Genomic DNA, 68,881 nt, shown 5'->3' with positions numbered 1-68,881 from the left:
GCATGAAATGACCTCTTTACCTTAATGAGAGACAGAGAGCGAAAGGTGTTACATTGTACCTTCGATCAAATACAATCTCATTTATTAGGTGGATGCATTCCATGTATGTCTATGCCTGTGTATCAATCAAAATTCTAGTCATTATTGTGCTCTCTACCAATTTTCAATATGAAGAAATAATTCATAAAAATAAAAATAAAAACTATGAAATAGGTGCCTCAAATCTGATCTTGTGACTCTAGAGAAACATCACATACACTTTGACACTAATAACTATTAAAGAAAAATAAAAATGGAATGAAATATAGTGGAATTGATTTAATATCAAATCCCCACCTTTATATCCAAAAATAAAAACCCTAAAAAGTATATGGGAAAAAGGATTATGTCTGGGAGCCTGTTTCCTAGGCTCAGACACAGGATGGGGCAAAATGATCCTCCCACCCCCATGTAAGGCGAAAATCCTGTCTTGTTGATGCTTTTGCATACGCTCCCAGTGTCTCCTATGTTTTGCATAGGAGTCATGCTCCTGATCAGAAAACTCTTCCCAAAAATATATTGTTTAAGAATTTAACTAACTGTAACAAATACAATAGAGATTGAATCCAAAACATTAACGCATAGTTATTTTCCATCCAACACTTAATTTGACCAAAGGAATCTTTTACACAATTCAAAAAAGACAATTGACACATAGAGAAGCCTCTCTACAAAGGCCACGTAGGAAAACTTTATCTTTAAAAAAATGAGACCATGTGAAAATGTACAAACTATACATTTTTCTTGCTACTATGGTTTTTCTCTTATCCCCAAAAAAAAAAATTAGCTACTATGGCTTTTCAAGGGGATGTTTGTTTAAAGGGTAGTTATCCATGTTAAAATGGAGTTTACTAAAAAAAAATTCCATGTTAAAATAGAAGAAGTTATTTTTGAAAATCACAAGATAAATATGAGCCATCCATTTTTGTGGTTTTTTTAATTTAAATCTATCTATTTTCATTCAAAGTCAGGGAGAGTGCACAGTAATGTCGAGAGTACCGGTACACATGGATGGACATAGACAAGATATGTGCCAATACAAAAGGTGGCTTTTGATTGATTAAGATTTTAAACTTTGACACGTGACTAATTTAGACCATGCCCTTTCTATCCAACTATCAAAATGGTCATATCAGCTATCCACATGGCAAAATAGATACTATGTGATATTTGGTAAAATAACATATCTTTATGACAGCAACGAGTCACCTTAAAGTTTTTGAAAATCAAATTTTACATGTTTTCAATATTTTAAAACTTTTCCAACTAGGTTCTTCATTAAATCCACGTGAATTAGTGATATACAATTTTGACCGTTGGATATCTAGGAATTAGTGTGGAATGACTACATGCCAATTTTTAAAATGTAATTTTAATCAAATGCCCTCCCTTCACTGGCATGTATCCATGTATTCCTCCATGCACGCCTCCTAACAACATCAAATAGTCTTGGATTTTCGAAAGTTGTATTTGGCCACCCAGAAAATTCCAATTGGGTTGAGAATTTACATGCGAACAAAGACCATGACATCAACCTATCCATAAAATTTGGGCCTCAGACTAAAATTCCACATTTCGGATATTTAAACAAATCACTTATATAACCCAAAAATTAATTAGATTTATGATTCTCTTTCACAAAAAATAAAAAAAAAATTGAAAGAAGGTTTTTTTTGTTTTTTTTTTTTTTACGGGGAATAGAATGCTACCTGGTACCGGTCGTGCGCCTTACGTGGTGACCACGCATAGACACAAAACCGTTTTGGAAAATCCACCTTTACATGGGGGTAAGACGATCATTTCTAGGCACCCCAAGGCAGTTCTATGTCTGGATATGGTCCCCACGCTAAGCGCAATACCGGGTAGCATTCTTTCTTCCTTCTTTTTTTATATATTAAATCATTTTCATTATCATGCATTTGCCTCCAAAATAATCCAAAAAACTATCACTTTTTCTCTCATATCAGTATACTCTCATACACTTCACCATTTGTTCTTACTCTCATAGTATTATTCCCTTGCCGACAGGGTTCAGAAACCAAGAATCAGAATTGGTTGGAATTGGTGAGAAAATGGGTCAAAATTGGAAAAACATGCTCTAATTCTAGCTTCCAAACAAGGATCGGACAAGTCTAATCGGCCAGAATCGGAGCAGATCCCGATCCAGATCAGCCGATCCAATTAGCTGCTTGACAACCACAAATATGTAGAGCATGCTTACCTGATCGAGTTCTCATGACATACATAAGCTAGACCTTTATCCCCTGAGGTTCACTGTCCGGTACAGTTGTGCAATTCCTCTCATAGTGGGGACTGGAATGACCATTCCATCTCCTGATCAAACACACTGCCTGAGTGAGGTCCATCCCCTTTTATTAGAGGCACTAGGGAACCGTACCAGGTAGGAGAACCGCAAGGGATAAAAATCACATTTACAAAGGACCTTCGGGTCAGATCCATGATGGGTTTAATTAAACCCGCATCCAACCTCCAAAGTCCAAACCAGCCCCATTGACTAAGAATATCTTATTGTAGGAAAATTTAATGACATTATTATTATTAAAATATTAATTAAATTAAAAGATTCTGCTTAGCTAGCACGTTTCAATATCTGATGACAATACTAACATGGGAAACTACTTTCTATATTCCATGGAAAGGGACCTTTTACCAATAGCTCATTTGTCCGTATCTACTAGTTTGCCACTTTAGAGTAGGGTTTCAATCCGTCGGTGCCTCGGCCGGGTTGACTGGGCCTTTTTAACTCATATTGGTTCAGACCGAAATCAAATGATAAGATAACCGGTCATTAAAATAAAAACTGAAAATGAATGTAATTAACATAGGATAGAGTTTCCCTCCACCCATAATGAATGGGATCCCATTCATCGCAGGGTAGTAGAGGGCAAGAAAAGGTATCAGGAGGGTATTTTTGAACATACTAACACCCTATGAGGGATTTGGGAACCCTAGGATGGTGGGTGAACGGTCCTCTATGGGTGGAGGGAAACATAGTCCATTAACATATATTTCAATTAGCACCTTAAATTGTGTTCCTTTAGATCTATACACATCATATATGTTATTTTTTAAGGAAAGTTCTCTGTGGGGACACAAGGGCCACGTTCAGACACAGTGTTGGGGGGGGGGGGAATGATAGCCCCGTCCCCATGAAAGATGGAAATATTGCCCCCAAGATGCCAGCACGATTACTCTCATTGGTTATCGAACACACGTGGCCCCTGCGTTCATCAACAGAGAACGCTCCCCCATTATTTTTTTAACAATTTTAATCAATTATAATGAAAGAAAAAGGGCAAGGGTTCTCTGAACTAACAATGTACCCTACGCCCAGATACTTTGAGTTTTTATTATTCCATTTTTTTTTCCATAAATAAATAGCAAAAAGTATTAATTATAATTGGATTTTTTTTCTGGTCTTGATCCATTCGATTAGTTTTGATCTAATCTTATTAATCCAATCAAGCTAGATCAAAACCAATTATATTTACGATTTTTTTTTCCTAAAATCAAAATCAAAATCAAAACCAAACCACTAAATGAATTCAATTGATTTGATTTCGATTTTTCAATCAGTTCCGTTCGAATTCTTTGCTTAACCTCCAAAGGAAGGGAAGAAAAGGGTGCCTTATGGCATAAGGTGAAAACAGAAAAATCGTATCTATGATCTCCTAAGAGCCTACACTCTAACAACAAGACACCAACAAACTAAGCAAACAATTATCTACAATCCACACTTATTTGGTAATTAATTATGTGCATAACTAAATAAGATTCAATTTTGAGACATTATGAGTCAAATGAAAAAGTTTATTTGGCTTGACTTAAGGTGTTTGTAAGTTTGTTTTTTTTTTTTAGTGAAATAAATAAATTTAGATTATTAATAGAAAGTAAAATATTGTCTAGGGTATACAAAAAATAAAACTATCCCACTAGCATAGTAGTGACCAGAAAATGGACTCGGCTCCTATTGGGACTGCACGTGCAGCGCCGGACACAGTGAGCCATGAAAAGACCGCCTCACTCCTGCCCGAACGCCTTGCCCGAACAGAGGTGAGATAATCTTTTCACGTCTCACTGTATCCGACGCTATACATGCAGCCCGGGCAGGATGCTGGACAAAATCTTTTTGGCCAGAAAATACCATCAAATCTATACACAAAAGTTACGTTGGCTTTTAAAAAGTTCAAAACTCTGGGTTAACAGAGAAAAATAATCCCAATTCCAAGCTGCCTTCTTGGGTTGGGTGAAGAGACTGGGGATGCTTGTTTAGTTGAATATTATTATAATTATTTTCATTTTTGTGGGTTGGTGAACGGAAAAGTCAGTGGCTCATCATTGTCCCCCCTTAACAATCAAAAAGAATTTGGTCAACTTGGTACAAAATGTCCGAATAATGGACGGCGATGCACATTATAAATTACAAGTTGGAGCTAATCATTTAGGTTAGGTTTGGGCACGTGGGTGGGTTTTACCCAAACTTGCTTGAGCCCAATCCGGAAAGACCAGAGGTTGGGCTAAAGCTTTTTCAAGCTTGGTCAAGTTTATTTTGGATTTATTGATATATCAAGAAATGATAAAATAAAGGTAAGACATTGTTGTCTAGTCGTGTAGCGTTTGCACCAACATAAGGGCCAATGAAAGAGCACACAAGGGGATCTGCTTGAATGAGACATTTTACTTCATTGAGGACTAAGCGTTAATTTCACGCAATCTTGTCTCTGGGTGTAGGAATCACCTGACCGGTTAGCATTCTTTTCCCCTTACGTTAGAAGGATTGACACCCTATCCTCATATATTGGCATCATACACGTCTAGAGCATGAGTTAATAGTGGGTGTCGATTTATATGCAGGGAATCCATGTTGTTAACTGAGGATAAAAAAGATAGAGCATGTGAAGGGACGTGTCACCATGGATTAAGGTACCGCTATCGAATCGGTTGTATTAACTAATACGTATCGGTATCAATGGTGACCAATACCAATACGACATCGATATGGATCAATTAATACATTCAAAGAGTGTTTTTTTTCAATCAAAAAGGGTTTCCTTTTTTTGATCGGCCCTATATACACCAATATGGCCAATCCGTATTGGTATCGATATAAGTATCGCATGGCTACCAAGTACCAATCACAACGGCAATAGCGTAAACTAAAACCTTGCATGTCACGTGCCCACCTTGTTCATGATAACTATAAGGGAGAAAGAACAATACTTGGTCGTGTGCGGCAGGCGGCCCCTACACCCAGACATAGGGCCACACAAAACGACCGTCGTCCCCCATATAAAAGGTAGAAATTCTTTAGGGGGCGGTGATCATTTCACACAGTCTTGTGTCTAGGCACATAGGCCACACACCGCACGGGACCACTTAGCGTTCTCTTTCCCTAACTATAAATCCTCGTGTATATGCAGGGAGGATAATTTTATTTTTTTTGGAATTGGAGAGCTTTAATGGGGGGGGGGGGGGGATAGTCCGATAGGGGATGGGGATAGGTCCCAAGGTGGTTTGAACTCATGACCTCTTATTTGAGGAGTTGGTCTGACCCCTTGGGGTAGGGAGGATGATTTTCACTATATTGTATTACTATAGTCTAGAATAAATTTAACTTAAGTTGAAAATTTTACCCAAGCTCAACAGAATTTTTATCACCTGCGGTTCCCTAGTGCCTCTAATAAAAGGGGGGTGGATCCCACCCGGGCAGTGTGTTCGGTCAGGGGGTGGAATGGTCATTTCAACCCCGCTATGAGAGAAACCGCACAACCGTACTGGTCAGCGAACCTCAGGGGATAAAGGTCCAGCTCAACACCTCCCAAGAAAACTGATCTGAGCAGGGGGCTTAAATAAATTTGATTGGATTGGGCTTGGGCTTGGACTTGGGCTGAACAACCCAAATCCAAGGATGGGTTGGGGCTAAGCTTGATTTCATATACCTTGGGTTGGCCAAGAACACCCTTTCACCCAGACCAACCCATATAACGCCCACTCCTAAATTAGTTGAAAATGTAAGGATAAAATTCCCACCATATTAGGTCATATAGGGACTTCAACGTGAAATTTATTAGTTTATTTCTCCAGGCTTTTTTTTTTTACATTATTTAGTAGTTGCTTTGGTGAATTATTTCCTCTTCACATGCTTCATTACTTCTTAGATAATAATAATAATAATTATTATTATTATAATAGTAATAAAGACCTCTCATAAATTAGTTGTTTCATATCACACATCTCTTATAGTTTCCTCTCCTCTAAGTAGGGGTGTCAAACGGTGTCGGGCTGAATCGGTTTTAGTCTAAGAATGAGTGAGACTAAAATCAAATCGTTTCGGGTTTGATTGGTTTCAGTTTCAGTCTGGTACGATTTCAGTTTATTTCGATTTTTCAGTATTGGTTTAGATCGATTTTGTTTTCGGGTTTGAACTACAATAAAATCTTACATTCATAATTTGTACTGAGAAAAGATTCGGTAAAAATACTTTAAATCATCTTCCTCAAGTCAAACAAATAAACAATCAAGAATAGAGAAATTGATTTGATGTGTTCATGTTGTTATAATCGGAACAAAAAGGAATAAAGACTTCTTAATGCTACTTGAGAGTTGACTATGAAATTGTAAGGCGATGATGATTAATACTGAAATCAATGGATAACCAGATTTTATAGCAAAATTATTGGTATAAATTAAATAGTTGTTTATCATTGTAAGAGAAAGATAACTAATATTGAAATCAATGGATAACTAATTAGGGAGTAGATAACTAATATTGAAATCACAGAATGAACCCTACCATCAAATCATTCATTGAACTGTCCAACTAATTTTGTATAGTAAACAAGGAGATCAATGGAAACATTCTTATTTCTTACAAATCAATTTCCCTAATCATAATCTTATACTCATTGATTTATAACAATTCCCCTTAGAACCATAAATCTTCTCAGTAAAACTGAATCCAATGAATAATCAATTTACCTATTCTTAACCTCATACGTACTCAAAGATTATTTGTCAATTTCATTCTATTCGCTTTTCGATCTGGATATCAGTCGGTTCAATGCGGTCTGATTTTCCAACCGATCCTGTCATACCCTAGTCCAAAACCAGTTTGATAAGGTTCGGTTTGATCCAGGTTTTTTCGATCGGTTTTACTGGTTTGGACTTGGTTTTGATACCCCTACTCATCCGTATAAACTACTTTTAAAGGTAAAAGTTCCATTTTGTAACTATGCTTTTTTTGGGGGGGGGGGGAAAGTTTTCTTACACGGTCGTGTAAACTGTGTATGTGAAAGGGTCTCTCACAAAAAATTAGAAAAGTCATAAATCCCCATCCATTAATTAATGCCTTGAAATTCCCACCCTCACACATACATGGTTTACTCAATCGTGTATGAAAACTTTCCCCTTTTTTTTTTTAATTAGTTATTCAGATTTTTTTTTAATGATGATATCTTCATGTGTTTTGTGGCTCAGGTTTGTAGCTCACATTTTTTTTTTTGGGGGTGCAATTCAAGGGCCCACCGGCCATCAACCTCAACAGGACCCCACAAGGAGGCAATGAGGGGACCCACAAGGGGTCAAATATGGTACCCAAAGGCTCCACTTCTTGGAAAGCAATTAAATGTGGACTAGGTGTCGCTAAGGAGACTTGAACCACCGATCAAGCGCCTGACGCAGTTCTCCCAAGGAAGTAGTGAACCACCAGGGCAAGCCCACATGGGAAGGCCGTTTTGGTGACCCAAACATAAACTCAATTGGGGCAAAAAATTTTGTAAACTTAGTGGATCCTAATGTTCTTTACTCACATATCAAATTTCAGCCCAAACCAAATTTGTAGACAAATGGACATGTTGGTGTTTTTTTTCACATCGATTCGTTCTTTTTTAAATGGACCCTAATGTTCTCTGCTCACATGGATAGACTATGGGAGTATGGGGACAACACAATAGTAGTTCGAGCACACCTTTGATGGGGGTGATTGAATTAAGCTCTTAAACTACTCAATACTAATTGTAATACTTAATAACATAGATATTTACCAAATAATAATAATAATAACATGGATAGAAATTGGTTTGATGAAGCCAATTTTCCATGATAATCCTTACATTGTTAGAAGGACTGAGTTACCCTTCACTCACGATGAGGAAGGAACCTCGTAAGCCACCTCATCTGACCCTTGGATTGGATTAGGGAAGGGCATTATTGACCACATACAATAATATGAGGCAGAAGTTTAGAGTTTAGTAATGGAACTCAACATTCAAGAGTCTAATCATAGGGTCACATCATCTTAGATCAAGAGATTCTCTTTTAATTGAGTGTCAAAAAACTTATTCTTTACTATCAAAATGACTGGCCTTGATTCCAGACTTTATGCTTACATATTCTGGGACAATTCAAGTCCAAATCAATTCCTACTAGATCCTGACTTTTTAAACCTTTCTAAAAGATAGGGATATCGGTGCCAATATTGATCGCCACCAATACTAATATTGATGCTAATACCAATATGGATCGGCAAATATTGGACATGATTACCATGTCATCCTACTTAGTTCCATCTATATAGATAAGGATCAAGCAAATGTACAGATACACCTTCCACAATACATGGGATCTCTAATTGTATATATATATATATACACACACACACACAGGTATCAACAATGGAAATCATCCCTTTCCATAAAATCTTCTTCACAGCAAATCAAACGATTTTGCCCTTAAGATTTTGATATCTTTTTTTTACCTAACTATGTTACCCTAAAAAATTTTTGTAAACCGATCCAGTATCTATATCCTAATGCATTCGCAGACTATCTCCCTAAGGTAAGCATTAACGATAATTTATTAGGAAATCTAATCAAAACCTCATAAGTTCAATCAAGAATAAAACATTATGTAAATTTGTTTTGGGAAGAAGAACGTTGCTTGATCGTGTATAGCCTTTGCGCTCATACACAAGAGCGCATGAAATTACCATCCCACCTCCGTGAAATAAAAACTCTCATCTATATTATGTCCCTACGCGCTCTCATTGGTCAATGCCCTCCATGCTGGTGTAGAGACTATGCGACCAGCCAACGATCACTTGCCCATTTGTAGTTTATACATGAAAGCATAAATAATAAAATCACGTTAAGACATGTATGTCTCCTTGTATAATTCCATAGAGGGTAAAGATTCTCCGAGCCTTTACCCCCCAAAAAAAAAAAAGATTCTTTGAGCTGTCTGGCTAGGGTACACTGGCACTGCTATGTGTATCTTCTCTTTTTTTTCTCATATGAAATGACCTCGTTGCCCTCCAATAAGTCATACTATTTTGCCATACCTCATTGGTGTGCTCCTCTATGTTTTTTGTTGCGATAATCCTTTTCATTCCATAAGTATCACAAACTTTAATGAATCAAAAATCAAGAAAAAAAGGGGAGGGGCTAAAGCATCTTGGGTGGCTTCCAAGGCATAAACCAAACCTTGCTATTAGAAAATTTGATATTGGATTATGTATAATTTATCATCAGGACTGTCGCATGACATCTCGCATGACATCTCTATAGGTGTATTAAGAACATGTAACTTTATTCTGATTGTCTCTTCCCTTGTTCTCAAGGATTATTTAAGGCAAAGGTAATAAGAGGTTTTCAAAATAATTTGAAATTATTTTTCATTCAGCCCTTATCAAAAGCTATTTTTGTTTCACACATTTTTTTAGTACACATGTGGAATGTCGAGATTTTACCCTTAGCAAAAGAAAAAGTGTGATATTCAGAGAGGGCAAAAAAGTAAAGTTATAAATTATTTGACATCTTGAGGGATGTCAATAGAAAATCCCTTATCAACTATTAGAGGTTTAAAAATTGGATCCAGCTTAGGCTGATTCTATGGAGAGAAAAAAAACACTAGGGGAGCATTTGTTTAGAGGGGAAGTAGTGAGGTGAGATTTAAGAGGCGAGAAACTTTTACTTGTTTCCCACCCCTTATCATAAATAAAAGTTTTTGGTTCAGTTGAGGTGGGAAAAGTATCAAAAAACTATTGAAATGTGTTTTTTGGTGATGTGGCATCCCATTTATTCTTATCTCGCCTAGTTTCAAAGTCTTACTTTTTAAAACAAACACCACGAAACACGAATAGAAAAATAGAACGAACAAAGATGACACACAGATTTAACATGGTTCACACACCAATGTGATGTGCTACATCCACGGGCAAAGCTGAAGATGATTTCACTATGCAAATGGAAGAAGAATACAATAGATATCTTTCAAAAACACCTAAAATGGCGTAAAAACTCTCACCCAGAAACCCTAGCTCGAAAATCCCTAAATCTCACTTGTTTCACTTGCTTACATAACAAGACAGATAAAACATATAAATACTCCTCCAAGCGGATTGATCTATTGACTCAAGGGGCACAGTACAGCTCAGGGGCTTCGCCCTCAAACGCTATCATCACAGATCTCAGAAAAAATCTCATTTAGATCGTCACAAAAAAAATATAGTAGCGGATCAATCTTCGAAACCAATACAAGAATTCGAGACACACATAGCACCTACCAATTTAATTATTTTGGTACAAGTATGACATTATTCTAGGAAGTCCTCATGTCGGTATCTCACTCTTCTTATTTCCTCTCTCTCCCACCAAATCCCAACCTAACTGGCTGACCCTACTTCCTCTTTCTCTCATTAAAATTTGTCTCTTCATTTTACTTGCCCGACATATTAATTATGGGTCACCAACATGTGGGTCCCATCATTACAAGTTTACAATTCTCCCACCCCCAACTTCCCTCTAAACAAAGGACACCTAGATGTTTGAAATAACCGATTCCAGACCGATCTGAGTCAATTATTCCCGATTCTATATTTTTAAACCATGTAAACAAACTGAAAAATGATGGGACCCACGCATCAACACCTACCCTTAAGCTGACATGATCTTTTAAGATCGCCTCTAAGGATCCAAAACAACCTTTCCATAGCCACGTTAAGGTTGAAAGGGACATATAAGGAACCACATAGAAAAGTACTGGAGTTTCATAACCCTTAGCCCATAAATCATCTTTATTGGTCAATAGTGGCCACTCTATTTAGATTGCCAATTTTGAATTCTTGAGGACCTAAAACCTCTATCTATGTGTTTGGTAACCTTGTGCCATATCAAATATTGCTTTTTTATCTTCCAATTTGGCAAGTTTCTCCCTCCATTATTGGGCTTAGATTGGATCTAACTTCTCATATGTTGAAGTAAAGAATATGGTCCAGCCACTCAGTCTACTGTGCACCTTTTACTCAAGTTTTTACCGACAATGTATCCTTTTCTTTGTTCTATGAGGAGAGGGTTATTTAATATTATGGGTAAGAGATCGATGTCTGATCATGTAGAGCACACGCATAAGCATCAACATAGATGTTATTTTTTATTTCATCAGAGGCATGGCGGTACTTTCACGCATTTCTGTGTTTGGACACAGTAAACATGCGACCAGATAGCGTTATTTTTTTCAAATATTATTTATCCCTTAATTTGGGATTAGACTTGGGTCTTTAATTTTAACATTCAGTTTTCATCCTCATTAGTATTAGGAATAATGAGCAGGCATTTGAATCACTGTATCGATAAAAATGGATTCTGATATGGATCGATTGTATTAGGTCAAATTGGACTATTTTGCCCTCAGATTTGGATTAAAAAAATCAAAATTTTGACCAAAATACCCTCGATAGATTCAAACACCACTTGTTATTGATATCGATCTCTAGCGGTATTGATATGTATCAACCAATATGTCCGATACAATACCAATTACTCTTAATTCTTAAAAGAGCTAAACTTTGTTGAAATTTTATAAAAAAATTGAAAATTATTTATAGATTACATATAGAGAGAAAAAATTATGCAAACTGTCTTTCATCTGAGAGAGCTCATTTGGTTTTGTAGGGGGAAGAGAATAATGGAATTATTTCTAGAAAATATATTACTAATACTTTTTTTTTTGGTGGGAGAAAGAGAATTTTTTTTTATAATAATAGGGGAAGGAATTTACATCCTATAATATTTTTTTCTTTCAGTATCGTCCTGTAGAAGAACGGAAAGAGCCTCAGGAAGACTGTCTATACAAAGGTGGATTTCCTGGACTACAGAAAATACTGGTAGTCCAAAGTGGTAACCACCAAGAATATCGGGAACAGAGCCGTCACAGTTTATCCTCACCCATCCCATAGGGGGCCGAGGCCAAGAATAGGGCGTTAGGGAGCGAAGGGAGAAAGACACCTTGATTCTCCAACGATGAAAAAAATCTCTGGATACCGCAATGTCTGGCGTAGAGATTCCCCCATTAAAATGACAGCTTAAACAAGTAGTTTCTTGCCAGATTCTATATACAACAGCAGTGAAGCTGAATCTTCCAACCTGGTCCAAAATAGATTCACCATTAAAATGATAGCTTAACCAAGTAATTTCTTCTTGCCACGAACTGCATGGGATTCTTGGAAATCCATTAAGAGATAGGACGTCCTTCCAAACTGAATTAGATAAGGGGAATTGAAATAACAGATGGTCGATACATTTAGTTTAAGGGTGTAAATCGGAACCTGATACATTTAGTTTAAGGGTGTGATCGGTTTTGTTTCGGGTATTCAACTCCAAAGAGTGTTGGTGTGAATTGAAATCGAACTGAGAATAGAATCAGTTTTGAAAGTCAATACTCAAACCGAACCTGTTCGATTTTGGTTATTATTTGGCTCTAGCATTCAGTTCTTATACGATTCGATTCTGATTTGCATACTCTGTTCATTTACTATAATATATATATAATACAATCTATATACTATAATACAGTAGTACTATAAAATCTAATATTAATATTAGTAATATATAAAATAAAATAGTAGTATTTGCTGCTTTGTTGTGTAGCCTCTGTTCCAATGGAGGCTGTTGAGAGCATGCAAAGAGACATAAACATGAATGTGATTTTTTATTTCATGGGGATATGGCAGTAATTTTATGTGCTCTTATGCGTGCAAGATCCATGCAACCAAGCAACATTCTTTTTTCCAATTTATTAATATATTATATAATCTATTAGCATCCCAATTTGGTTGAAGTTCGGTTTGAACCAATGATTCCTATGTTGGAATTGGAATCAAACCAAACCGAATTGGGACACCACATCCTAGAACTGAATTGGAACCGAATATATTCATATCAGTTTGACTTATTTGATCCGGTTTTGGTTTTAATTTTTTGTTCCAATTGTACTTGTTTATTATGACATTCTAATTTTTGTGCAACTATTTGTTACATACAAAATTTCCCTAATTGAAAAAAGGGAGAAAGTTCTCTGTACGGGAGTGTGGCCTATGCCAGCACTCTCATGAGTCTATCTTTTTTCTCCCCATTTGAAAAGACACCTCAGTCCCTTTATTTTGAGGAAGAGAGAGATATACACATGACTATTTTGGGAAAAAGATCTCTACTTGATAGTGTTTCCTATGCCCTCTCACATGGCACCGTGAGATGTTGCCTCTGCCCCCTGAGTAGATACTCTGGTGTGCTCCCCCATTGGCCCAGACGCTTGTGTAGAGAACATGCAATCAAGTGGAGATCTCTTGCCCTTTGAATTAAACCTAGTTAGATTAGCTAATTTGTTCTATTATTTATGTAATTATATTACAAATACTAGTTGAGAACAAGTGTCTAGCACACTTGGTAGCTTGTGGTGCGTAAACTACCAAGAGGCCCAGCTAATGGTAAATTTGGATGGAATCTCGTTTGGATGTGAGGGAGATCTATAGATTTGGATAGAGTATTGCTCATAGATGAAGAGTACGCACGCTATGCGGAATCAACCTATTCATCTCAGAATTGACCGAGTCTGAGTTAACCTAATTTTTTGCATCTACTGAGTTGGACCTAGTTAGACCAAGTCAGCCGATTCCAACCGAGTTCTACTGATTCCCAGTTGCTTCCGGCATGGATCGTATCAAAAGTAATGAAGGCTGATCATGTAACGGATTCCGAGTTTTTAAACCTTAAGTCTATCAAATCATGTGACTAGTATGCCAATGAGGTCAAGACACATGTCATTGAAGGAGTAATCGTTTTGTCCTCCCCTTTACCGAATCTTCCGATACGGATCGGCGGAAACCGACACCTGATACCTAAAACCATGATATCCGCACTAATCACTTCTCCTTGAACCGTACTTAGTTATTAGTAGTTTAGTATAAGATCTACATAAATAATTAGATCTGTTTGAGCTAAGCATGATGGATCATTCTAAGATTTGGATCATGGATCATAAATATTTTATGGAAAAGTGAAGTGAAGAGAAGTTTAAATATGGCCGTCCATTTATTTTAGATTGTATATGATCCAATGTCAAGGATCTGACTCAGATTTGGATCTACAAATGATAAATTGGATCTTGACCTGGAACCTAACCATGAAAATACAAAAAAAGGGTCACTCATACACCCATTACAATCCTTATTTAACATATCTCAATGCATTATACGGTCTACTTGTATTCTTAATTTACGGTCCATAGTGGCATGGAAATATGGCATCACTCGTAAATAATAAAAAATCAACACATATATTTAAAACTAAGAAAAAATAATGTTACCTGGGCGTATGTGGTACGCTGTCCGTGCACCCAAACACAAGGATGAGCGAAATGAACGCCGTGTGTCTATGGAAATTCTTTACATGAAAATGAAAGAATCTAAAGTGATTAATGAACAAAATATTGCAGAATCCAAAGTAGCTTTAGTCTATGGTCAGATGAATGAATAGTCACAAGCTCGTATGAGAGTTGGTTTGACTACCCTAACTATGACAGAGTATTTCTGGGATGCTAATGAACAAGACGTACTACTATTTATTGACAATATATTCCGTTTGGTCCAAGCGGATCCAAAGTATTCACCGCACATCCATGGAAAGGCGGAATTTCCTAAGGGAAAGGTGATGATCATTTTGCTCGCCCCTTGTCTATCCATAGGGTCAGCGTATCCCATGTGAAAAACCCTCTCACATACACAGTTTACACAGCCATGTATGAAAACTTTATCCAAAATATATATTTTTTAAAAAGATAAAATATAATGCAAGATAAAGGTATGTGTGACGTGGACTTTACCATGGGAAGTGATTCCTCCACCAAAGATGATAAGCATTACTCATTTCAAAAGAGGAGTCAGACACGTACGTGTGTGCGCGCGCGTATGTGTTAAGGTTGCAGGTATCGTCATTGGTATTCATATTGTGGTTCCAATGATATATACTTTGACGTGTGATAGGGACATCTCTTTTTATTTATTTATTTATTTTGATAAATCTTTTTATTTTATTGTAATTTATTTATTTTTTGAGTGGTGGGGATCTTAAGCTAGACGATGAACAAGAGGTGTCCAACTTGAAATCTCATGGAGATTTAATCAAAGGGCATTCATTTTAGCCAGCTTAAGGGTGTCAAAATGGATCTAGAACTGAATATTGGACTCGAAACCATAAAAGATGATTCGATTTTGATTTCACAAGTCCTGTTCCCGGTTTGATTTTGACACAGTTCTGAATAAGTATCAGAAAAATCGAATAGAAATACTACCTCCCACTCAAATACTAACATCCACATCAATTGCATTAATTAGTAAAATAATGATCAATTTAATAAACAACTATTGTTACATCTCACTTGAAACATAAAACAAGTATAATGTGTTGGACCTAACTATTTAATGGAGAAAAGTTTTATGCCCAAGAGTGTACCCTCTGAGCCTAGACACCTGGGGGTGCAAAATGACTACCTTGCCCCCTATGAAATGTAAAATGACACTCCTGTTGATGCTTCTATGTGCATTTCTATTGGCTGTCGCACAAACGTAAGAGTCAAACTCTTATTTAGAGAACAATTCCCCTTATTTAATATATATGTTCAAATACGGATGGAAAATGATGGATCAAATTTAAAATGGATTAATAAAACCTTCTTTGCTAATAGAAAAAATAATCTATTTTATCATGTGACTGGAAAATTAAAAAAATAAGAAAACTACGAACATAAAAGGAAAAGAAAGATAGGTGAAGATGAGATTTTTTTTTTATGACATAGGTGTCGGAAAATTGACTGAGTGGGGGAGACCAAAAGAAAATAGAATAACATGAAAAATATATAAAGTTTGAAAAACAGAGATTATTTTGTTACCATTTTCCAAAACCAATACAACAAATCTTTTTTTTGGGTAGATAGTAGGTCTATTTATTTATACGAGTCCAGCACAAGATATCTGAGTTACAAAGATCAGACAACCAAGGAGTAAAGATCGGCCAAATTGTGAATCGAATAAAGAAAACTGAATAGAAAGCAATACCACATAATCAAATGCAAAATGATTTTGATTTTATTGTTTCCTATTTAATTCTTTTTCTTTTTTTTTTTGGAGACAGGAGGGGTATCCGACTTTAGGCCTACTAAATCCCCCCTAGGCTCGTACATAGTTCCCGTGTCACGCATGAACCGGGAGTTCTGATTCCTAGTGAGCGTCATGCAGGTGGTCCCAAGATATTATGCAACGATGAAAATTTGATCACGAGACCTCGCTTTTATTTAATTCCATTTTGCTTTCACCTTGTCAAAAAACTAAACAGCACCGGAACCCGACGAATTGACACTCGGCCCAGCTGCGTTAGCAATTGACCTCTAGAGTCTTCGTCTTCCATTTTGCTTTTTTAAAAGATTAACCATGATGAGAGAGAGAGAGAGATCTTCTTATTCTACTTTTGAAAAAGGGTAAGAGTATGCTTTTCAGAAGAGTAATTCATGATCCATTTTTAAAGCAAGTCCATTGGGAACTTTATCCAAAAACTTTACTGTTTTTGCGTTAGGTGATACAGTAATTCATAACCCCATTATTGCTTAAACTTTCTCCATTAAACGAATCAACCTTTTTAATGCTAAACGGATCACTTTACACACTTAGTTACTTATATGAATCTTAATCAGATAAGGTACTAAAACGTTACTAGTTTAAGACAATTGCGAGCGCGTGAGATTTGATTTGGTTTGATTTTAACTTCCATCTTGCCTTGCTAGTGTTAACATTGAGCGCGTTACCATCTCACTCTCCTAAGTATGTAACCTGTCCCCTACAATACAAAGGAAAGACGTAACCATCATTCATTGTGAGAATCAAATGCCATAACCAGTAGCCACTATTTCCTTTTGTGTTTTTGGGCGCTTCAATGCCTATTTTAGATCGGAGATCGATGGTTTGAGATATCAGTAGGTATCGGATTCATTATATCAGGTGATTTGTATCAACATCGGCACATGCATGGAATGGCTTTGCCTCTGTATTAAGTCATATAATTCGACCCTACTTTTGCATATATGAGACATATACGGAACATGAATGGAATGGCTTTTCCCCCAAGTCATCAAACATGAATGTGCATGCAGGTCCCATCTACGCTTTTCCCCCTAGGTGTATAGGTTTTTGCCACCTAAGGGGGTAGTCCTATCTTAGTTAGTAAGTTCGGGAACTGCAATTGAACGGAAACGGATACGTAAGGCAATTAAACGGACTAGAGGGTAATAATAATTTTCAAAAATCCGGCTTCATAAAACGCATACGATAATAATATGATACGTGTTTAATACGAATATAATACGATATAGACGGCAATAATACTTAAAAAAAAAAAAAACGGACATATATTCATTATATAACATGCATTCACCACCTAATAAACAAAATAATATCATGATTTTATGAACTAAAATAAACACAATAATATAATATGCTATATAACATCTCTAAGATTATCATTTAACATACCAAAATATCAATAATCTACAAGAAATGAATGTAGATTGTCTGAAAATGAGATGAGCAAGTTGATTACCTTATCATTAAATCATTCTTCCAACATTACATTTCTTTCTATCTACAATGAGATAACCATATATTTTTAACCAGATGTGTTATTGTGAAGGGGGATGAGTTCCCACTAATTAACCAACGCAAGACAAGAGAGAGAGTTCCAGATATGGATCTCCACTGTATACATTAGCTACAAAAGACAGAAAAACATGAATAAAATAGAATAGAGATTGAGCCGTTCTCGCCAATATCACACCAGATTCATTTGCTTCACTACCACCATCAAAGTTCAAAGACCAGAGAAACAAGAGGAGAGTACAAGACTTAAGTGCCGCTTTGTTGAACAGAGATGGGGAGGATGATTGGAGATGGAGGGCGGCTACTGTTGTCTGCTACGGTTGGATGTTCAACGCAAATCGAAAGGGACGTAAGGGAAAGTGAAATCGTTGTCCTAAATTCTAATCTTTTGGTTATTTTTTTATTATTAAAAAAAATATATAATACATGTATTATATGAGTATAATACTCGATCGATTAAAAAACACGTTTTTTTATAAAAATATAAGAAAATATAGAGACGAGAGTATTATATGTTCAAAAATTTGGATACACATATAATACACGTATTATACGCATACTTACTAACTAGGAACCCTATAGGCTCCAGTAGAGTCGAGGCTTTGATATATGTGATTTGCCTTTAAACTTCGGCACATGTTGGTCATCCATTGACTGTATATCAAATAGAATGGTACATACTAAAGGTAAAATTATCAAAAAAAATAGCCCGAATTTTTTAGGAAAATTAGAGGTGAAATGATATGATACAGGCCGATCCTTGCTAATCCGTATTAATATCATATTGGTTTTCGAGATGGTCGTTACCCGATCCAATACCTTACACTAAATCAAGCTTTGATGACCTGATGTTTTCATTTAAATTATGGGAAAAAGAAACATACAAAACTAGTCCATGTGCATATTCTTATGCACTTTCTCTCATGTCTCTATCATGGATGCACACACTCTTTGCTTTTTTTTCTAAACGTTCTTTAACGGACGATTCGATCACCCACCTCCTCATTAATGGAAAACTACACTTTAGCATCATAACGATCCCTCTCCGGTAAGTTCTATACCAATAATTACACTTTGTGCTTAAAATATGTCATGGGGGGTTCCAATTGAGCTTTCTACATCAATTCATCAATAATGGGGCGGCTTAATGCGTTGGTAATAATTCCACATACTCATAGTACATATGTTGTTTGATTGTCACCAACACAAGTTTAATGTGTGCCATGGATTTAAAAAATAATCAATTCCAATTAACATGTAAAAATAAAAATGATCAGGATTGCGATGATTATTTCACATACGCCTATGTTTGGATGTCGGAGTGACGTGCGCTGTGCGACTGAGTGGCATTCTTTATCATATTTTAAATTCATCTTGGTATTCATCATGAATGTATTTTGAATTTTTGCTTTCATTTTTTTCCTATTTTTATAAAGTGAAATAACAGAAAATCAAAGAAATTTATCTCTCACAACTAGAATTAAATGTTTGAATCAACAACTCATAATAAAATAATAAATGAAAATTGTTGTTTTTCCTTCCTGAATCCTGATCTTATTTTCTCCAAATGGATCATCGGTGAACGTACATGTGACTCTGTGAGACGACAAACGTGTAATCCGTGGTAATCAATAGATTATCTTTCTACCACAAAAAAAAAGAAGACTATGTGAGAGATAATCATTTGTCTTTTTTACTTCCATTAATACCCCTCCTCTCCTTATAAATAACAAAAATGAAACCACAAATGTGCAGAAGAACTGGAATCTTATTTTCTGGGGTTATAGTTGATTTCCCGACCAATACCAATTTCGATATGATCCGATTCAAATAGGAATCATTGTAGGCCAATTTCGCGTCTTTTTTTTTAGGTTATAAAATCTTATTTGTAAATTGTAATGGCTCTAAGCTATAAACCTCTCTAGACCTCAAAAGCTTAGCAAATTGACTTCTCAAATATTAAAGTCGATCAATGTATGGTCCGCTCATTTTAGTCATTTAGTTATTGTTAAAGTTTCAATTTTGATTGCATGATGCAAGAATGCCTTGCTTGTCACTTTCACATAATCAAGAGGTACAAAATCCATCAACTCATTAGTCTTATCGGATCAGATCGACCGATATTGGCCGGATCAGATTGTTATTGGTTGAGATGGATCCCAAGACTGATCTGATACACGTACTCCACATTTGAAAAGACACCTCTGCCCCTTGTTTTGAGGAGGAGAGAGATAGACACATGGGAGTGCTGGCGTAGGCTACACTCCCAGACAAAAAACTACTTTCCTACATATTAATATGATTTCTTGTTACAAATTCGATAGCAAAAATATGAACATAGTGATGAACCCAAATTCACACCAACCAATCGGAGATCGTCACATGGCACGACCCAGAAGAGTGGGCAAAGACAGAGTCAGTGAAGCACCATCCACCAACACCCATGGGCACGGCCACCCTTGGGCGCCAACCCCCTTGGGGGCGTGGACCTCCCTGGGCGCCAACTCCCTTGGGGCACGGACCCCTTCTTCGAACACGTCATCCCCGAGCACGGCTTCCCCAAACACGTCATCCTTGGGCAAGTCTCCCTTGAACACGGCAATCATCGCCGCCATCAACAAGGCACAGATCGCATCACCAAGGACTCTAGACCACCGCCTATCGAGTCACGTAGTCTGAATGGACTCATGCACCAAAAACCCCATCTACCACGTAGATGACGTCTATCCACCAAGGACGCCAAGTCTATTAGGACACGACTTCTTACAGGAAGACAACTATCAAGTCTATCAAGGACACCACGTCTCTCCGGAAGACGGACTACCAGGTCTACTGTGACACCACGTCTCCCGGGAAGACAACCTATCAAGGATAAACCCTACTACTCAGGGACTCTATCACTTACGACAAACACTCTACATCAATTGGGACTCTCCACACTGCCATACACTACTATAAAAGGCAAGATACACAACCCCATCAGGGGACATCTTAACTCATATTGAATGTTACTATTCATCTGTTTGCTCAAAGAGATCTAACTTAGGCATCAGAGAGTCCTAGGCCGGAACCACACCGGTTCTCCTTTGTCACTCAGGGTCTTTTACAGATTACGACACTCGAAGGACCACTGAGCGATTTTTTGACGCAACACATAGAGAATATTACTATAAAAGAGAAACACCTTTCATTGGACGCAAATTCAATAACAAACTTTTTTTTTTTAAATCAATACTTCCAATCCATATTGATATCAGATAGTGATGATACTAATATGTATCGATGATATTGATACCTTAAACAATTGGTTTCAAATCATAAAAATTACAATTACTTTATGCCTTTTTCAAAAAGACCATTAAGAGAAGATGGTATCTAGTGTGGAGTAGGTAGCAGAGTAGAAAGGCTGGCCATGGGAATTTTTGAATTTGTTGCATGATGTTTAGCAACTGTTGAAGGACCTTTATCCGCTGTTGTAATTGGAGCACTGCTGTGCGCATCGTGTGGCGTAGCATTGACCATGTGTGCACAGTGGGACTCATTGTGCTCACTGTGCACACATGGCCGCTGCTGCATTGTACGATGCGCACAACAGTGCTCTAGTTACAACAACGGATAAAAATTCACTGTTGAAGGCTTTTAATTTTGTATGTTTTGTCAAGAGGTCTAAGGAAGAAATCTCTATTGCCCATACGTAGGCAGTTAAGACGAGAATTGATAAACTCTTGACTTATGTGAAAACTGATGTTGGAACTGTTTTATTTTCTCAAGAAAAAAAACAAGAGAAGAGGAAATAAGGGTATTGGGGCCAAAACTAACAATCCCTTATAATGTCAATTTTGATGATAGTCGAACATAAGAAAGGAACTCGACGGTCATTGGCAACACTAACAATATAGTATAATTGTCAATCCGATTTTAACATTTTCCTAAAATACCCTTGCGATGCCCTCCCCCACCCATCTGACACCCACTATGAATGGAATCTCATTCACCATGGGTGGAGGATAACTCGATTCTTTAGATATTGTTTTTCAAATCCGCTACTAGCAGATTTCTTTATTAAGCCTAAAAAATCGGATCATTCTCAACTTGGCCAGGAATTGTGTCAACTCGAATTGAGAACAAAATAAAAAATTAAAACCGATAAAAATCGTTTACTTGAGCTATTTATTATTTGGTTTTGATTTGGCATATTGGAACCTTTTAATGAATGGTTTGATTATGATTTCTATGTGTCATACTCCAACCCAGTTAATTTAGACCAAACTGATTAACAGTTTAAGTTGTTTAACACCCTTACATGTATTATATCCGTATTATATGAATATGAAAAAATGTTCTCTATTGAGGAGGGGGTGTTTCCGGCCACGCCCAGAAAATGAGGGCAAAATGATCGCCCCATCTTCCAAGAAAGACGAAATTCTTACCTCCAAAATGTCACCATACACTCTTATTGATTGCCACGTGGCCCCTGCGCTCCTTCACGGAGAAAGCTCGTTATTTAATCTTTTTTTTTTTTGGTGGTTAAAAAATACCCCTTTAGTCAATCATCAGGGTGAAATGGGTCCGAGAGTTGATATAGATAGCAAGCCATGTTCTTCCTCCACCTGTCATACAATGGCTATGATATATTTCCAAAATTATTGCTTTTTTTTCTTCCGATCTACCATTTTTGTGGCAGGTATGCTTCCACAAAAAGAACAATCTACATGTGAACTCCAGATTCTAAAGCGCGTGGCTCTCACGCGTAGCATGAACCTTTTACATAATGATAAAGCGTTTTTACGTGATAAAACATTTAATATTGTTATCTGAGTTTTTGTAAATTCATCAACTTAAATTAATCAAATGAAGTTGGAGTAAGATTTTAAAATGTCACGTCAATACTTTTTCACTTCAATTCTCTCATCCCACCTAAGTCCCCGGTCAAATAAGCGATTCCTCTGAAACAAACCCTATTGGATAGTTCTACTTTGACATGCTTGTCAAGGTGGACCACTCTAATTGTAATACGTGGGAGGGTGTAAGTCGGTTTGGTTTAGGTATTTTGTTCAATTTTGGTTCGATTCCAAAGAGTGATGGTGTTAATTAGAAAATTCTAAAAAAATTGATACTCAAATCAAATCGATTCAGTTATGTTTGATTTCATTTCTTATTTAGTTTCAATATTCTGTAATTACACGATTTGCTTTCGATTCTTGTACTTGATTCATGTACTATAATATAGTAGTATATAAAACGATCAATTGCGATTCAATTTCAGCACACTTTTTAAAAAATTAGAATAAATACCCATCTTGATTCTGGACATTTCAAAAGTCAAGGGTTTTTGGGATAAATTGGTTGGGTTTTCAAATCTAAGGGGTCGATTTTAGGGTTTTGGGGATTAATTATGATCGATTTTGATTCAGATCACAATCTGCAATGACCAATTTGATCCTAATTCCAAGTTTAGAAGCCTTGATTTGACATGAACTATAGAAATAAAAAACGAATATATTGGAATTAGAATTGAAATCAGTCGATTCCAATTCAATAACCAATAATTCTATTCCAATTTCTCAAACCATGATTACTATACATACTCTCATAATTTAGAATTTTTTAGAACTTCGATTTTATAATTTGGCATATTTTGTAAGGGTTTTTTCTTATTGACCCTCCTCAAGTTATCAAATTCTTTTCAAATGATATATAATTTTTTTCCAATAAGAATAATAGTATAGTTTCTTATGTTTACTAGAAGAAATTATGTATAGTAATGACACTTTTGATTATAACAAGAAGATACATTATTTTCAAAATATTTTTGAAAATCCTTTTTTATAAACTCTCTCTTAAATAATTTTCGAAAATAATACAAAACACAATTAAAAAAAATTGTCAAGTTTTTAGTCTACCGACACAGTTTAGACCTAATCTAATCTACTATGTGGTATAGAAATTTGAGTAAGTCCCGATTAAGGTGGGGCCCTCACAAGAGGTTTTTGTCATTTTGTTTTGACTTTTCTTTTCGCACGAGGCGAATAAGAAGCAACGGAATCTGCTCGTTTATATTATTTTATTTAAACGAAAGGGATGGGAATAATGGGATAAAGGAATTTCAAAAACTAATTAAAAAAAAAAAAGGCCAAGGGACGAGAGAGAGAGAGAAAGAAGTCGGCAGGGAGAGAAGAGGGAGAAGATTAAATTGTCTCCATCCGTGTGGTAGTCTAGTCATATCGGGGGCTATCCTTCTACGACCAAGAACGTCCAAATCGCTGATGCTGTGACCACAAACGAAAGCCTTATTGCCTTCTTATGCTATACACGTGTATCATAATTATTGGTCAACTCATTAAATAATATACTCTCTCTCTCACTCTCTTTCTTCTGTCTTCTTTCTTCTTTCCTCTCCCACGCTCTTCTCCTCAGTCGCAACGCTATTCGCAACAACTCCCAAGAGAAGAAACCCTGAAGAACGGAAAGAGAGAAGAAAACTCTGAGATAGAATATCTTGACGGAGACGCTTCCATTCACCATTAGCCACGCAGAAAGCTATGACTTTTAAAGAGCGATACAAAGGAAGAGAGAAGAGATTGGCAGAGAGGCTTTAGGAGTTTACTGCCAGGTTTTTTTGATCTCAGAACCAGTTGCAGAGATTCTTCTTCTTCAACAACAACAGCAATAACAACAAACAGTCAACACCACAACCTAGATGATATTGAGCTCTCGAGTTCTCCTCTCTTTTTCTTTTTTTCTATTTTCTTATTGGTTTTTTGAACTTTGAGCAAGTTTTTTTGTTTGTTTTTTTTTTTTTTAATCTAAGAACCAGTTGCAGAGAATCTTTAAAAACAACAGTGGAGGGGATTTGAGCTTTTGTTTTGTTTTTAATGTTGTTCTGTTTCTCCTTTTTATTCAGAAGGTTTTCCGATGTTTAAGCTGCAACTGTGATTTTTTTTTTTATCGGTTTTCGAGGCAGCTTGAGTATTTGTAACTTGCTGTCTTTCGTTTTTGAGGTTTTGTTTATTACCTTAGCGGATTAGCTTTGTAAATGAATTTGGAAAGAAAGAAGGGAATGTTTTGAGGGGTAAGTGGAATTTTGTTGGAATAGTCGTGGATTTCTGCGGTATGTGCGAAGAGTTTTCCTTTCTGGTCTGGATAGTTGGTTTTGCATAGAGGAAGGACCAAGAGTCTCAGGGATTTAGGTCCTCGTTTGATGCTTGGAGGGTAGGCTGATGAGTTCACGAAATTTGCAAAATTTCTGTAGATGAGCTGGAGGGAGTATACAGGAGGTGTTGTTGGAGTAGGAGGATAAGTTAATGAAGTGCTTTGGAATCGTTTGAGACTGCAGCATGAGTTGTGGGGAGGAGAGCAAAGAAGGTAGAGATGAAGGGGGATTTAAGCAAACGGCAAGGAAGAACTCGGTTGAGTTTGGTGAACAGCTCGAGAAGCATCCAGACACACAGAATGGATTGATTCCAACGCCACAATTCCAGATTGATGAGAAACTACTGATAGACCCAAAATTACTATTCGTCGGGTCAAAAATTGGAGAGGGAGCGCATGGGAAAGTTTATCAAGGAAGGTACATAGAGGTGCTTTTTCTTTTTGTTTAAATTATAGAGAAGAGGGATAAAAGAAAAAGAGAGAAATAAGCTATACACAAACTGTGATGTCCATATTTTCATTGTTTAAGCTTTTGATGTTTTCATATTGCATAAGCTCATTCGGCTATCTGAGATCTAGTTATATGCTATTACTTGCATTCATACTCTAAGGCTAGGATCATTGATATCAAGCAAAATTTTCGTATCCCTGAGTTATGCTTTTCTAAAATGGGTTTTTTTGTTGTCAAATTCATATTGGGATTCTGCTCTTGATGGTATTTGATTATTCTAACAAGTAGAAACATTGCGGTAACCTTCAAGGCACTCCATTTTCTGGAAATGGAACTTAAAAAATATGTTGTTGGAGGAGACACGCCTCTTTTATTTTTTTTCACAATTCAGGACAAACCTTTTTTGTTTTTGGTTCCACCGCATATTTCCTCCAATCCACTCACTAAGACCCACAAACATATTAGGTATTCTTGTGTCTTTTACTCTTATTAGAATTCAGGACAAACCTTTCAGTTTTTGGTTCTAATCCACCCCTTCTCTTTTTCCCACTTCAATTCACACAGAGAGACCTACAAACATATTAAGTATTAGTACCATATGGGTACATGAAGATATATGCTTTTTATTCATTAAGATTCATATGCGTAATACACAAACATACACTGAATTTTCACAGAGCTGGTGTAAATTTTTTTTTATAGATATGCATACTTAATACAGACAGGCATAAAGATAGGAGTGATATTCAATGTCCAACTTACCATTGCCTCTATCAATGTGCCAAACTCCCAGTGCAACAGGTTTCTAAGGACCGTATCAGTATGACATGTAATTTGTCAAGTCACATAACTTTGGTCTATCATTTGCTTTTTGACACATGTTCTGTTTTTTGTTTATATTTATTTGGTAATATTTTGATTTATTGATACATTTTTTCCCATTTTGTAATTGTGCAGGTACCGTGATCAAGTTATTGCTGTCAAAGTTCTCAATAGTGGAAGTACCCCAGAAGAAAAAGCTAAACTTGAAGGCCATTTTATCCGTGAAGTTACAATGATGTCTAGAGTAAAACATGAGAACCTTGTTAAGGTGATCTTCTTAGTTTTCAAGGGTGTAAATAATTGTGTGTGTCTGCTGTTGGTTCAGCCGTCCCAACCCTTCAGAATTACTGGTTGTATCTGACATCCTTGGAGTATAAGATCATGATGTTTACACATTTTCTCCTCTTTTCTTAATTTGATCATGTTTCAATTTCTCTTAATTGCATTCAATAACTTCTCTGATCCCCTTGCAGTTCATTGGAGCTTGTAAAGATCCCATGGTGATAGCTACAGAGCTGTTGCCAGGGATGTCACTCCGGAAGTATTTATTCAGTATTCGTCCAAAACAATTAGATCTTTGTGTAGCGATAGGTTTTGCCCTTGATATTGCTCGGGCCATGGATTGTCTACATGCCAATGGGATTATACACAGAGATCTTAAGCCTGGTAAGAATGACATGTTGAGCTGTGTATATATATATATATATATATATATATATATATATGGGGATGCTTGAGTTTTTGGTAGCAAAGTGTTCTCTTTATTGTTTTTCCCCCCCTACTATTTCTTCTGCTAAATATCAGCTTAGGGTTTTATTGGGATTGTCAAGGTGACTAGGCGACTCAAGGCGTTGGAGGGGTGCCTAGGTGTGCAGTATATATAATATAACAATGATAATTTGATATAATTATGCTGCCATGCAACATAAAGGCCATATCAATGCAATATGATATAATTATGCTAGTAATGCCCTAATATGAAAAAACCAACATATAAAAAACAAAGCATAGGATATACTATAAACATATTCATTAAAAAAAATCAACGTAAACTTGTGAAGTGTCAAAATATTGATATAATCTAAGGTGTGTTTTCACAAGGCCACAAGGCGAGGCCAAGGCATCCAAGGTAGTTGCCTTTCTTGCATCAAACAAGGCATACTGTCGCCTTGGACTCAAGAAGCCGTCTGGACGTCTAGGCGATGCCTTGACAACTATGTTGGAACAATTGGTTAAGGATAGCAGGTCAAAAACAAAATAAAGGCTCAATTGATTACGTGTATTGTATTTTTCATTAACATACCAATAGAGACAAATATATATGCACAACTCAGAAATATGACCTATTATGACTACATAGCATTGGAATTCCATTTGAAAGGTAAAATTTAAGAAAATATTTATGTCCAATTCCTAAGCAAAGCCTAGGCTGTTGCTTGGTGGCCTGGGCTTGTGTCTATAATCCTGGGCATCCATCTACAGCTCACCTGAAATGGTATTGCCTAGACGATGAGTGATACCTTGACAACACTAGTTCACTAGGCTAGTAGTTTTGGACATTTCCATTGTATTGACTACTTACCACACTTGTTTTCTGAACTTCCTAATAAATACCTTAAGTTAAAAAATAGGAAAGTTTCAAATCATTTTGATCACTTTGTTTGCTACTGAAATTCAAGCTTGAAAGTATTAACTCTGGTTGTAATGGAACAAAAGTTCATTCAATTTATATTAATCTTGGTTTTATGTGAATATCATTTGGACCAGGTCATTGGCTGTGTTTCATATTAATTGGAGCTTATATCTAATGAGGATGGTTTGCAATCTTAGAACTGGAAAGAAAAATTTGTATTGATATAAATAATTATATGGATGTTCTAATTTCATCAAAAATTGTGCAAATTTCTTGGGTGAAGACGTTTGAACTTCTGAGCAAATTTTTTGGTGTTCCAATTGTGCCAATTTGAAAATTGATTGTGGTTTTAGATTGTGTGTTCACCTGAATCATGTAAGAGCAACTGACCAAGAATCTTTACTAATTATCTGATGCAAAAATTAATGGTGCAGACAATTTGTTACTTACGGAGAATCAGAAGTCTGTGAAACTAGCGGATTTTGGTCTTGCAAGAGAGGAATCTGTGACTGAGATGATGACTGCAGAAACAGGAACCTACCGTTGGATGGCTCCTGAGGTTTGTGCCTTTTTGACTTATAGAGATGTAGATCATGGGAATTGATAGCTGAAATCTATTTGTATGCACTGTATGCTTGAGGGAGAACAATCTAGAGGTGAGCAGTGTTGATTAATCAGTAGTTTTGGATTTTGATAGTCTGTGGTGGGAAACATGAACAAAGTGTTGAACTTGCTGCTTAGAGAAGGATTTCTGTGTAGATTTGGTCCTTTTTTGTTCCATGCCTGTTGTGTCTGGTTGTCTATGTTTATTTCCAATGCAGCTGTCTTTCTTTTTAATCTAATGTACATTCTTCTTTGAAATCGGAGCTAAACAAAATCTGATGTCTACAGTCCCAAGCTTGCACACAAGCTTTGTCCTTATACCAGTGCATTCCAAGAGAATTGTTTGGGGGTGGGAATAGTGGGTGAATGCTTATATGGTTCCTGCAAAAGGACTTCCTTGTCTGCTGTTTAATTCCCACCCTCCTTTTCCTCCTCATGTAAAGGAGGGGCCCACAAGGAAATTAACGCACGAAGAGTTTCTCACGCCACTTACATTCTCTTGTTACGTAAGGCGGTGAGACACCTTACGTGGGACCCAATGAATCGGTTACGAAGCCGACTTAGTTTTAGGTTTCTCTTTTCTTATATAAAGGAAATGAGGAAGGGAGGTCGTGCATGTACAAACTCCATTGGGGGGAAAAAAAAATTTCGGCTTCATCTTTTCTGTGGGTGAAAGAGGAGAGAAAAGAAGAAAGAGACGGTACTCTCTCTCTTGTTCCTCATATTGAGTTGTGGCATGAAGATGTTCTCTCTGTCAAGGGAAGAAGGGCTAGTATTTTGGCTTCTCTGTATTGGTCACGTTAGGTTTTGAGGTGAGAGTACTATGATCTTGTGAATCCACTTTTGTTTGCTGAGTCTCTTTGTAACCCAAGAGGGTATTTTTCTTTGTATGTTTTGTTAGCCTCTATACTGTTTAGAGAGGAGATCTTGTAACCCCATTATTTATCATAGTGGAATTGTGGATGTTTTACCTGGACAAGGGCCTGTGGTTTTTTCTCTTTCGCCTTGGAAGGGTTTTCCACGTTAAAATTGGTGTGTGCTTTTGTAGTTTGGGTTGATTTGTTTCAGTGTGTTATAGTACTTTACAAATATTTGGTTATCATTGTGGATCTCCGTTAACTGGCACACAGGTGACAATTGGTTATTTTTCCCTACACGGGGAGCATTGTTCATTGAATTGGGGTGCTCTTTTTTTCCTTTTTTCATGTTTCATTGTTTTTTAAAAAAAATTTAGTGCACTGGCTGCTTTCTTGAGATTACTTGTCCTGTTAAGTTTCGCTTCTCAAATTGAGTCCTAGATACATCAGTAGATGCGTATACACTATCTCATATCATCTAATGGAAGTTTAGAGATTCTCTTAAACTTGTGTTGGTGGTTCAAAATCACTTTTAGGTACCTGCAAGGTTTGAACCCTTAAACCAAGCTAAAGCACATATTCTAAAACTTCCTAGTTAATATACCAGTATATTAACATCTGAAATGGTCTGAAACATAGTTTGCTAACTTGTGAAATGAGACTTTCCACTGCACTAATGAAACTCCATCATCCCCATACTTTGGGTTAGTGAGGCTCTAATCAAATGGCTAGGGTTTTGATACAGAGATGATCCACATCTTTTCTCCTGTCTTTCTCTTTCTTCTTTCCCTTTTCTTGTGCAAGATCTCCATTAAATTACACCTATCCTAAGAAGCAAAAAGGCGTCCAAAAGAGTGTTGGAAGTTGGAACTGTGATTCTAAAATGATTGAAAGATCAGGATCCTGGATCATATTGGTCTCCACCCATCTTAATCTGGATTGGTGATCTAGATCGAAGCATGAAGAAGACCAAAGAAACAAAAAGGCTACTGTTCACGTGAACAGTACCTCATGACACTCTTCGTCCATGCAACACTGTTCACATGAATACTGATTTAGGGGCTGATATGGACTGCTGGCTGAGAGAGTTGATTTTTTGTGTTATTTTTATTATTAGACACTTATTTTGTTTCCTGTTTGAGTTGTAATCCTAGTTCTCCTTTGAGTCATGTTTTCAGTCTATTTCCTTTGTTATTTCACTTTCCTAGTCAGTTTAGGTTACCTGATTAGTTAAGGATTGGGTTAGGCCTTTCCTTTTGGGGGAATTGCCTAGATCTACTAGATTATAAAAAGATTTACAGAAATAGTAGGTATAAATTATGTTTTACCATCAAAATAACAATGTTGAAAAGATTTACCGAATCCGCCTATGAGTAAAAATAGCTAAAGGAATAACCTAAAATACCCCTAATTTCCTTCCCTCTCCTTTTTCTATCTTCTTCTCCTTTTCTTCCTCCTCCTATTAAGGAACAACTCCGCACTCCCTCTTCCCCCCCCCTCCTTGCAAATCTGCCCGGCACCACCACCTCCATTGCCACCGCCATCCACCCCCTCTCTCCCTCTCCTGCTCTCCTCCCCATACCTCCTCCTTCCCCTGCAAACCCGCCCCATCATGTTCCCCTTTCTTAATAAATCATTCAATAAAAGGGGAAAAACCAGACAGCTAGGAATATAATAAATTAAGAAATCATAATTTCTTTCTCTCTCTCTTTACGGATTTAGTTTCCTTCCCTGAGAAGGTGCCTTTATTGAGATCATGGTTTCCATTTGTGAAGTTTTAAAGCCAACAGACCCTTCTAAGAGCATCCTTCCGGAGTCTAGGGATTTCTGTATTTTAGGATCAAAATTTCGACCATTGAAAATGAAGAATCGCAGTGTTGTGATTAAGTTGTTGAAACTGATGGATTTCACAATCACAGCTTTAAAGTCATCATTCAAATCATCAGCAAGAGGTAAACACCCCCCCCAATTACAGAAAAAAAGAGGAATATCTTATCGAAATCCTTTCCAGCAGAGGACGAGATTTTCCCTGTTAAGGCAAGAATATATAAGCAAATCTTTAACAACTCTCTAATGCCTTAAAAGCAATTAAGAGGAAGACCTATAAACACTAATCATCAAAATTTCATTAATATGGGTGAAATGCAGAGGAAACAATTCATTTAAAGTATGGTGGGGTGGGTTTGCAGGGTAGGGAGGGGGTGGCAGTGGAGGTGGTGGTGCGGGGAAGATTTCAGAGAGGAAGGTGGGGTGGTGTTTCAGGGAGGAGGGAGTGCCGAGGTCTTCCTTCGTTGGAGGAGGAAGAGGGGGAGAAGAAGAATGAAGGAGCGAGAAAGAAGTTAGGGGGTATTTTAGGTTATTCCTTTAGCTATTTTTACTCATATGGGAATTTGATAAATCTTTTCAAAATTTTAACTTGTGTTTGTGGAACATAATTTATAGCTACCATTTTTGTAAATCTTTTTTAAATTTAGTAGATCTAAGAAATTCCCCCTTTCCTTTTTAGTGGAGTTGTCTATTTTTGAGTCTTTTATATAAGGTTGTAAGGAGGCAAAGCATTGAACACGAATTTTGATATTAATGAAAAGCTTTGGCTGCTCTTCTTCTCCATTGAAGATTTTTGTCTTGTGTTGATCAAAGCTGGTGGGATCGGTGCTTGATCCGATTGACACCTTGCGGTGGGAAGCCCGGCTGGTTTGTTGGTGGGATTGGTGTTTGATCCAATCGACACCTTGCGGTGTGAAGCCCGGGTCGTTCTTTTGAAGCTCTCCTTCAAGTTCTAGTTAAAGATTCAATTTTTATTCAAGATCTACAATCAAACAGGCTGCTGCCAATGAAATTCTGCAACAACAGTAAGTCTGAATCATCCCCATCTCCTACATTTCTTCTTCTTACCCTTTCACTGCCCAAACCCTAAGATTCCTCCTTTTGTTTTCAATTTTCCCAATCCCTAAATTCTGCCCAGACCAAACCAGCCAGCCAATTCTCACCAAACTTTGAATTCTCCTCTCATACTAGGGAAAACTCGATCCAAGTTGCTCCCTCATCTGACCATCATAAACCCAAAAAATCCATCTTTTTCTCTTTTCAAAAACCCGAAATCCTACCCTAACCTTGCTGCCAATTCTAATTAAAAGGCCCAGACTTGTTAAAACTTAACAAGACCTTCACTGATAGACCCCCCTACATCAACTTGACCTAACCTTACCATCAAACCCTAGGTCCCATTAAACCCTAACCCTAATTTAACCAAAAACACCTATTTTGACCTATTCGAACTACCCTGTTCATGGCAGATCCTGGTTATTTGGCTCCTAGTTTAGCTTTTCAAACCTAAGATTACAATTACATTAATTGGACTGGATCAGGTGATCCAGTCCTAATATGATGACTGATGAGCTTGCCAGAAAAGCAAGAATGACAAGAAAAGGAGAAAAAGAAAGAGGAACCCAGAGGAACTGTGGGAGTGTGTCTGTGTTGGCCTGGGAAGCGATGAAATGCTTGAAAGACACATCAGAAACTAGGATTCCAATATGAAAGCAACATGCAGCCAAGTGTGTGGGTAGGCTAATCCAAGGAGTAAGATTTTGTTGGTCTCTGCTGTCTGGATACAGATGGGGTGGATTGGCTGATATGATCTCGACTCTTCAAACCTTTAAGTGTGAACTGCATTGAAGTGCCACCAAAGGCCAAGCTTCAAAATAAAGTGGGAACAGATTAAATTATAGGGTTGATGCAGATGCCAAAGCCTGGCTGGATAAGCACTATCCAGTTTGGAAGCCCAGGCCTAGATTTGGCTATCAGTTTTAGTAAGGATTAGAAATTGTAGTAAAACTTAGGGGTTAATATTGTAATTAAAAAATTAAGTTGAAGTGTGGTCTTTAGAGGTTGTCGACAGGTAGTTCGATGGGAGTCAATTTTCAGTTATTAAGTTAGAATATGAGCCTTGTAGGAGAGTTACATAGGTTGACAGTTGAGTAGGTTGAGTCCAAGAGAGTTCTTGATTTCAGTTTCAGGTCATGAAAAAGAATCCATGTTGATATTGGTTTTTTTTAGTAGCTATAAATATGTAATAGCACCCCCCATCAATTCAGTTTTGAGATAAAAGTCTTTCTATGATTGCTGGTGTTACTGGTTTGATTGATTTCTCTCTCCCTTTTGGTTTGATTCAGTTTTCAGCATCTAATCAGAGGTGGATCTTTCCCTCCCCCCTCTTCTATTCCTTTTCTTTGTTCTTATTTGTCCTTTCTACTCAAGGCTGATATTCTGTTATTTTTTCACCTGTTTTAGCTTTCTTGCTCAGGTCGTATCTTTGCTATCAGCTCGGAGTTTGTCCTGAGACTTGGTATATAGGCTTCTGTTACTATTTTCTATTAGAGTATTATCTTGATTACCACTTTATTCATCTCTAAGTTGACTGATTATATAGCCTGCCCTGTTTCTACAATTCTCTGAAACCAATCATACTATCCAAAGATCCAATAAAATTATATTTCTTTAGTTAGGATTTAGTTACCTGGGCTGGGTTATCCTGTTTGGAGGATTATTTCTCTGTTTGCTTGGATTCAAGAAGTTGCAGCAGTGATTTCTCAGTTCCTGGTTCACTGTCTCTTGTAGTGTCTGATAAATTACCTGGAAAACTGTTCCCCCCCCCCCTCCCCCGGCGGTAAAATTCCAGTTTTTCTATCTAATTCTTCAAATTTCTTCAATATATGATCCTGGTTCCAAGTGTGGTTACAGCCTCTGTGATATTCTAGATTCTATTCTCGACTCTAGACCACATCAAGGGCGAGAGGCTAGAAAGGCATACAAATATGGCAAATTAGAGGATGATCACCTTTTCTGTACCAGTTTTGATGTTCCCATGTTTCTACACATTTTGGGTATGCAGTTCTCCTGAGGAACTGCCCATATTTCCAAAACATTAAGACACCAGCTGCTCAGCCTCCTTTTAGATAAAAAAAATCTTAATTTTCTCTAAAGTTTATCTCTTTATCTCTTTAATTATCAGAAACTCTGCTTTTACCAGGAATCAATTTGACCTTGCAGTTATACAGCACTGTGACTTTGCGTCAGGGAGAGAAGAAGCATTACAACAACAAGGTTGATGTCTATAGCTTTGGAATTGTCCTATGGGAGTTGTTGACTAACCGAATGCCATTTGAAGGCATGTCAAACTTGCAGGCTGCTTATGCTGCTGCCTTTAAGGTGAGGAGATTATTTGTTATTTCCTTCTTATTTTGGCATGAGGTTGCTAGTGGTTTCAAGGAACTTGCATTCCTCTTTATTCCTGAAGCTTTCTCAGTTATTGCTATGATCCTTTGAATTAAAAGTTAGGAAGTCCCATAGCCTTACGCTTAATCCTTGGTATTAACCTCGTATGATGATGGCATAGATCTATATGTTAGAAATTTTGTTTCTCTATGACATGTTTCAAGTTGGTCAAAAAAGTGCAATTGTGCAAGTGATTGCATCATATTTTGTACTGGGAATGTGGATTCTTGGCCATTCTGGTAATTGGCGTACATGGATCATATGGTCATTTTTTTTTAATCAAATATGTCCAGATGTTATGTTTAAAGAGAATGTCATTGTATGAGGTTTATCCCACAATATGGGGCCACCATTTGCTTTTCTGTTTTGCCAGTTCAACTTATCTTAGCTTGATCTGTGTTTTTCATGTTCAGAAGTCTTGCAATATTTATTTGTACATAAGACTGTAACAGGAGTACTGCTTTTGTCTGAAATTAGTGATGTTGGACAAAATAATTGCTTTTTTTTGCCCCCAGAGAAATTTGTGTCATGATATGTTGTGTTTTCTCGTCTTCACTTGTAATGATACCAGAATGTGGACCATTGATGTGGAAACCTCAGGTGTAAACAGTTATAATGCATGTAAATGCAGATCGTTAGGTATGGGGATAATAATGCCCAAGAGAAGTTCTTAGTCATTATTTCCTAACATGGAGCTTTCATATATGTCGTATTGTAATAATTTTCACCAGGGATGTCCCTTACTCACTTCAGTATCCTTGTACACAATTGCTTATATAATCCTCAACCATTTATACCGAGTATGTTTTTGTATGAATTAATGATGATGAATTGTTGGCTGTTATATATATATATATATATATATATATAAAAGGATGACTTAGGATTATGAAAATTTGCCTATTTTTGCTATTTCTGAATTCTGACAACCTAACTTGTGTCAACGGTACCTGTTAATAAAAGCCGTGGAGAACTGGGTTATACTCCAAAATAGTGATTTCCAGAGGCTTCTAGTTTAGAGTTTAGTTGTAGAGAATTAGAAATGGTTTCAATTTTGCCAAAGGTTTTCATTGTTTTTGCAATCACTGGATTTTTGTTTTGTTTTTGTTTGTGTAGTAAAATGTGAATCCCTGACCATGTTTTTTTTTAGGGGTGGGGGGGTAGGGGTGGGGTTACTTGTTGGGAACTCAATAGTTCTGTAGAAATACGGTTCTTTCAGATCTAACTAGTTGACCATGTTTTGTCATTTGGAAGAGCAGCACGTGAGGCCGAGTTTGCCGGAGGACTTACCTCCTGATCTTGCATTCATCATACAATCATGTTGGGTTGAGGACCCTAATGTTCGGCCCAGCTTCAACCAGATCATCCGCATGCTCAATGCATTCCTTTTCACACTCACACCTCCCTTACCTGAATCAGACACCACCAAGTTGGCAGCACCGAGTCGTGATAGTGTGATCACTGAGTCGTCTGCACGTGCAAGAGGGAAGTTCTCTTTCCTTCGCCAACTTTTCGCAGCAAAGCGAACAAGGAACAGTCACTGAAGGGATGAATTTTGTGAGTATATTTTGACCAAGGAAGTCCTCCCATGGTAGGTATATATTGTTAAGTTGATTTGTGGTTAAATACCTGAGCCATGACAACTTGCAAGGATGAGGAAACTGGAATGAAATGGTTTTAATATTTAGTGGAGAACCACAGATAGAAATGAATATAGAAAAAAGAAGACAGGAAAAAACTGTTAATGCCTTGTCTTCCCTCATGATCATACATAATTGTAGCAACTGGTGGTTCGTGTTTATACCATTGACCCCAAAATTGCTTGTAGGAAAGCAATTTCATTTGCTTATTTTGATTCTGTACTGAATATAAGTGAACTACCTATGCTACACAGGGTTGACAATTGATGGCTCTTCAACACTGCCCTGACATTAATGACATTGTAGAATTGCTAAAGGCAATGGTTAACAAGTTTGGGCAATTGCAAGGGCCTTTCTACTGTATTCTCTGGAATAAAAGTTAGCTGTTAAGGAGAAGTTACCCAAGAACTTATAAGCTTTTACACCGCATTATTTAACCAGTTTGGGCAATTGCAACGGGTTTTTTACTGTATTCTCTAAAATAAATGTTAGTTGTTAAGGAGAAGTGCCCAAATACTTATAAGCTTACAAATTATAATCTCCATAGTTGGGATTCTAATAGAAGTCGCCATTAAAAGTTAGCCGTTAAGGAAAAACTCTTCAAGTATTTATAAGCCTTTACATAGCATTAGTCACATTTGGTGTTGGATAGGTTGCTTTAATCAAAATCAGATTAGAAAGAAAGATTTGATGTATAGTGGTCAACAAATCTGGTACCCATCTCTTGGCAGATTCCATTTTTTAATTGCATTCATAGGTTCTATGGCTATGGCACATTATTTGAAGGTTAAAGCAACTTAGATTTGTCGTAGCTAAAACTCAAACTCTGTTAAAAAGTTGACAATGGACTTTGTTGAATTGAAAATTTAAAAGGTATAATTAGGGCAACAGATCTCATCTATATATAATAACAAAATTGGATTAAGACATCTGTTTAATTAATTAAGTGAGATAAAAGTGAATTCGATGTTTCCAAGAGGCCAAGAGGCCAAGACGCAAGCAAGCGTCATTGCAGAGTGGCCTCGTTAGCCAACTGAGGTTGCAGAATTTTTAATTCAACTCTCGTTTTCAAATCATCACTCTTGTTAATTAGGGTGTAAAATGTGAATCGGTGTCTGTTCAGATGGGTTGAATTGGACTCGTGTTAGTTATGGGCCAACTAGAAATCAAACTATTAAGCTGAAGTCCGATTTTGGTTTGGTACTTATCGGGTTGGTTTTATGGATTCTTATGAGGCTATTATCAGATTGTTACCGTTTACCCACAATCTCCCCTCCTACGGTTTTAGTATGCTTCCAAAATGCCCTCTAGATACGTTTTTCGACCCGTTGGATAGCTGGGGCATAGAATATTCCAATCACCACTTCCACTATTTTTTTTTCTTCAAAAAGTGTTGTTTTGATCTCAAATCGGAACAACGCAGCCTATATGTACAGATATTAATATCAATAATGACTGATACAATACAGACATCATGATTTTCATTCACGGCTGTTTAAGGGGGAAGGGGGGCTACGATAAAGGATGTCAATTTTGGGTCGGAATCAAGAACCGGATTAGAACCGACCCTCCAAATAGCTTATTGGTCTGGTTTTGGATCTACCGACAAGTTATCAGTCTCCCAACAGTTCCAGAACCAATAGACCAATTAGGAACCGTTGGAACCAAATCAAATTCACATCTTCTAACCCTACATATTATATAATTCTTAAGACTTAAAGTCATAAGAGCTAAGGTCAAACAAACCCTTTATTTTTTTAGTTTTTCATTTTGACTGGTACCACTAGTCTCATATGCTATTTTACCAAAGATTTAGAATTTAAAAGTCCATTTAGGAATTTTAATTTAAGAACATTCCTTAAAATAATCCTAATTTATGAGGGTGGTGTTGTTCCTACTTATTAATTGAATACAAAAGAAGAGGTAATATGGACTAGCTTTCTGAATTTAAAAAAAAAAAATTGATATGGATTGCATATCTTATGTGAATGAAATTAATATCTTATTACAATATTATTGAATATATGTAGTATGTGTTAGAGATTTTTTTTTTAAATTATTTTTAATCGTTTAAGAATCAGAACCAATCCACCCATTAGTTAATGGTCTTGGATTTTAGGCTCGGAATCGATTAGCTTATTGGTCCGATTCTTATGGACAGAACCGTTAAGGAACAAGAGACACCCCTAGCTACAATGTGTCAAATAGGAGGGTCATTTTCAACCCCCTATTGTGAGAGAGGAACAGGACCGTGCACAAAACTTTTGACCAATAAAATTATTTTTAGCCATGGCTGATCCGTATCGGCATTTCGGCACCGTATTGGTATCGGGTCCGACCGATTTACGAGATTTAAAACAGTGTAATCACCATCCTTTTCAGTTCTCAGATCCTCGGTACCCAGAGTTCTTGGGAGGTTCTTTTTGGATAATCCGTGGGAGAACCTCCAAAACACAAAACAGATCCCCCAAGTCTTCAATGCACGAAACTTCAAGTTAACATTCCAAAGCTCCAGTTATTTCCATCCAATTCGAAGTATTGTATCCACTTCTTAGTTCTCACTTTTCTGCTCCCCAACAAGAAATCCACAGGTACTTTGATTTCTTGCATAAGTTCGATGTTATTTGGATTCAATGTTTCAATCGTTGCTTAATAAACAGATGAATTCTTACTGTTTTGCGATGAAAAAATTCAATTCTGAATACTGAGAATAATATTTGAATTTAAGTATTTGTCCTTCGATTTGAAAAAGAATGGCTCTGTTTTCCATTATACCCGCTTGTGGTGGTTTGGGTGATCAGGTTTCATGTTTCAATCAATCAACAATTTTCTACAGTGGAGGAAGTTTTATAATTCAACTAGGAAAACCCAATCTTTCTGCTTCAGCTTTTCTTTCCTGTTCTAGTTCATCATCTTTATCTCATTCGGTCGTCAGTGTTGCTATAAATCTCGACTTGATTTGGAATTTAATAGAAGAATTAGGTCTTAAGTCAATAGAAACAGTGGAAACGACAATTTTTTTTTTTTGGATAAGGGAGAATTATATTAATAATAAAGAATACTAATTTACATTCTGTAGAAGGTCTTAAGAGAGTCAGATCTAACATGGAACTGAGCGAGTCGGAGGTCTCTGGCTTTCAGCAGTCCAGCCTTGATAGCAGCGAGCTCCATACACAAAACGCAGTCCACCCTGGTACCTCCTGCAATGGCAAAGAGCACCTGCCCAGTAGCGTGCCGTCCCAATGAGCCATAGCCTCCATGTCCGTTGAGTGACGAGCCATCGCAGTTGATGGCACACTACCCTGGTGGTGGGAGAGACCAAGAGTGGGTTGATGGAAGGTGGTGTTTAAAGGGTGCTCGAATCTCCCACCTGCTAAAGAACTCCCTGTTGGCAGCATCGTCAGGCACTCTCTCCTTCAACTCAGAGAATCGTGTGCGTATAGTAGATAAAATAACCTGGAGAACACCAGTCGCCTGGTTGTGTTCCTGCCGAAAGATCCTCCCATTCCTTTCCATCCATATTTTGTAGATAGTGACCACTAGGCTGAACCAGCGAACGTCATTGATCAGGGAATCACCCTGGAAAAGCCGTTGGTATGAAGCACTGCCCTTCCATATCGATCCAGAGAAGCTACACTGAAAAAAAAGATGATCTAATGTCTCCGGTTCTCCATCGCAGAGGGGACAAGTCGCGACAGTTGTAACACCCCATGAGACCAGTTTGCTTGGAGTTGTAAGGGCACCTTTCATGGCCAGCCATGAGATGAAGGAAAAAAGAGGCTGTATTTTAGAGAACCACACAAGCCGTGACCAAGGTAGAGGGTTCCCACTTTGATGAATTGTTGCCCAAGCAGATTTGATTGTGAATTTTCCGTTAGTAGAGGGAATCCAAACTGCTGCGTCTCTAGATAGCCATTGATGAGACTTGGTGGTGGTGATCTGAGGCCATCTAGCAAGCAATACCGGATCACTGGGAGTGTTGCTCCATGTACCTATAGTTGAACGGATGGAGCTTACTCGATCAAAGGTGTCGCGACCAAGAGCCTGGGCAATAGGAGCTCCACTTGAGGTGCTGATCAGGCCATTGGGAAGCCAGGGATCATGCCAAAGGAGAGTTCCAGCGCCATCCTTTATTAAATATTTGGTGTGATTAACCGCAACCGATCGCATTTTGAGAATATCCTTGAAGGATGATGAGCAATTGGTTGGGATTGACAAGGACCAGATTGAGTGATGCTGTAGCCAGTGATGCCCAACAAATAGACCCCAGCATGTTGATGGCTCCGAAGCCAATGACCACACTTGCTTTAAGAGAGAAGCCTCATTCCAGTCCTTGAGCCGACGAAGTCCAAGTCCGCCCTTAGACTTTGCTTTGCATATGCTGTTCCAGCCAACTTTAAAAGCCCCTCTGTCCTTATTTCCCCACCATAGGAACCGAGCCATACGTCTTTCCAAGACAAGGAGAATTTGGTGTGGGAGTTTGAAGACATTGATCCAGTAAGAAATGCAACCCATAATAAAAGACCTGATTAATGTGAGCCTACCAGCATAAGATAGGGATCGAGCTTTCCAAGAGCTAAGTCTCTGATCAACTTTTGCTAGTAACCCCTGATAATGTTAGAGCAAACACCAACCAAAAACACGAAAAGAAATAAGAACAGAGCAAGAGGACACAGAGATATAACGTGGTTTACACACCAGTATGGTGTGCTACATCCACGGGCGAAGGCGAAGATGATTCACTATGCAAATCGGAGAAAAACTACAATGGAGTTCTCTCAAGAAAACCCAAAATGGCACTGCTGCTCTCTCCTTGGAACCCTAAAGCGAAAAAACCCCAAATCTTACTCTTCTTTACAATAAAGCGGGTAAAGAACATAAATACTCCTCCATCGGATCCGGGTCGATCCATTGGGTAGGGTCGAACGGTACTGCGGGGTTTGCCCCCGCACCCCCAACAAGATCTGTGATGGTAGCGGAGGGCTTGGGCCGATAGCGGGGTTTGCCCCCGCACCCCCAACAAGATCAGTGATGGGCTCCGGACTTGGGCCTATCGGCCCAAGCCCTCCGCTACCATCACAAATCTCAGAAAAAGTTCCATTCGGGTCGCCACCAAAAATGTCGGAGCGGGTCATTCTTCGAAACGGGTCCAAGAATTCAAGACATACATAACAGATAATCATGTGCCTTCAGGGACCTAGAAGCAAGTGGAACTCCTAGGTATTTGATAGGGAGGCTGCTAGAGGAGATGCCCAGGGCTGTGCCAATTGACACTTCCAAGGTACCAGTACAATTACCGAAGAACAGAGCAGATTTATTCTTGTTAATTGTAAGACCTGAGATTGCAGAAAAATCTTCAACCAGTTGATGTAGTTTTGCAGCATTTTGATCTGTAGCTCTTCAAAGACGAAGAGATCGTCCGCAAAACATATGGATGTAATCTCAGACTTTGAGCAGAATTGGTGATATGAAAATTCACCAACCTTAGCAGCCGCGGTTAGCGAATCAGAGAAAACCTGCAGCACAATATTAAAGAGGGAGGGAGACATGGGGCAACCCTGCCGAAGACCCCTGTTGGCAGAGAACTTAGGGGATTGAGCACCATTCAAAAAAACCACATAATACGGGTTCACAATACACTGAGAGATCCAATTGATGAAGAGAGGCAGGAAATTCACCAGGTGGAGTAAGGTGAAAAGAAAACAACACTGCATCGAGTCATAGGCCTTTCTAAGGTCCAGTTTGGCTGCAAACCGTGGCAACCCCATGCCACTGTGGTATCCATGTAATAGCTCTTGACAAAGAAGGATGTTGTCAGTAATCTGTCGACCTTCGATAAAGGTTGACTGATTAACCCCCACAAGCTTGTGCATAACAGTCTTTAGTCTGTTGGCTAGCAATTTCGCAATGAACCAGTAAAGGAGGGAGCTTACAGCAATTGGTCGGTAGTCATTGAAAGTAGACTGAGAATCCCCTTTAGGCACCAGAGTCGGCCTAGAGAGCTTGAGTTGGTCCGGCAACCAGGGGTTGCGAAAGTAATCCAAGATGGCGTTAGTGACGTCAGTGCTTGTAATATCCCATGTTATTTTGTAGAAATAGGCTCCAAAACCATCAGTACTTGGTGAGGAGTCATCATCCGCTGCAAAGATCACCTTCTTGACTTCTTCCGCGGTGAACTCGCAGATCAGATTTGCACCTTCCAGGGGTGTCAAGGATCGATCAACGAGAGGATTTAATGGTGGGCATATGACATGAGGCGTTCCCATGAAGTAATCTCCAAAAAACCTTGATGCCTCCAATCTTACCTCCTCTTCATCTGAAATCCAAAACCCTGCAGCATTTTGGATTGAGCCGATTCGGTTGCGGTGGCGCCTTACTTTCAGGGATTGGTGGAAAAAATCAGTATTGCTATCCCCCTTTTCCAACCAACGAACTCTTGATCGTTGGCGCAAGTCAGATTCTCTTGCATTCAACAGACAGTGCAATTGGTCTGTATAGTCACGCTTGCGCTTGACTATATAGGGAGTAGCACCTGTCTCGAGGATCGTAGATTGCAGGGAGCTGACCCCGGTTTCCATATCAGCGATTTGCTGGTCCAAGTTATAGTAAGTGCGTCGACTCCACCCTTTGAGTTGGACTTTCAGAGCTTTTAGCTTAGAGAGTAAAATATGCATGGGGGATCCCGAGAACTGCTGTCAATCCTCGTGATCGGCCCAATGATTGAAGAAATAGAACTGTCGATCTCATTTGGGGTTTTGAGAGCCCAAAGAAACCACCATTGAGGAGTGATAAGAGATTCCAGGGAGTTGAAAGTGAGCGTGGGAGGAAGGGAACGAATCCATTCATAGCTCATTCACCAAAACTCTGTCAATCTTCGAGGAGATCCGATCGTTCCCAACACCATTGTTGGACCAGGTAAAGTGACATCCAAAGTATTTAAGGTCTAGTAAGCTAAGATCAGAGATGCAATCAGCGAGAGCTTGAGTCATCCTTGGCGTCACTGGTCGACCTCCTTCCTTCTCACTAGGAAGGCAAACAGCATTGAAGTCCCTTAGGATGAGGGAAGGAAGAGAGCTGAGGTGATGTAGGCGATGAAGCTATGCCCATAAGGATTCCCAATCCGGTGCAAAGTATGCACCGTGTATCAGAGTCACAGTGAAGCGTATCTGAGATTGCTTGACCGAGACTGAGAAGTGCATCAGCTGGGAGGTTGAGTACAGGTGTTGAACATCAAGTAAGTCATTGTCCCAAAGGAACCATAAACGTCCGCCATCAGAATCAGTGTAATTAGCCATGTGTTGCCATTTGTTGGAGAATAGCCGTATAGCATTCCCAGAGTTGCACTGCTTAATCCGAGTCTCTATCAATCCAAACATGGTAAGGTAGTGTGAAGTAGCCCAGTCCATTACTACCCTGAGCTTACTAGGTTCGTTGAGACCCCTAGTGTTCCATGCACCAACTTTAATCATTTAATCAGAGGGTGTGGTGGAGTAGTGCACATGGCTGCTCCTTCCCGAGCTTCTATCACTGACACGAATTGAATCGTTTGCATCCAAGCTCGAGCACACATCATCCAACAATACTCCGTCCTCCTGTAAGACCATGAACCTACTCCTGCTGGTGTTTTGGTTGTTTGCAGACGAACTGTGGCCTCCTCCATTGAAGGACTTAGCCATCAAACGAACCGAGGACGCAGACTTAGGAGTCAGGGGGGAGCCCTTCGAGTTCCTAGCGGGAACCAGGTTGGCAGTTACATCACCACCCAACGCAGGGGACAACGTGGGTGGGGGGTATTCACACTCGCCAGCGCAGGATCACCACGTGGGGTGTTCTTTGCGTTTGGGCTGGGTGCATGCTAATCAGATTGTTGGCATGGTACCGAACCACTATCTAGAACTGCTTTCCCATGCACACTTAGAGAGCTCACGTTCCCACCCACGTTACCAACCGCTGAGGGAGAGGGGTTGCCAACTGCCTTGGTTATGCATGTGTCAGACATAGGAGCCAAGTCTTTCCCAATTGCCGATGACGTGGCAGGAGCAATAGTTTCGGCAGGGGGATCAGGCTTGTCGTCGCCAGGGGTGGTGGTGGCGCTCTCAAACTTCGCCGGCAGTGGCCGTTTCGCTTGTCCACGGTGTCTAGTGTTCGTACGCCAAACATTCTCTTTTGTGGATGCGCTACAGGGAGCATTGGTCTCCCGAGCTGCTCATGTCACTGGTGCGGTAGGACAAGATTGAGCTCTGTGCATAAAGACCTTACAAGTTTCACATACCGGTGGTGCCCAGTCGTACTCAATAGGTTGATCAATCACGGATCCGTCATCCAAAGCAATGGGGATTGATGAAGGCAACCCATCGGAAGCTTTGATCAGCATGCAGAAGCGCGCAAAGGACAGCTTCTCTCGTTGGGAAGTTTGTCTATCTGTGCAAAGTGACCTACCAAGAACACTGGCTATCTTGCCCAGTGTCCGGTTACCCTAGTAATGCAAGTTCAGGCCATACAACCTTACTCAGAGTGGTAAATGAGTCTCCTCCTTCTTGGAGAGAGACACATCAGGAGACCATGGTCGAAGGATCAAAGGCCGAGAGGCAAAGTACCATGGTCCGTTGTCCAGAATCTGGTGACTCAGGTCAGTTCCCTGGAAATCAAAAACAAAAATGCCACTCTCAAGTCCAAAGACTTCAACGGTGCCAGCATGAGCCCATTTCTCCTTAACAAAACTCTTCATAGAGGAGAAGGAGGGCCTAGACCCGAACACATAGCCCACAAGGGCAGACTCCCAATCATCCTTCTCTTCAGCCAAGTCCTCTGTGCAACACCGAGCTACTTTCTTACCATCTACTATTGCAGGTTCGATATAGGGAATATCGTCGGCACCGTCTAGGGGTGTCAATAAAGCCCGGCTGGCCGAACCCGCCCAAACCCGCCCTGAGCCGGCCGGGCCCGACCACGATTTTTGACCCGAGGGCGGGTTTGGGTTTAGTTATAGTCCGACCCGGCGAGGTCGGGTCGGGTCGGGTTTAGATCCTCGGCCTAGCCCGGCCCGGCCCGACCCGACCTGTATTAATTATAGGTATATAATATTACATATATATATATATTATATACTTAATATAAGTATTTTCTTGACAAAAAAAAAGAAGAATTGTGCAGAGATAACTACTAGCTTTGTCATCATCATGAAGTGGGAACCCATAAAAAGAGTAGATCATCTACTATTTTGAACAGGACCATAAAAAGAGTCACCGACATGATTGTTATTTAGTTGTAACCCCTATAAGCTTCCGAGCCTATTGAGGGGCACGATTACAACGTAGAGAGAGAGTTTATACACACGCCATTTTTTTCAACATATTTATTAGTTGTCCCATAGGTTGAGATCCTATGTTACAAAAACATGGTCTAATGAGACACGTGGACGGTGCCATAAATCAAGACCAACCCGACCCGGCCCGACCCTGGCAGGGTCGGGTCAGGGTTTAGGCAGGCCCGGCCCAACCCGACCCATTGACACCCCTAGCACCGTCCCTAATCTGACCGCCAGGGAACAAACTAGCCCACGAACGCACCGGCTCACCCCTTGTTGCAGCAGGAGGGCTATGACCGGCGTTGTGGACCACCGGGGACGAAGCACCGGTGGTCATTATCTCAGAAACCAGGAACAAACAGAAAAGAACACGGACCCACAATCGCCAGAGACACGAGAAACGACAATATTCATTTGGGCAAAAGAGATAAGTATGACAAAAAAAACATCTTGCTGAGATTGCGCCCAAGATTACGTTTGCTATCAATGAGAGTGAAAAGTGTTTCATTCCAGGCAATGCTAAATGAATTTGGGACTTTCTTGCGTAAAAATTTGAAGGGGTAACCCTCTCCACTTCTATTCTGTAGCCTTGGGGCTGTGCTACTTGTTTCTCAAATCAACAGCAATGCCATCTCCAAAGATTGTTCCATATTCAGACTTGATAATCATTAGAGTGGATCTATATCAAAGATTCTCATCGAAGAGGGGTCACGCCGTATATTCTACGACATTAAATCTCAGGGTCCTGAGAGCACTCAGATGGAAGATCAACCACCTTCAGAAAATACTCTTCAGTGTTACTGACCATGATATTGTGGCTGGAAAAGATGGTACTAAAACTCAAACAGTGATAGGTAACAATGTGTTGAGAAGATTTTCAAGAGCCCAATCTGCTCCAGAGTGGCAATACTCCACTAGGAAGATAGATCACGATGAGAACTTTCTTCTAAGTTTGATGAGAGAAAAGGGAACTACTTATGGCTCAGTTCTTCAATCAGTGTTTGTGTTAATGAGGAGCATTTTAATAACTGTGCTGTCTCTGTGGATACCTTTAACTCCTTTAATGTGGCTACTGTACCGTCAACTTTCTGCTGCCAATGGTCCTACAAAAAAGCGGTGGCCCAGTAATCAGACAGTTAGCTTTGAAGATGTGGAGGGTGTTGATGCCGATAAACTGGAGCTTATGGAGGTAAGCCTACAATTCTTTTTTATGTCAAATTTCAAAATTCACATCCCCCCCCCCCCCCCAAAAAAAAGGGACATTTTATTGAAATATATACAGTTTTGGGACAGAAAATGTGGGAGGAGCAGTGAAATCCATTCTCATCTTATATGATTCCTATTATAGTTCAGCTAGTATTGTAGTTCTACTTACAATGTTACAATATCTTTGGTAAACTAACCATGGGCTTAAAGACATACATTCTGGAACTGTCATGAAGATTGAGAATTGAAGTCACACAATCCGTACTCGCTTACCACTTCAAAACTGGGGTTTAAGCCTTTAAAATGGAAGGGACTGAATCTGTGTTTAAAAGGGTAGATGACTGTTTTAGGGGAGAAAACCTATGGTTTAAGCCTCTAAGATGGAAGGTGGTGGCTAGCTGATGTATGGAAAGTTTAGTAGTGGAAGTTTGAGTAGAAAGGCTAGGCTATGGGAAAGCAAGAAGTTAGTTCTGGATTTGAAAGGGGAGGCAGGCCTGATAATGTCTTAGCCCCCCTCCCCCAAGTGAGAACTGCAAAATAATAAAAACAAAGGAAAATGGAAGAACAAAAGGCGAGATTGATGGCTGGACTTTAGAAACTTTAATGGGGTATGTAATTACCTAAAGGCTGGGATTAGTATAACCAGCAGTGATCCAGAACAACAAGCCCAATAATAACCCTAATTAGCAACAAACCAGCAACCATGTTTAGGGTGATCAGATCTGGTTGCAACTCTAGTCACAAGGCCTTTTACATGTATAGAATGGGTTGCGAAAATTAGAAGTGAATCCACTGGTTAGATTGAGAGAAATCAAGAGGTTATGGAAATAGAAAGTAACTAAATTAGAAACTCAAGGTTAGAAACAGCAGAAAACAGCAACTAAAGTGAAGAAATACCAAGTGTAAGCAAAATAGAAAGTAAAGGAATGAAGTAGAAACTAAGGAACAAAGTAAGATGAGAGAGTATAGGAATAGAAACTAGAAGAAAATAGAAGGGAGGATATGTTAGGCCTTTCACCTAACTGTGGAGAAGGAATCCCGCCACTCCAACCTCGGCATCCCACCAAGGTTTCCCTACTGCATCCCACAATAGAGAAGTTTTGAATTCCTCAAAACCATCCTTTGTCTCTCACATAACTCACACAAGCTCATGATTAATCTTTCTCTCAAATAGTTGGGGTTGGAGTCTATCCCTTTGTCTTTATTTATAACTTCATAGCAATCAACAAAATAAGAAACCCCTATGTATGGTAGGGATATTCCCTAACAACTTAAGTGTTCTTCAAAATAGAAGCTATTCTATAACTTCAACAAAATAGAAAACTAGGGACTTGAATGTAGGAAACATGTTCAGCCTTTTAGAAACACTACTATGATAAAGAATACAACCTACTAAAATAGAAACTAACACTAATCCCATATAGGCCTTAAATCCCTTAACCCTGCCCTCAATAATATTTGGAGTGTTTTGCCTTCTATTGCCAGAAGACTCTCTGGGAGGTGATTGTGTTATCTGGTCACCAAACTCCTCCGGCTCTTAAAGCAAGAGCGTCAGCTTTAACTTCCTCAGAGAAGAACTTGAAGATGAAAACTCCATTGTCCAGAAGGAAGAGGTCCAAAGCCCCAAGAGCTTTCCATTGCTTGGTAAGGGAAGCTTTGACGACGTTGAAAGCGGGTCTAGAGCCAAGGAAGTGGCCAACCAAGCAGGCTTGCCATTTGGTGATTTCGGGAGATAACAGGTTGTTGGGGCAGAGGGTGAAGGAAGAGCCATTTTTGCTTGAAGGTTTGACATAATGGAGGGAAATGTCAGAGGAAGAGGAGAGAGGTTGTTGAGAGAAAAGGGAGGACCATGATTTTGGACCGGTGGGAGCAATGGAGGGAGTGATGGTGGGGGTGGGGATGGTGTCGGGGGTGGTGGTGGTGGTGGAGGTAATGGTGGAGTTGGTGGTGAAGGAGGGGTTGGTATCGGGGTTGGTCTTGGTGGTGGTGGTGGAGGTGATGGTGGGGGTGGCTGTGGAGATGGAGGGGAAGGAGGTGATCGGTGGATGGGGGAGCTCATAAGGCCGGGTTAAACTTCCGGCAAGCTCATTGGAGGTCCCTTTAAGTTTCTTATCACATTCAACTATCTTCTGTGGCCATAGGTTGTGAATGTATACATCAATGCAAAAGGGAAATTGAAATCCTTCTAACATTATTATGGGGATCTTGTGTAATTGTTGGCAAGTGTGACATTGAGGATTCAATCACAAGAGATTTGAAAGATACCTTGTAGTTCTATTTTGATTGCTGGTATTTTCTATTTCTTGTAATTCCTAGTAGGATTAAGAGTGATTCCTAGTTAGATTAGGAGTCTTAAGTTGTAATCTGATTTTACATATAAACAAAGGGTTGTGAGAGGGGACAGGACAGTTCGATCTCTTTGGTCTCCAGTCACCTTCTCTCTTCTCCTCTCTCTGTCTTGGTTTTCTCTTTGCTTATACTGTTACATGGTATCAGAGCTCAACCGATAGATTGGTTGTTGAATTAGATCCTGCTTTGAAGGTCTTCTCAAGCTTCTCTTAAAGGGTGCAGCACCCTATGCTGCATACTGTTGCAGATTAAACCCTAGATGTAGTTTTCAATTGAAAATTAGGGTTTTAATTCTTACCAAGGTCGATTAGAGATTATTCCTGCATTCGATTCATATCAGTGAATCCTCATTTAAGATTGCATATTCAGTGGTTTTTCTCAGCTTTTCTGGCTGTTTTATACCTGCGGTATCTGTTAAAGGCTTTCTACATCAAGTTTTTCTTCTCTAGTAGATCACTTTCTACTACAGGACCTTGCGGTTGGTATTTCTGCTTCTTCTACAACCCTCGGTCCATCTTCTCTGCTAATATTTGAGGTTTGGTAAACCCTAATTCTTTATTCTATTGGAATTGGGTTATTAAACCCTTATTTACCCCCTGCTGCCATTGGTTTTGGGTTTTTTTTAAACCCTAAATTGGTTCTGTTTAAGAACCAATTACTACTGCTGCTGTTGAGAGTTGGAATCCCAAGCATCCAATCGATACCTGCTGCAACCATTCCATCGATACTTGCTGATTTTGGGTTATTTAAAAACCCTAATCTGGTTCTGTTCCAGATCCAGTTATTACTTCAGTTTTGTTTTGTTGATTCGATACTCTTGACATTGGGTTTTACAACCCTAGATACATTACTACTATTGCTGCTACTTGTGATTAATCACAGCCTTCATTATGGCTGATCCTAAACCACCTACAGATAATGTCCAAGTTCAGATTACTACAATTAAGCTCTCCGGGGTTTCAAATTATCTCTTATGGGCCCAGGCAGTGCAAGCTTACATTCATGCTAAAGGTAAACTCAAATACCTTACTGATGATCTTCCTGACAGTGATCCAAATGATCCTACTACAATTACAACCTATGATGAGTGGATGCGTGAAAATTCTATTATTAAGATTTGGTTATGGAATAGTGTTGAACCTGCTGTTGCATCGAATGTGATGTTTCACTCACTTGCTAAAGATGTCTGGAGTGACCTACGTGAAAGTTGTTCTCATGAAAGGAATATCTCCAGCATGTATGATCTCTATGAGAAACTTTTTAATTTCCGACAGGGAGATAACACCTTGAATGAATATTTCTCCAGTTACAAGGGCATAGTTGAAGAACTTCAGATACATCAGCCCCTAACTACCAATCTGGATCAATTAAAACAGCAATCAGTTGAGTTCCATGTTGCAAATTTTCTAGCCGGACTCCATCCTGACTACCAATCTGTTAAGAGTCAGTTGCTCACAGGAGAGAAGGTTCCTTCTGTCAATGAAGTTTTCTCGCGTATTAATCGTCTGGCTACTCCATCCAAAACTGATACTTCTTCCAAGGACAACTCAGCCTTTGTTGCTAATTGTGGGCAAGGACGTAGTCATGGCCAATCCAGAGGCTGTGGCCGTGGCACTGGTGGACGAGGTACAGGGTTTCAGCCTATTGACAAGTCTTCCCGCCAGTGTTCATATTGTGGCAAATCTAATCATACAGTGGCTACTTGTTGGGCCAAGCATGGAAAACTTGAGTGGGCAAATGAACTAGCCAATGCTGCCATGACTGACACTATTCCTGAGAAACCTATTGGTGATGTGAAACAAAGTTCGAATACTTCATCCTCTATATCTTGTGATGACTACAACCAGCTCGTCAAACGCCTACAACAACTTAAAGTTGGCTCTGCCTCCTCTTCTACTGCCACCTTAGCATATAAAGGTAACTTTGCTTTTTATCCTTCCTATACTTCATAGCTTATCGATTCAGATGCTTTATGTCACATGACTGGTAAGTCCAATTTATTTTCTTCCATCACTAATGATCACACTTCTTCCAATTCTTCAAATGTTATCCTTGCTGATGGGTCCTCTACTCAGGTTAGCTGGTCATGGAACTGTTTCTCCAACAACCTCCCTGACCTTTTCTCCTGTTCTTCATGTTTCTAAATTACCTCTTAGTCTCTTATTTGTTAATCAACTAACCAAGTCACTAACTGTTTTGTAATCTTCTATCCTTCTTATTGTGTTTTTCAGGACCTTCAAACAAGGAAGATGATTGGTGGAGGGCTTGAGCTCGATGGGCTGTATTACCTGGATGGCACAGGTGTTAGAGATAGGGGTACTTTAGTCTCTTGTTTACTGGAATGTTATGTTAAGTTGTAAGTTTATCTTTTTTACTTTTTTTACCTTTTACTTCCCTAGGGAGGCATATGTAATTTCCATGAAGTGTTTAATAAAACAATATAGGGGAGAGGAATAGTTTTCACTCTCCTCACGATTTCTCTCTCAACTCTTTCTCTTCTTTCTCTCTTCCTAGCTGCTATTCCTTGTTCCTTTGGTTGAATCAATACATACCTAATTTCTAACTTGGTATCTGTTTGAGTTTAAAAATTATACCGCAAGCGTACGGGTCAATCGTAGCTATGGGTCGAACACGAGGAGATATACGCCACTCTATTTAACTAACTTAAAAGTAATGCAAAGTGAACCAAATTAAAGTGTTAAATTAAACTAATTAAACTAATGAAAATTAATGCATCCTAACTCATAAGCATCCAATAAAATTAAGGGATTAAGTTGGCGTCCTAACACATGAGCATCTAACCTATCAAACTAACGTAAATTGGAAGGAATAACAAAAACGCAGCCACACTTCATAATCACATAAAAAGAAATAAGGGAATAAAAGTGCATCCACATACCACAACCATATAAAAAAAATAAAAGAAATAGAGGGAGAAGAAGAAGAAGATAGAGGAGAGGGAGAATGAGATTGAGAGTTTAGATAGTAAAACCTGGATGTGCTTGCATGAATGTAACTAAAAAGCTTGAATACTTCATAAACTTACCTTGGCCTCCTCTTCTAAATCTTCAAGTCTTGTCATCAACTTGAGAACTTAGACTAGAAGGCTTAAAACCTAAACTAGAATTAAGAAATTACAACCCAATTGAAGACTTAAATTGAAATTAAAGCATAAACTAAACCTATTACAACCATTAAATGAAAATAAAAAACAAACTAGAACTTAGAAAAGCCAAAAATCACAACTTAGAAGGAGAAGAAGAAAAGAAATTTTACTAAGTGAATGAACTAAAAATTACACTAAAAACTAAATTAAAATTGAACTAGAAACTAATTAAAAACTGAACTAAAAAACTAACTTCTTACAACCCAAAGGGCAAGGGGTATTTATAGGGGGAAGAGAGGAGAAGAGAGAAGAGGGAAGTGTAGGAGAAATATTCCCTAAGAAAAGAGAATATTCTCTTCTCCTTCCTCTTTTACAATGCCTTGAATCCTAAGAAAAAAAGAAAAAAAAATAGAAGGAAGAAGAAGAGAAGATTGTTTACATAGACCTTCTATTTCTAGAAAAGTAAACTTCCAATTCTAACAAGTGCTTCCTTTTCTTTATAGATATCTTCTCCAAGCAATAAAATCAAAGCATCTTTGACTTTTCAACTATCCATAGGTGAGAGAATATCTTTCAAAATAAATCTATCCCAAGTAGAATTCCAGAAGTACCCTTGAGAAGTTGGAGGAAAGAGAGAGTAAGGGTGATGACTAGGATTCCTTCAAGAAAAAATAAAATACCCATTCTATCCTTCAGAAAACATGGAGCATGGGGTGCTTATATAGGCCTCACCATTGTGTTCCTTGCAAAAAATCACCCAAAATAGACCCAAATTTCGTCCAATTTGGAGTTCGGGAGCCCTAAATATCTCAAGTTGAAGTTGGACTGTCCAGAGCCCTCCAAATGGAATCTTTCGGGTACAGGAAATATAACTTCTGGTTATTGTGTTAAGGCCCCTGGAATCCGAACTTTCGCTTCACTTTGTCTCCGGCCGACTGTCAATAATTACAAATAAACCCCTATAGACCATTTTCGTGCTTCATTACGGAAACGGTCGTAACTTCTGCGTTTCAACTCGGAATCAAGTGCCGTTTGAACTGTTGTGAAGCTGACTCGATGGGCTACGCATCCAAGCCATTAACACCTCTAAACAGCTTAAAAACATTTCCTTAGCATCATCTCCTTCATTTTTCACAAGAATTCACCTAAACCCTAAAAAGCACAAGAAAGCACCGAGTAACTCTGTCCAATGTGGTAAAATGTATGCTTTATGCCCTAAGATTTCACACATAAATGTGCTCATCAGATTCCCCCATACTTGAACGTTACTTGTCCTCAAGTAAAATAAAAACAAAAACTAACCTAGAATGCAGAAAATCCTAACTCACTTTCGTAGGAATCACGGTTGCACTTAGAATGTGCAACAAGCCTTTAAACCCCTAGGTTACCCCTAGTGGACGAGTTGTGTCTCGTGGGTGTTTGCAGTGAATATAGACCCAAAATTCAATTGTAAATAAATGCTGCAAATTTTAATCATGGCATAAGTAGGACAGTGCACATAATCCCAAAAAGTGTTCAACTAAAGATCAAGGAGCCAAAGGTTCCCCCACACTTGAATTTTATCACCCCACATCAATTCAAGTAACAAGCATGCATCAAGTTCAAGGGATCTCCTCATATTTTCTGAACACTACTCACCTTCAAGTAAACCCCCCCATAGCATCGATGGAACCAAAGACTTAGGCATTGAGTATTGTTGACCATACTTTCTTTTTTTTTTCAGGCATTAAGGCAAAAGTTTTTTCTTTCTCAACCACAAACTCTATTTCTACTCCACTATTGTTTCTCTGAATGACATGGTGGAGCATACACTAGACACCTAAATACTTGGTAGCTTTGCTTTTTGCATATATCTATAAGACATTGAGACATTGAGACATTGATGCAAGAGTTTTTTGAGTTTCCTTCCAAGGAATTTCGATCAAGTCACCCTGCTTCATGAGACACAGTCCCCTGTCTAGTCCCAAGGAATTCCACTTTCTTTTCTGTTCCTTGTTTTTTTTCTTTTTTTTTTTCATTCACTTCCACTTTCATGCCTTGCCTTGCCACAAACAAATTGGTCTCAACTACTAGCCAAAAGATCAAAGGGTCCATAAAACACATAGAGGAATCTAGCCATCAAATGAAATAACGCTCATATTTTCAAACTCAATCCCCATCACCGGATACAAACCAACTACTGTCCTTGAAAAGGGATTTTTTATTATTTCGCATGCTAGGACACCTAATTCCCTCTCTCTCTCGTTTTGCAATCAAAGAGACATATGCACAAAACCAAACTATTGCCACAATCAAAATTCACCAATTAAGCCCAACATCCCCCCCACACTTAATTCATGCAGTGTCCTCAATGCATGCATAAAAGAAATAATAAGGACAAGGGAGGAGATGAAGGGGCTTACCAGATATAATAAAAAAAGAGGGTCATGAAGAGTCATGAGCTCTACAATAAGTACTAGGGGCAGCAACAGAAATCTCAATCCATTGCCAGTAAATGGAGAAATAGCTTCAGACCCAGAAAACACTCGACCATGAATTTTAGTAAAACGAGAAATAATATAGAAGTTAAGCACAACTGAGAAATATCCAATAGAAAAATCTGTCCTCATGGGACAGTGGAAAATGAAGGCACTAAAACTCAGGCCATAAATCCGTCCCTTCTCTCCCGTTTGCAATGTAAAACACATGTCATTATCGCAAAAACCAACCAAGAATGGATCACAATAAGCATAAAAAGGATTATGAATAACCTCATCAAAATAATCATAAAAAATGGGAGGTTTACTCAAATCAATCCTAGCAATAAAACTATCCACTCTTTGCAGAACTTGGTTTGCTAAATAAGGATCATGGAAATATGCTTGAAAGGCATTATGACTAACATTGTCCTCCTCAATAAAATCGTCAAACCTAGGAGGTTTGGACAAATCAACATGTGAGACAATGGAATCCTCAAAATGACAATTATCTAAGTTTTCCAAAGAGGGGGAGATCGAATTTCCTAGGTTTCTATGTTATCATGAAAATCTGATTCTAAATCAATAAAAACACTAGGCTCACTAAAATCAGAAATTTCAGGAAAAAGTTGGACTTCCCCAGGTAGCTCATCAAATCTCGCTTCACTAATATCCTGAGGAGACTCAATCTCAACAAATAAATCATCATGAAAAGCAGCTTGTTGGGAATGACTTTCATTAACCTCAAACTGGGGTGGTGGACTTTCAATATCATTAAACTGGGGGTGGGGCGGTTCAGGCTGACTAGGTAATGTACCCGTTTCCTCCTCTTGCACCATGGTTATCAGTTGAGAGAGTTGCTTCTCCATGGTATTTTGGCTTGTTGTGAGAAGGTCTATGTATTTCTCAAGCTCATTCAGTCTAGCCTCCTCACCCATGTTTTGAAATTCAGGGGGTTGGTGGTATGGTTCAAGGAGAGGTAGCCCATTGAGATTCGATGGAGGGTTGGGCATTGGAGGACCAAACTGACCATGATATTGGAAATTGGGTGGTCCAGCTTGGTTATTCCATTGATCCCACGAGAAATAGGGATGATCACTCCACCCCTGATTGTAAGTGCCAAAAGAATTGTATTGAAATTGAGGACTAACATTCTCATCACCATAGCTACCCCCATAAAGATTAGGGCATCCTTCCTTAACATGGATAGTCTGGGGATGTGACCAATCAAAATTTCCCGAAAGCCCATAGTTGGGTTGGGGAGCAAAATTGTACTGCGGTGGTGCAAAATTGTTCTCTATCTCACTTCTTTTGGCTTCCCTAACCTGTTTAAACATTTCCTCCAAATTCATGGTTGCCTTAGCATAGGTCCATCTTTCCCCCAAAGTCTTATTTGGAAGTGTATCTCCCATAATTCTAAACTAACCACCTATCCCAAATTGAGGTCTCCCTTAGAAAAATAAATAAATAAATAAATACAAGACTAGAAAACAAATTCACTAAAAACAAAAATAAAAAAAAATAAAAAAACATGAGGGAGCCCAAGGTAGATAGTGCATCTATCCCTAAAAAATCGAAACAGTGGTTCCAAAGCTGTAAGGTTGCCATATAGGTTGACAGCAAGGGAACCCGTATAGTCTTCACGAGCCACCTACGGGCGACTCCTAGTGGATTCTGATGTAGAGTGGAGGACTACTATACGTTTTTGTTTTCAAACTCTCTCACTATGTCGCTTTCCTGTTATCAAGAGTGGTCACCTCCAAAGATAAGTCACATGCCAATCCAAACCACCCAACGAATCAAGGGGCGCCAAGATTGGCTGGGTTTGGGCATATGAAGGACTTTAGATTGGGCGCACACTATTTGAAACAGAAGAGAAACAAGAAGAGGTTTTCAAAAACTGATTTTTTTTTTTTTTTTTTTTTCAGAAAAAGAAGAGAAAATAATAAACTAAAACACTTCGAACTACTTAAAAATCAGAAAAATAAAATGGACTATAATCTCCCCGGCAACGGCGCCAAAAACTTGTTTGAGTTTAAAAATTATACCGCAAGCGTACGGGTCAATCGTAGCTACGGGTCGAACATGAGGAGATATACGCCACTCTATTTAACTAACTTAAAAGTAATGCAAAGTGAACCAAATTAAAATGTTAAATTAAACTAATGAAACTAATGGAAATTAATGCATCCTAACTCATAAGCATCTAATAAAATTAAGGGATTAAGTTGGCGTCCTAACACATGAGCATCTAACCTATCAAACTAACGTAAATTGGAAGGAATGACAAAAACGCAGCCACACTTCATAATCACAAAAAAAGAAATAAGGGAATAAAAGTGCATCCACATACCACAACCATATAAAAAAAAAAAAAGAAATAGAGGGAGAAGAAGAAGAAGATAGAGAGAGATAGAGGAGAGGGAGAATGAGATTGAGAGTTTAGATAGTAAAACCCGGATGTGCTTGCATGAATGTAACTGAAAAGCTTGAATACTTCATAAACTTACCTTGGCCTCCTCTTCTAAATCTTCAAGTCTTGTCATCAACTTAAGACCTTAGACTAGAAGGCTTAAAACCTAAACTAGAATTAAGAAATTACAACCCAATTGAAGACTTAAATTGAAATTAAAGCATAAACTAAACCTATTACAACCATTAAATGAAAATAAAAAACAAACTAGAACTTAGAAAAGCCAAAAATCACAACTTAGAAGGAGAAGAAGAAAAGAAATTTTACTAAGTGAATGAACTAAAAATTACACTAAAAACTAAATTAAAATTGAACTAGAAACTAACTAAAACCTGAACTAAAAAACTAACTTCTTATAACCCAAAGGGCAAGGGGTATTTATAGGGGGAAGAGAGGAGAAGAGAGAAGAGGGAAGTGTAGGAGAAATATTCCCTAAGAAAAGAGAATATTCTCTTCTCCTTCCTCTTTTACAATGCCTTGAATCCTAAGAAAAAAAGAAAAAAAATAGAAAGAAGAAGAAGAGAAGATTGTTTATATAGACCTTCTATTTCTAGAAAAGTAAACTTTCAATTCTAACAAGTGCTTCCTTTTCTTTGTAGATATCTTCTCCAAGCAATAAAATCAAAGCATCTTTGACTTTTCAACTTTCCATAGGTGAGAGAATATCTTTCAAAATAAATCTATCCCAAGTAGAATTCCAGAAGTGCCCTTGAGAAGTTGGAGGAAAGAGAGAGTAAGGGTGATGACTAGGATTCCTTCAAGAAAAAATAAAATACCCATTCTATCCTTCAGAAAACGTGGAGCATGGGGTGCTTATATAGGCCTCACCATTGTGTTCCTTGCAAAAAATCACCCAAAATAGACCCAAATTTTGTCCAATTTGGAGTTCGGGAGCCTAAGATATCTCAAGTTGAAGTTGGACTGTCCAGAGCCCTCCAAATGGAATCTTTCGGGTACAGGAAATATAACTTCTGGTTATTGTGTTAAGGCCCCTAGAATCCGAACTTTCGCTTCACTTTGTCTCCGGCCGACTATCAATAATTACAAATAAACCCCTACAGACCATTTTCGTGCTTTATTACGGAAACGGTCGTAACTTCTTCATTTCAACTCGGAATCAAGTGCCGTTTGAACCGTTGCGAAGCTGACTCGATGGGCTACGCATCCAAGCCATTAACACCTCTAAACAGCTTAAAAACATTTCCTTAGCATCATCTCCTTCATTTTCGCAAGAATTCACCTAAACCCTAAAAAGCACAAGAAAGCACCGAGTAACTCTGTCCAATGTGGTAAAATGTATGCTTTATGCCCTAAGATTTCACACATAAATGTGCTCGTCAGTATCAGAGCAGTTTTGAGAGTTGATCAAGCTCACTCTTCTTTCTCTTCACTTCTCTTGGAACCCGACAAAGGTAGAGTTGTCAAGGCGTCCAGGCGGTTTTGTTGGGGCCTAGGCGACCTCCGCCTTATTGTAGGGCGCTTGGCACTAGTTTAATTGGTATCGGACCAGGTTCTGGCACTTATATATGCCAAATATCTTCATTTACTTAAGATATTATTTATAAATAAGCAAATACCCCCTATTTGAATCCAATAAAAATAGTTAAAAAATCAAATTCGAAAAGGATAAAAAGTCAACCCCCCAGTTCAAGAACAAAAACTGGATTTTTAGCAGTAGGTAAAATTTTCAACTTTCTAATGCTGGGGTTTTTCTCAAATCTAAAAGTTTGATAAATCTTAATGTGGTAAAACATTGCTAAAAACCAAAAGTGCGGTAAAATATTCATTTGTATTGATATCTAAAAAAATATTTTCATTCAGAGTGATTTTGACAACATTCGCCTATATCAAACATGGTTTGACCGGAACATAACTTCTTCAATATAAATCAGATTTAAGCAATTTTGGATTTGTTAGAAAGCTGGTTTTATGCTCTACCTAATACTAAAAGTCTCATGTAAAAATAAAATCATTTGACTAGTCAAACTTCTTAGAGAACAAGAACATTTCTCTAAATCGAGAACAATTTAATTACTTATAGATAAGATCATATTTTCTAAGAACATTATAAACCAAATGTATGTTTGATTGTTTCAAACTTCCAATAGCTTGCTTCTTCAGTTCTGTTGTCTTCTAGTTCTATGTCGATTTTTGATGACTTGATGTGGCTTAATATTGATTTTTGATGACTTAGTGTGACTTAATGTGGCTTAATGTTGGTTTTTGATGACTTGAGAAGGCTTAATGTTGATTTTTGATGACATAAGGTATATATTGTAGCATACTAAATAATGTTAGAAAAGGGGAAAATAAAAAAATAGCACTTTGGGGCGCCTTGGTCACCTAGGCGGGCGCCTTGTCGCCTAAGTGCTTAGACACCCCTCCAGTGCCTTGGGTCGCTTTGCCGCCTTGACAACTATGGGTTTCACTAGGTGTTGTACCATGTAAAATACTTCACATAGAAGCTTTTGTGAAGTTCTATTCTCTCATACGAAGCCTAATGGAGGAAGTTTGAAGGCTAGAGAAGTCGATTGGAACCATAACAGCCTCAGACAAAGTTATTGCCAGCTTGTCCTCCTTGGTTTCGATTCTCCATCATCAAGCCTTTGTTTGAGTTGTGCATAGTTGTCATGGCGTCCTGGCGCTGGAGAAAGTTGCATGGCGACCTACGCCATGGCGTCCCTCTTCGATTTCTTCTTCCTGTCTTTGATTTCTTCTTTCCCTCTTCGATTTCTTCTTTCCCTCTTCGGTTTCTGAATTTTCTTCTTAAAACTTGAGAAACAATAGAGAAAAAATAAAACATGGCTTGAGTATACATCTATTAAAACATTAAAAACAGAGAAAATAAAAAATAAAACATGGTCGACATGCTCGCCATGGCAATGCCATGGCGGGCGACATGTCGATATATCGACGTGACACCCCTCCACCGACTTGGATCGCCGTGATGCCGTGACAACTATGGAGCTGTGGCTAGGGCTGTTAGAATTGCCCAGGAGTGTTCTTTCTAGTCCCTAAGGACTCATTTGCTGAAGCTATGTACTTTGGGAGCACTGCTCCTTCTCCCTCAGCTGGGCATGTATCAACTGGTTCATTTTTTTGTCTCTGTTTTGCCTGAATGCTTCATGAAGGGTTGATTGGCTGCTGTTAGTTGAAGGACTATATTATATGTTTTTTTTTGGGTACTTTGGAATGAAGCTGTGTTACCATAAATGCATTTGACTTGTTTTATCTTCAAGAAATAGTGATATGTCTACTTGCAGCCATTTTTTTGGGTCGAGTATACGCCCCAGTTGATTGTTGTGCTGTTGAAATGGTTATGGGATGCCTCATTTGGCTGTTTGATTTGTTGAGATGTTGTTTGAGTGAAGTTCCTCCCATTTGGATAGTGTTTTTTTTTTTTTTTCAAAGTGGGACTGCTCGGTGTTGTTTGAGCTGTGGTTGTGTGATGAGGCTATACTTTACCTTCTTTGGTTGTTGGACTACGTTCACCAGTGTTTGAAATCCTTCTTTGGGTTGAGATTATCCTCCCCTTTGGCAGATAAAGTGTTTCGCAGGGTCATGTCACAGCTGAGCACATCTTCTACACCTACAGTGGCCAGCTCCTCCTCCTCCTCCTTTGCTTTGTAGGTCTCTACCTCAACTTCTACTGCAGGCCAGTCTTGGGTCATTGACTCTGGTGCCACTGACCACATGACTGGTACGTCCCATTATTATGATTCCTATACCATTTCTTTTGGTAAGGATAAAGTTAGGGAAGTTGATGGCTCCCTTTCCTCCATCTCTAATACCAAGTTAGATTTTTAGGTTAGGAAAGCAAGTAAGAGAGGAAGAAGAAGTGGAAGGAGGAAGGAGACAAGAGGAAAGGGAGGAGAATATTTCAGTGGTAATGTGTTGTGTGTTGAGAGACTTCTCAACACACCTATATTACTTCATTGATAATTAGAAGGAAACTACATCCACCTCCCTAGGGAGGTAAAAGGTTAAAAAGGGAAAAACTAGAAAATACATAATGAGGCAACTAGACAAAAGGCTAGTTCCTAAACTATCCTTATTACATAACTTCTAATAACTCTAACAGCTCCTGGAGAGGACCTTAAGAGCAAGAGAGAAGAGGGAAGGAGAGAGGGGGCAGCCTTGGCGAATACCAACATTTGAGGGGAAAAACCCTGCAAGGGAACCATTAACAATGACCGAGAAGAAGGGGGAAGAAATGCAGGATAGATCCACCGGACAAAGACTGGGGGAAAGGACATCTGGGTCAAGACATCACAAATGAAGTCCCATCTTAAGGAGTTGAAAGCTTTATGGATGTCAATTTTCAAGAGGGCAGCAGGGGAATGAGATTTGCGGTCAAATCCCCGGACAATATCCGCACAAAGGAGAATATTATCGGCAATGCTTCTGCCAGAGATGAAGGCCGATTGGTTCGGGCTAACTAAAGAAGGAATCACCAACTGAAGCCGATTAGCCAGAATTTTGGCAATGAATTTTCAGAAAAGATTGCAGAGGGAGATAGGCCTAAAGTCTGACAGGGAAGAGGCTCCCTCTTTTTTGGGGATGAGGCAGAGAAAAGTCTGGTTAATACGGGGGAGCTGGCCGGGATTATAGAAGAAGTTGTGGATAGCTTTAATGAGGTCATCTTTGATAATGTCCCAACTAGCCGAGATGAATCCCATACTGAACCCATCGGGACCTAGAGCCCGATTGGACTGAATGGTGTGTCATTTGGTATAGTTGAGTTGAGTAGTATGTCATTTGGTATAGTTATTGAATATGTTCACCAGATACAGTTTTAATATGAATTCATTTTTTTTAGTTGTGATTTGGATGTTCTTTCGAAGAAATAAGGCTTCAGGTAATGGGATTAACTAATCACCTAAGAGATTAAGGTTAGGAAACCTCATATAAACTAGAATCGCAAGAGGTAGGAACCAGACCAACAAACAGAATTTCAATAAGTCAGCAGAAACAAAATGGATGCTCATAAACTTATGGTCGAAAGGCTAGTTCAGCAGGAAGAATATTTCACTAAAATTTAATGGCAATCCAACAGTCAGAACGGTGATTTTAATGTTCTGAAATTGATGGAGTTGTTCTGGCTTTGAAAACAGAAATATAAACTAGATAATCAATGAAGTGAGATAAACCACAGCAGAAATCTAGTTATCAGAATAACAAATCAGAACATAAAACAGGACTTGAGAGAGATGGAATTTAGCATGCGCAGGAATAAACATGTTCAGATGAAAAGAGATCACATGGTATTAAGATAGAGAGATCTGAACTGTTTTGATTGGAGAAAGATAGAGAAAGGAGAGGATAAACACTCAGGAATCCACCAGATCCTTGCTGAATCCACAACAAAACCACTTCTGAATCCACATAAGTAAACACCCAGAATCCACTGAGCTAGCCTGAAATCCAGAGACCAATTGAGCAGAATAGCTTCTTGTTTATTACAATAATAGATTCATTACATAGCATATCAGACCACTAATTTATGGACTAACCCCTCACCTAATTAGAAACTTTCCTAAATTTCTAGACTTGAGAACCAAGGAATCTGAAAATAAGAACTTTCTGAAGCTTCTACAGCTTCTAAAACTAGATTCAACAGTTCTTTAACAAAACAAAACATTCACTCAATAAGGACCCAATCTAACCTAGACCTTCTAACTGAAAAAATAGGAATTAGAAACTAACACCTAATCTCGTATAGGACTCAAATCTCTCAAGGGCTTATAGAATTGGCCCTTTACAATAGAAAACCCAAAAATACTTAACCCATGACCCAAATAACCCATTGGGGACTTAAAAATTAAGTCTAACCAAAATTGAACCTACTCTGAACCACAGAACCAGAAAATTGGTTCACATTAGAAACCGCAGGACCAAGAAAGGGGCCCTGGTCTTCATGCTGCTGCCAGTTCTTCTTCTCTTATAGCCTGGATACTGCATTATCAGATTTTTAAGACTCTCAATTAGGCTTCATGTTGTTGAGATTCTTTAATGATCGACACTCCATATGTAGATGCTCCAAAGGGAGTTGCTTCATGAAATGACTAGTTGATCAAATTCCATCGATTGCATTGGTGCAACTACTTGTCTTAATGAAATGTTTATGTAATTATGTGCAGTCACTTGGTCACAGACCCACATTTATGCAATTTTATTCTTCACTAGTTATTGATAGGTAGTAATATGAATCATGAACTGAGAATTAGGAGAGTCTCTACTCTAATTGTCTGATTGAAGACAGGCTTATCCGTCACACTAGTGATTAGTTTGATTTTCATCAGTAAACATATGGCTTCTGCTATTCTTATAAGAAGCCCTCCTATTCTGACACCCTTTGTTAAGAGAAAGTAATATTCAGTTTCTGGTTATCACAGGTGGTGAGACTGTAACCAGGGAAGATATCGTGGAGGCTCTAGAATGAGCAAAGTTTGGGATAAATGATAGGCAGCCAACTCCTAGTGCCATAAGCAAGGAACTTGGTAAACTATTTCCATGGATGCCATCTCTACGAAGAAGGGATGACATGAGAAATGACAGGTTGCAAGGACCTCTGGGCTATCAAACACCTAGCTGATGGTTGTCTGTTTTTGGCGAGCCCAATCTATTCTTTCCAAGAGTATGGTGCATTTTTTTTTTAAGTAATAGAGGAAATGCTTAGACCTACAATCCTCGGATCACAGGTGAAATTAATCTTTAAAGATGACATTGGCATAGCAAGCATTTCCCATGAAAACCATTGAAATTTTGTTTCCTAGTTTCTTCGGTGTAATTTTTAAGCCTCCTGCCTACAGAGGGATCCTAAATTTTTTGGTGGAGGACATTCTATTTGATAGCTATATATATATATATTACATCATACTGTACTTAGCCAAGTTTTAGCCATTCATTGGATTACTGAGATTGCCAATCAATATCAATTTTTGGTGTTATTGTTTTTTTATTATTATTAATATCCATTTTTGGAGTTATTGTTGGTCATTCATGAGGCTTTACATCGGTTGTATGGTTTGCATCAGTGCATAGATAATGCTAACCTCCCGGCACTATGGAGAAATTTTGCATCAGTCCCAAATTTTTGCTGGACTCGAAATGCCCTTGCTGTTTAATTCATTTAATGCAAGTGAGGTTGTTGGCCATTTTATTTTTACTTCTTCCCCATCATTCTGTCTCACACCTTTTACAGCAATAATCATTGCAAATGAGATTCCAGCATCTCTCTCTGTTCTACAACCACTGCTTTCTCCCTCCCCCCCCCCCCCCCCTTCAAAAAATAAAATCCTCCAAGGCCTTCATGGAGTGATATTTTCACCCTAGCACCATACTACAGTGTGGCCAGCAATTCAAAAAGGGTGCAGCTCGAGGCATCAACAAAAGCTACAAGCTTAAGACCTCACAGGATAAAATCTGAGAAGATGTGGGTGGCGCCCGAGATGATTCCTTCCATTGTTGCTCATAGAACAAGGTTTGCAGCAAAGAAAGAGGGTCAACTTCTAAGTTAAAATCTCAGCAATGTCAGGAAAAAGAGAGATGACACTTTAATTATTTATTTATAGAATATGATTATTCTGTATTTATTGTGGACCTCAGACAATTATTTCATATATATATTTTTTAATGTTTATGGGTATTATATGCAGTATTGTTCTCCATTGGCAACACTCACCCTGGGAACCTCCAAACTACAGTTCGATTTGAGTAAGAATCATACAATTGTTCTCATGCTTTAAAATGTAAATGTGATGCTCCCATGCAAGAATTTCACTTACATGCAGATCCACTAACTACAGGCCAATCGAATCGTTAATTCTCTTTCGTTATACCATACATGTACATCCATCCTTATTTGCATATTGTATTACAGGAGCCATCAATTTCCACTAGGGGCATGCGATTCATAGTCCCATACAGATAGGCAGGGTCACAAAGGTAACTTCTGTCACTCCGTACTTGAACCTGATATTAAGTTGTGCTGGGTACTTGAGCCAAAGTTGGAAATCACATCTCAGTCCTAAATTGTGTTCGGTTCTGGTTGAAGGCTTGTGCTTTTAATATCTCATGCATGCATAGGAAGCTCTCTGTTTTCATTGGGCATCAGAAAGTGTGTCCATGACCATGTAGATGGATAGCAGCTCTCTGTTTTCATTGTGGTGTCCCCTTCTTTTAAAGAACAGATATTGTTAGTTGTTAAATTGAATCTATCTCATTCCTTTTTCTTTCTCTTTACATGGATCAATATTTATGTCCTAGCTTACTAAGCTTGCATTTTAGGGACTGCATTTAGACAAGTTGGAAGAAAAGCCATCAGTTCAAATATGGCAACAGATCTCCCAAATTTCATTGCCATTGGCTTAACAAAGCATATACATTTTAGGTATTATATTTACACAAGTCTGAAGAAGAGCCATCGGTTCAAACATGCACTAGAACAGATATTACAAATTTTATTGCCATTTGGCTTAACAAAGCATTAACATATTAGGTACTACTGTACTATATTTACATAAGTTCGAAGAAGAGCAATAAGTTCAAACATGAGAACAGATCTCACAAATTTCAGTGCCATTGGCTTAACAAAGCATTCGAAAGTTAATTCACAATTTAGATCAATAAGATGCTTGATGGCTAATTGCTGACTGAAGTCATCATCTTTTCTGTCTCATTTCCCGCAATTGCAGTCTTGAATCTCCTCTCTAACTCTTTCCTGTTTGTCCCCAGATGGAGGAAAAGAAAATGTTAAAACGCACATAAACACATGCTAAATGGCTAATTGGCTTCTTCTCTGTGAGTTGACAAATACCTCATCAGTTGTCTGTCTAATGTTGAAGCAGATAGAAGCCCTCTATTCTCTTCAGCTCTCCTGAGAAGGTAAGGCATGACCTTTCCTACAGGCCCAAAGGGCAAATACTTGCTTACTTGGAATCCTGCATTTCTTAATCCAAAGGACAAAGCATCAGCCATTCCTTTTAACTGAGCAAATTGCAACTTTTGGTTTCCTTTTCCGATCCCCAAGGACTCTGCCTTTGCTGCTGCTACCCTCCCTATTGATCAATCAAACATAACATTTAAATGAAACTGAAGACAACTACAGGCCTACTTTTTGGTGGTAGCACTAGTAATAGTAGTAAAATCTCGTCGGGCTAAAGGTTTTGAGCTCTTTTACCAGAATCGAGGTTATGAGTGGCGAGAACGACCGCTGCCGATCTTTTGGCAACCTTCTCCAGCATAAATGCAGTGCAATCATTGTAGCAGTTATGTGTGTCCTTAATGGTTCCATGAATAGGAGGAGCGACGCCTAATGAAGAAGCTATTGCACTCTCACTAGACATATAGGCTCCTCTCACCAGTTTGAAACCAATTGGAATTCCCCTTTTCTCTGCAGCTTCTGTTGCTTGAACTATCCTTTCTTTTGCATCTTTCAAGTAAGCTTGAATTGTCCCAAAAACCATCACATTGTTGTCCATGTTGAACTTGATAGCAGCTGAGTAAGTTAAGTAGTCGATTGCAGGTTCAACTAATGTGTATTCTGCGTCGACCAGTAATGGTACATTGTTCTCAAGGCATTTTTCACATAGCTTATTCAATCTTTGGTGTGCTAGTTGGAGATCTTGTTCCTCTTCTGTTGTAAGAGGGTCCGGTCTTTTGAGGGTATGATAGAGAGGGCTAGAAGGGGTGAGGATTGGCAATGTATCCACTTTCCATGGAAGATGAAAGGAAGAGTCTTGTACTTCCCATCTCAATAAATCACTTACTTTTTCAAGTAGCTTTATAGGACAAATTGCAGTGATCTTCACGCAAGCAAAACTCACCTGTTTGCAAAATAACCATGGTCCCATTAACTAACTTAAATCCCTTATCCAATTCAATATATATATCTTCCAATATCAGGTTTGATTATTCACCGAGTATAGTAAACATGATCCTTGGGCTTGTCCAACCTTTGAGGGGTTTAGAATTCCAGATGTCCATCCTTATTTTTGATAGATTTTACAGTAAGTGACCACCCTTGAGACTCAGCTCTGCATGTTCATGGTGGCAGTTTGAGCTTTTACCATTCTATCAAGCAATGGCCCCTTTTAATGGGGTGTGTGTGTGTGTGGCAGAGACAGAGACAGAAAGAGACAGAGAGAGAGAGAACTTACTGAAGAAGGTGGAAGCAACTTGATAGAGTCAACCGTCTTAAGGAACTCAACCAAGTTACGATCACAGGATTGGTTATCAATGGCATCTTCCAAACCATAATCCAAAATACCTCTCAACCCATCATCCCAAAGCTTCTGAAGAGTCCGACTAGCTTCTTCTAAGTTCTCGCCGGCACAAAAATGTTCATAAAATGAATGCTTTACAATCTTCAATACAAGTTTATTGCAGATATTAGACTTCAGGAACCTAGACTTCATTACCCAGATACCCAAATCCACAATAGGATCAAATGCAGCCAAATGAAGGTTCAGAGATGATCTCATCAACTGAAAGCTCGAAAGCGAAGAAAACAACTTCTCATCATCTTCCAAATTCAATAGCGATGTTGGAGATGGTAATGATGATGATGATAATAATGAATTCAGAATCACAGTGTCATTGTCTTGCGAAACAGAGCCAATGATGGAAGCTGGAGCCGAAGAATTCAAAATTCTGATGTGGTTCAAATTTTTGTTTCGGAGGATTCGTGGAGAGACTCTAATCGCCATAAAACGTTGAGACTTTGCGGTTGGGCTTTTAATTTAACGATCCTTCTTCCTGCCTTTCTCCAATGCCAATATGGGTTTGGTTTCTGTTATATATAGACGCCATACAGCGGTAGATAAGAGTGGCTGGTTTTGTAATTCCAAGGGAATTGGAGGGTTTAGTATTTTGTTTGTTTTTTTTAAGGGGTCGTAATAACGATCTTTGCGGAAGATCCAACTGTTATTTACCAGTTTGGATTGAAATCAGTGGTGTAGCCAGCCTGGTGATGGATAACCATTGACCAAGTTTTTACTTTTACTTCTTCATGTTTTACCAAATGAGGCTTCTTTTCTTTTTGGGGGAAGTTTTCATACACGGCTGTGTAAGTATGCACGATCGTGTCCCTTTTCACAAAGAGTTGGAAAAGTCATAAATCCCCATCTATTAATTAATGCCTTGAAATTCCCACCCTCTCACATACACTGCTTAAGGATTTATCTACATGTTTAAGATCCATTACTTATATGTTGATGGTCTGAAATACCCTTCAATGTTTTGTGTTTCTCACTCCATTCAAATATAAAATGATGGTCATTGGTGAAGGAATAATTACTAAATTCAATGAACTCAAGAGGACAAAGTTATAATTAACTCCGAAGTATGGTTCAACAACGAATAGGACCTCTATCTGTTGTGTGTGAGAGAGAGTGAGTGGCTATATTGGTGACAATTAGCCACTATGTGTTGGTATTATTAGAGTTTGATATCGATACAATACTGATATGAATTGAGAAAAAGTGGATCGATTTTGAATTACGCTGACACAGGCTCG

The 68,881-nt window shown here is 38.6% G+C and overlaps 2 protein-coding genes, 2 long non-coding RNA genes and 1 pseudogene across 5 annotated transcripts; 3 read left to right on the top strand and 2 right to left on the bottom strand.

Annotated features, from left to right (window-relative positions):
* The first annotated feature begins 8,980 nt into the window (after positions 1 to 8,980).
* Positions 8,981 to 24,602, top strand: LOC122671570. Its single transcript, XR_006334363.1, has 3 exons — positions 8,981 to 8,992; positions 18,624 to 18,627; positions 24,508 to 24,602. It is a non-coding gene; the product is annotated as an uncharacterized LOC122671570 (long non-coding RNA).
* On the bottom strand, positions 12,801 to 33,350 carry LOC122671569. Its single transcript, XR_006334362.1, has 3 exons — positions 33,220 to 33,350; positions 20,524 to 20,527; positions 12,801 to 12,813 (listed from the first exon to the last, which is right to left on the bottom strand). It is a non-coding gene; the product is annotated as an uncharacterized LOC122671569 (long non-coding RNA).
* On the top strand, positions 25,021 to 36,746 carry LOC122671568 (serine/threonine-protein kinase STY13-like). 2 transcript variants are annotated; one of them, XM_043868866.1, is made up of 6 exons: positions 25,021 to 25,604; positions 26,595 to 26,727; positions 26,933 to 27,125; positions 28,527 to 28,651; positions 34,602 to 34,760; positions 36,086 to 36,746. In XM_043868866.1, the coding sequence occupies exons 1-6, from the start codon at positions 25,372 to 25,374 to the stop codon at positions 36,368 to 36,370; spliced, it is 1,128 nt and encodes a 375-aa protein (XP_043724801.1). In that variant the 5' UTR covers positions 25,021 to 25,371; the 3' UTR covers positions 36,371 to 36,746. The 2 variants fall into 2 exon arrangements, with proteins under 2 accessions (XP_043724801.1, XP_043724802.1); XM_043868867.1 differs by lacking the exon at positions 34,602 to 34,760.
* LOC122672455 lies at positions 36,733 to 47,109 on the top strand (annotated as a pseudogene).
* Positions 47,110 to 65,977: 18,868 nt separating this feature from the next.
* Positions 65,978 to 68,101, bottom strand: LOC122671936 (proline dehydrogenase 2, mitochondrial-like). Its single transcript, XM_043869425.1, has 4 exons — positions 67,524 to 68,101; positions 66,545 to 67,190; positions 66,182 to 66,422; positions 65,978 to 66,085 (listed from the first exon to the last, which is right to left on the bottom strand). Exons 1-4 carry the CDS (start codon positions 68,070 to 68,072, stop codon positions 66,007 to 66,009), a joined length of 1,515 nt encoding a protein of 504 aa, XP_043725360.1. The 5' UTR covers positions 68,073 to 68,101; the 3' UTR covers positions 65,978 to 66,006.
* Between the last annotated feature and the right edge of the window lie 780 nt (positions 68,102 to 68,881).

Source organism: Telopea speciosissima, chromosome 8 (assembly GCF_018873765.1).
Source record: "Telopea speciosissima isolate NSW1024214 ecotype Mountain lineage chromosome 8, Tspe_v1, whole genome shotgun sequence".
NCBI classification, from domain to species: domain Eukaryota; kingdom Viridiplantae; phylum Streptophyta; class Magnoliopsida; order Proteales; family Proteaceae; genus Telopea; species Telopea speciosissima.
Note: the sequence above shows the minus strand (reverse complement) of the source record. Positions and strands in the feature narration are given on the sequence as shown.

What these genes read in the sequence shown, in the direction of transcription:
- LOC122671568 (XM_043868866.1), top strand. Translation starts at nt 25,372, where the DNA reads ATGAGTTGTGGGGAGGAGAGCAAAGAAGGTAGAGATGAAGGGGGATTT. An exon ending in AACATGAGAACCTTGTTAAG is followed by an intron (nt 26,728 to 26,932) that starts GTGATCTTCTTA and finishes ATCCCCTTGCAG; the next exon opens with TTCATTGGAGCTTGTAAAGA. An exon ending in ACACAGAGATCTTAAGCCTG is followed by an intron (nt 27,126 to 28,526) that starts GTAAGAATGACA and finishes TTAATGGTGCAG; the next exon opens with ACAATTTGTTACTTACGGAG.
- LOC122671936 (XM_043869425.1), bottom strand. Translation starts at nt 68,072, where the DNA reads ATGGCGATTAGAGTCTCTCCACGAATCCTCCGAAACAAAAATTTGAAC. An exon ending in AGTTGCTTCCACCTTCTTCA is followed by an intron (nt 67,191 to 67,523) that starts GTAAGTTCTCTC and finishes TTTTGCAAACAG; the next exon opens with GTGAGTTTTGCTTGCGTGAA. An exon ending in CACTCATAACCTCGATTCTG is followed by an intron (nt 66,423 to 66,544) that starts GTAAAAGAGCTC and finishes ATTGATCAATAG; the next exon opens with GGAGGGTAGCAGCAGCAAAG.